This window comes from Xenopus laevis, chromosome 7S (genome assembly GCF_017654675.1).
Source record: "Xenopus laevis strain J_2021 chromosome 7S, Xenopus_laevis_v10.1, whole genome shotgun sequence".
In the NCBI taxonomy this organism is placed as follows: domain Eukaryota; kingdom Metazoa; phylum Chordata; class Amphibia; order Anura; family Pipidae; genus Xenopus; species Xenopus laevis.
The window spans coordinates 15,324,752-15,396,840 of NC_054384.1; the positions used below are offsets into that span (position 1 = coordinate 15,324,752).

The 72,089-nt window shown below is 40.2% G+C and overlaps 1 protein-coding gene and 1 pseudogene across 1 annotated transcript in view; one reads left to right on the top strand and one right to left on the bottom strand.

Moving 5' to 3' along the window:
- adam12.S (ADAM metallopeptidase domain 12 S homeolog) overlaps positions 1 to 9,730 on the top strand; it is a 293,766-nt gene extending 284,036 nt beyond the window's left edge. Inside the window, exons 22-23 of the mRNA XM_018227401.2 lie at positions 3,891 to 4,021; positions 9,263 to 9,730. Coding sequence (XP_018082890.1) covers positions 3,891 to 4,021; positions 9,263 to 9,323 — 192 coding nt within the window. The 3' untranslated portion in view covers positions 9,324 to 9,730. The remainder of the gene's footprint in view (positions 1 to 3,890; positions 4,022 to 9,262) is intronic.
- A 12,718-nt stretch (positions 9,731 to 22,448) lies between these two features.
- LOC108697183 lies at positions 22,449 to 46,131 on the bottom strand (annotated as a pseudogene).
- Positions 46,132 to 72,089: the final 25,958 nt, after the last annotated feature.

A 72,089-nucleotide genomic window follows, 5' to 3' on the forward strand; every position in this document is an offset into this window, starting at 1 on the left:
ATAAATTCGCCCATCGCTACTATTAGCTGCATAACACCATGGACTTGAGTTTTTGTTTTGTGAGCCTCATTTTTTTTACATTTCATGCCTTGTATTAAAGCGTGCAAGACATTTTTTCCTGACTCCACTTTGCTTTCGTTTATATTATTTCTCATGTGATTGCACATGATAAATAATCTGAACTAAAAAGAAATCTGTTCTCAAACCACAGATGCCCTTAAATGCTTAAATAATCAATAGACCATGATTGCTGCTGCAACTCAGTGATCGGTCACTTTCTTTAAACACAAGCCCTTATCAGATGTAAGTAATTCATCTGGATTAATTATGCTTAATGACTCCATTGCTCGGAGAGAGGGGGCAGAAATGAAATGAATGCCGAATATGTTATTGGCAAAATTCTGTATACAAAGAGAGAACGGCTTTTGTCTTGGGGCAGGATTTTCTTCAGTAAAATACATTTTTTTTCAGTAAAATACATTTTTCTCCAATGATACTTTTCTCAGGGGAAATTAGATTCAGTTTTATTATGAAACCAAGGTTTCTATAGAGTCTACAGAAATTGTAAAAGAGGATTTTGATATATTCGAATCAGGGTTCTATATCATACCTCCCAACTGTCCCGTTTTTTGCGGGACAGTCCCGATTTAGATAGCTTAGACTGCAGTTCCGGATTTGTTACTGAAATGTCCCGATTTTCTCTTTGATCTCCTGCGCTGAACAGCCAGAAAAAGATACAAAGTTTCTGAAACATAATTGGCTTTTGGCAGAGATCCCAGAACACTCAGCAGATGCACTTCGATACTTTAGTAACAACTTTAGATAAGCAAAGAAGTAACAATTTAAGATCAGCAGGTCTTTTGGTGAAACTGTAACTTGCAGCTTAAAGGGCAATTTACCTTGTGTTCAAACTTTCATAACCTGCCAAATTTTGTAAAATGACATGGTAATTAGGGGGTGTGGCCACAAAAACAGGTGTGGTCAAAAATCTTTGTGTCCCTCTTTCTATTTCCAAAATGTTGGGAGGTATCCTATACAGTTTTTAGAAAATGAAATACTACTGTACGTTAGAGTCCTGCAGGGAGGATTTTCAGGTGTGGTTATAGATGCGGGTCTGCGGGTCGTGGGTCTCATCTAAATTTCTTATCTTGTGTAATATTGTCTATATTTTACTCCTTTTGAAGTTTTACAAAACTTGTTTCTGCCCCGCCCACTTTTGATGACATCACTTCCGGGTTTGCAGCACCATCACTTCCTGTTTGATGGTTGTCGGCAGGTTGCGGGGTCGGGTTGTGGATAAGGCAGTTGCGGGTCCGGGTCGGGTAGCGGCTCAAAGTGGGTAAATATGTGGGTTGCGGTTCCGGCTGCGGGTTCAGGTTGGGTCCCGGTCTTAGAAATTGGTTCTGCGCAGGACTCTACTGTACGTATTCGGTGAGGGTTAGAATGGGAGATAACCTGGTGGGCCCTGCCCCTCATAGGCTCCTCCCACCCAGGACCGCCCCAGAAGAGGAGGAAAAAAGTAGCCGCCACACACAGATTAGCGGGATGCAGGTGTCGGAAGGAGAGCTCTGGGTGTTGAGAGGAGGGCTCTTGAAGTAAAAAAGGCCAGAATTTCTCCAAAAAAAATGTAAATATACATGATAAAGAACATGCCAGGACTGCTTCTATTTCCAGGGTTAATATTACACAACTAAATTGTGGAATCAGTGATGAGTTTACCATTTGGGAGTCCTTGCCGACATAGGCTCCTAAACAGCGAAATCATCACTTTTCCACAATTTATTTTATCCGAGCTTGTTTTTTTAAAATGTATTAAATAATGGTACAGCTGTATTTGGCAGTCTGATGCCACTTGTCTTTAAATACTGTACATATAGATTTATACTGTATATCAGCAGCTACCGAGTGACAGAGTTCCCATTAGTCAGAAAGTCTCACAACTAAAAGAAATAGACACTTCCCTTTCCATGTTTGTCGTCCCCGGACACTTCATGAATATCTAGTCCTTCATTTTTTTGCTTCTTATATTCTTGCACTAAACGAGCACTGATAAGCTGAATATATTTATAGCTTGTTATCATGCAGGAAGCTAGAATTTTATGTAGTCATGACAATGGCCCAAGCGGGCATATTAAGCAGGAGAAAAAAAGAATGTTTTTCTTTACATTTTAGCGACCTAATATATTTTAAGCTTTGGGAGTTGTTCTGCAACAATGCACAAAGCAGAATATGGTATTTTTACAGTACAGGTATGGGATCTGCTGGTATTCTTGGAACCTGAGGTTTAGATTAATGCAAAAAACTAGTATTGGATACCAGGTACCATACAGAAGTTTACCAAGCAAAACTGATCTAGTACAATTAATACTAATCTCTGCATTCACAGACATACAGGTATCAACCCCTTCATATTTATTGGGAATCTCCTATCACCTGCCGTAAAAGGTCCATCTCCTGTTGTCAGTAATTTCTCCTTAAAACCTTTCTTCCCTGCTCCATTGACATATATACAATCATCACTCAAAGTCCTCTGATTTAGCTGGACGAAGCAGTGGAACAGGGAGAATAGTAGGGCAGGAGGACAGGGGCATAACAGAATGGGGATAGGGCAGCCAAGATTCCCCTAGATCACTTTGGAACTGTGTTAGCATCTAGTGATGGGCAAATTTATTCGCCAGGCACGAATTTGCAGAGAATTTCCGCATTTCGCCAGCGGCGAATAAATTTGCGAAATTTACCACGCACCCATTGACTTTAATACAATTGGATAAAATAGGTGCACGACAAATTGTCGCTGGCTTAGATTTTAGATGCCATTTTGCGAATTTCGTGCGAAATTCGCAAATTTTTGGCAAAACGGGACAAATTCGCCCATCTCTGTATTTAATATAAAACATTAATGGCAGTATAAAGTAAAGAACTCCCTTGTACCTCTGCATAGTCACCTTACATTAATAAGAGTAACAGATGCATCAGTGCAATAGGGGTAACTGCTTTCATTTTGGCATTTCTACACCTTACTAACAGTACATAAGGTCTTTGGCCTTATGTTTTACATTTGGATTATACATTTTATAATAATATAGTTTTTTTAACTGTAGAAAATGTGGTTTCCAGGTACTAATATTTCTCCAAAGTAGTTATGTGCAGGTCATGAAAAATAGAACCTACACCCAACCTGGTACAGTAGCTTTATTTATAGACTGCACACGACCCGCCCATCTCTGACATTACAAAAGGGGCTGAGACAGGGCAGGCACAAAGCTATAAATAGCGGCTGCCACCATTGGAAGCCAGCACAGGAAGGGCGGGGAGAGCAGAAGGAAGTGCTCAACGTAAGCCCGCCTCTGACTCTGCAATCGGTTATGGAAGTCAGCCAAAACCTGGCCAACCCCTGGGTTCTTTGGGTGACAGACTGGCCCACTCATCACTAATCCAAAATTAGGAAAGAGTAAGAGTATCTATTTTATGGAGGCTATAAACTGAAAGTGGCCATACACCCTCCAACATAAGCTGCCCCTGCAGGCCAAATTGGCATCTTATTGGCCCATTTATGGTGCTCTTCCAATAGCCTGCCTGATCCAGATGTATTTAAAAATCTGAAACATGCTATCAAACAAGAACTGTATGGGCGTGTTTTTCTCCGGATAGATCCCACTAGACGTTTATTTTTACCCGTTCGTTGGCTTGCAGGCCAAGCCATTGGATTGTCCTGATTTGGTGGGCACATCAGTTGCCAAACCAGCAGTCCTAATAAATTAACATCCAGTTTTTATATGGGCGAAGACAACTTTCTGGCTATGCAATTTATTTTCTTAAATTCTGGAAGTTCTGAAAGCGTTTGGCAGACAAATACTTTCTTCAATATATGTTTTGACTTTTTCCTCTAGGGTTCCTGCATACCAAGCCCTCCACAAAAGCCGCTGCCAGCCGTTCCGTTAAATAAAACTTCCCAATCCGATAGTGCCTTAAGCACAATGTTTGAACATCAAGAACACGTGCCTCGGATCACTCCTGTGAGGTAAGCCGCATTTAGTTCAAAATTTGAAATATCTCACACGCCTTTATAAGATGTTTGGAAACATGCTGCAGCCTACTGTGTTCTTCCAAAGGACTGCTTGTTTTCTAAAGTTTGATGCTTCAGGCAACAGAGGAACTGGACTGTAAATAAATTGGATCTGAAAAGCATTTAGCGTGTAGTAGGCTTGGATGGAACATCACAAACTTAAAATTTAAATTCCCAAGGGTAAAGCAATAAAACCTCCTAACGCTGAGTTGCCCGGAACAGCACAGTTTCTACCAATCCAGTTGCACATTCTGAGATCCAAATGCCAGGAATGTGAATTGCATTGCAAGAAATAGCTTTTATACTTTGCAAATGATAGTAAGACACACTCGCCATGTGTTTTTTGAGAAATACAGCACTATATACACTATATTGGTGGTTCTTAACCTTTTCATTTGGGACCTAAGACATTGCTTAAAGGACTCAGCGCTACATTCTGTGGGTCATTCACTAGGTGTTCTCAGCAAGAGAAGTAAGAAGTGTGGTCTTGCATCCCTTAGGGCTCTTGCACTTCTGCCTTGGTTCGGGATTCAGCCAAGATTCAGCCTTTTTCAGCAGGATTTGGCCGAATCCACGTGCCTGATTAACCAAAATCCAAATCCTTAAAATCATGTGAATAAGGAAATCACTTGAATAAGGAAATTCCAATTTTTTTCCCTACATGGTTATTTTGAACCTCTCTTTGCATATGTAAGTTAGGGTTTCGGTTGTCATCCGAATCCTTCCTAAGTGATTCAGCGAATCCCAAAATAGTAGATTTGGTGCATCCCTGGTGTTACGATTGGTATCCGAAACCCAGATCAAACCCCAAGTCTCAGTCGTGGCTCAATCTTCTGCCTATAACAGCCACCTTTTCGTTCAGAAGGAGCCCTCCTCTACTCGGATGCCGCCAGGTCTTAGCATGAGAGAACCAAGGAGAAAGTTCTGGGCAGGCAAGGGAACCACCCGTGATGCAGGGACAGAGAACAAGAATCGTGGTGAGGGACAGGCTGGGTCAAACACCAAATGGGAGCAGGCAGTACAGAATCAGTCAAACACACTGAATACGGAGTACAGAGCGGAATTCAGAAGAGTCAATATACAGGCTAGGGTCAGGACAGGCAGCAGACTTGGGCAATATCAGAAACAGGCAGGGTCAAAACAGATCAGGAATACAAGATACATCACGTGATGACGCTGCCACTTCAAACCAGGAAGCGAGTGGCGCGGCAATTCCTTCAGATTCAACGCTCATGCAGAAGGATGCGGCAGGTGTCCCCCGGCGCTCCCCCGCTAGACCACCATCTGTCTCTAAATAGAACATATTCTGCCTATTCTTTTAATTTAAAAAAAAAAAAAATACATAACTTCCTCTTATATCTGACATTATAAAACACTAATGGAAAATTTATTTTTGGTGGTCAGTGGAGAGATTACTTTCCCCTTTTTATGTTCAGAAGATTTTGTTAACTTTGCTATTAATTGCTCTTGACATGACAGGAGGTTGATGTCGACGTCTTATTCACTAATCCAACAAACATGTTACCACCCAAGGAACTTGGATTTGACTGAGTCTGAATGCTGCTGAAACAGGCCACATGACGAACGAAATCTTGGATTCAGTGCATCCCTACTATTAATAGATAGATGGATAGATGGATAGATGGATAGATGGATAGATGGATAGATGGATAGATGGATAGATGGATAGATGGATAGATGGATAAGACTGATGATAGATTCATAGATGATAGATAGATAGATAGATAGATAGATAGATAGATAGATAGATAGATAGATAGATAGATAGGCCATGACACCACACAACAAAGGTCCCTGTTAGTAATCCGCAGATCCCAAATTCATCAATATAGTCCACGAATTCCCCAGAACTCAACTCTTTGGGGAGAGTTGGGAGGTTGTCAGGGTGAAATCAGTCACACTCTATTTGCTACTTCTCAGGTGAGGCACTCAACGTAGCCATAAATTAACCAGCACAGCTAGACCTTGGAGGGGTGACGATTCTCATGGACTAAAAACCCATCATCCTTTGCAAGAAGCAGGACATTACATCTCACAACAGTTGGAAGGTCATGTCTTGGCTATACCGGGTGTAGAGATAAAGAGCTTCCCAAATTTGCACATACGATATATTCCTACTAGCCATTTACAATATATCTTTGTGAAAACTTCAACATAACTAAGAGCTACTTTATGGAACTGGTGCATTTATTATTATTATAGCATCTAGCATTTCTGCAACAAGTATTAAAAACAAAACTATAAATTCGACTTGTAATGATAGTCCTTGTGATCTAAGCACAGAATATCCCGGCAGGAGGGGAGTTACATTGCTCTCAGGGCTGTGGCTGTTACGTTAAACTCCACTCAATGGAAAATCAGATTTCAGAAAGCTTAGGAAAATGATTAACATAGGTTAACATTTCATTAGAAGCCTAATCTATTATTAACGTGCCTCAGTAAAAATGAACCCTTGGTGTCTCTGCTCCGGAGCTGTCCCCAAACTACCTGAGACTCCTCAGCATTCAATTAAATCTGTCGGAGCTAAATGTGCTGCCTGCCCCCATTTCCAGGCAAGAGGCGCATATTACATGATATATCAATGGGCCAATTTCTATTCATTCTCGGCTGAACTCGGCACTTTATTAAATTAGTGGCTTTTCTTGAATTATTTTAGCATCCATTATTAACTAGATCTTTAATTACTGTTTCCATGTCAACTTTAAATGGGTGCCACTGTCATATAATTAACCCCTTTTTGGTGAGAATGGAATGCCATATTTTATACAAGGTTTATATGACAAGGAAAGGGCTATTCATGAGGGGGTCAATTTTTAAGAAACCCTCAGCGATTATAATCACTTACCTCAGTCCCCGGGCTGGCACTTGAAAAATACTTGGGTCTAGTATTGTATTCTAGTGACGGCTGCACAGAGTTGGACCAAGTAATATTGCAGCCCAAAGCAATACCATCTAACCCAGCACCCCAACAGTGCCAAGGTGTGACCCTCACTAGAAGGGACAAAACTGCCAGCCCCCAGTGATTCTGCAATAACTTGGATACAATGCAAAAATTAGAATTCTAAGTCAATTAGTCTTTGTATTTCTTTGTTGTGCAACTCTTGTTGCTATCTGGTAGCTAGGAATCACTTCATCAGAAGACCTGAAAAGAAAATGGGTCCTTTGTAAATGCCAGCCCAACCAGTGTCTGGCCAAAAATTGGCCACATATCTATCAGGCAGGTTCGAATACTTTGTTGGACAAGGACTGTTGATTTGCCCTCTCTCGATTCCATTGTACACCAAAACTGAACTGAACAGTGCACTGTGAACTACATTTTTTTTTCTAGCCACAAGGGCCCACTACTCTGATAAGACCTTTTCAAGACTCTTTTCAAGAGTGATGAGCTTCAGCCTACCATCTCTTTACCCCAGGGGTCCCCAACCTTTTTAACCCGTGAGCCACATTCAAATGTAAAAAGAGTTGGGGAGCAACAAAAGCATGAAAAAGTCCCTTGCGGTGCCAAATAAGGGCTATGATTGGCTATTTGGTAGCCCTATGTGGACTGGCAGCCTACAAGGGGCTCTGTTTGGGACTATAGTTAGTTTTTATGCAATTGAAACTTCATTTCAAGCTTGAAATTCAAAAATAAGCCCCTTCTTTGAGGACCCTGAGAGCAACATACAAGGGGTTGGAGAGCAACGTGTTGCTCACGAGCTACTGGTTGGGGATCACTGCTTTACCCCAAAAATCACAAGACTGCCCACCTGATCAGATTGCACCATCCTATAGTATCATAGCCCCTACCAAGAAGGATTTTGTGGCCAAAATACAAACTTGGGATAAAATATGCTCATAGGAGTATGTAAAGGACCTGGGTTCAATCTGTCATCTGTTTATTCCAACATCACATATCTGCCCAATGACATTGCATCATTCTATATAGTATCAGAAGACTATTCAGCAGCGCATTGTGGAAATGGACAAAACATATACAGTACATCTGGGTTTTAAGCACTAGTCACTAGACTATAACTCTGCACCAGTCATATAAGATTGCTACACCTGCCATAGATACATATTCATAATTATAACAATTCAGCTGCATGGCCCTCATTATTAAACCATTGGTTGCCTGGGTCCTTGGATAAAGGGCCCTCCCTGTTGGTGAGGTCAGTGGCAGGTCCAACCCTTTCTACAATGTCACTGGTGGGTAAGGATTTAGGGGTCTGCAGGCTCAAGGTTGCAGGTGCCCTAAAAGAGGGTTAGGGGCAGGTGAGATGTGAACAGAGTATTACTAATGCCAACGCTTGTACTGCATTCAAAGAGGGTGAATGTTGGGCAGCATGTGGGCATCCCCTGGAACAACTGTAGCTTGTGCATCTTTCAGATATGCAGGCTAGGGCGTAAGGCAAATGAAAGAGCCTCCCAACACAAAGTGCAACCTACACAGACCATTGTCCAAATGCCATAGGGCCTTATGTGGCACATATTTTCACCCCTTAGTGATCTTATACTTGTGTCAAGCACAAGGCTAAATGAGCCCTATATGTCAGGGAGCCTGGAGCTCCCTCCAGGGAGGAAGTCTGGATCAAGGAGGAAGCCCTCTTGAGGGATCAAGGTCATGGTGTCCAAAGGGTTAATCAAACGGATAATCAAAGTTCAGGCAAGAGTTCAAGGGCAGGCAGATTAGAAGCAAGATCCAAGGTCGAGGCAAAGGGTCAGGAAAACAGTCAGGACAAGATTTAGTATAATAACAGTTCACAGGAAACCCAGGATGCACACCAGAAATGTATACTATACTTTGGCGCCATTCTGGCGTCTTGGTTGCGTTTTTATATTTGAATTTGGCGCCATAGTGACGTCATTGGCGTCTTTACACCGACGTCGATACGCTGGCGTTCCTGCCCGCGTTGACATCATTGCGCCGACGCCGCTACCCACATGTCGGCCATGGGCGCCGCCATTTTGGGAGCGATGCTGGCAGAGGAGGACACGCCACCCGGAGCTTCTGGGACTGCTCCGGGCGGCGATCGTGACACTATAGACTCATCAACTGATATTTCATTGCTACAGCTACTGACTAAAACCTATCCATAATCTTTGCTGTTATCAAATGTTGCCACTTTACTTTTTATTTGCATATAATTGTCTGTTTGCTCTCATTGCATTAATATCACTTTCTTGATATTTCAGACCAGCACCAAAGTGTCCCCCTCAGCTGCAAGGGCCCATCAAGCCACCCCAGCGCAAGTGACAAGAAGAGAATAAGCCTTCAGTGACGTTTGCACTTTGCTCTGACTCCCGTTGGAGCTTGTTTACCGAAACATCACTATTTTTTTGCATCTTTAACAAAGAAGAAAAATGTTAAATCTAATATTTTTGGAAGGACTGAGCGGTTGCATTTGGTGCTCTCTGTGTTTGCTCAGGTGCTTATAAGTTATTAATTTATGGTGATTATTTAGTACAGTGCAGTGCGTTGTATTTGATGTATTTAACCAAAGATGAGTTTCCGTTGAAAAAAAAAAAAAAAGAAAAAGGGGAAATATTTTTATAGTTTTTGATACACTTGAAATATGTTACTTGTACAGCATATGGAATGGAAAGGAAATTTCGCGGTCACTCTTTAATCGAATGTTAAATAACATAACATTGTTAAATCCCTGCCATAGTGCCTTTTATTTACTGTATGTTAAACGGGACAGAGTAATCACATTGAACAGTGCAATACAATATCCTTTAATAGGTCATGAATACATTCATCAAAAGGGGAATATTTCCCATGATATTACTATTCCTTTGCTATGCTTTTCCTTAGGCCCAAGTAAATCACTGCACAACTTGCAATAATATGATATTGATATTTGATTATGATCGATAATATGAACAAGCCCAAAGAGGGGCATAGAGATCTACAGAGAAATATGACTGTTTACAGACCCTGGTGCTACACTGAGGTTGCTTTATATGCCGCACACTGGAGTGACCAATGTGATTTTATTTCTAATAAGTGTTATTAGCTTCACGGAAAGAGATATAGGGGTAATTATACGGCACCCCCAGCCTTGGAGGAATGTAATATTTTTTTTTAGCAGAAAAACCCTTTGCAAAGATCATTGCGAACATTAGCCACTAGTTATGAGCAACGTTTTTATTACCAGATTTTGTCTCGAAGATGGGTGAGAAAAAATTGTCACAATAGGCGTTTGGAAAATTTATCTCCATTTCGCAAACTTTCGATGAACTGGAACAGGTCCGATTCACCCATCATTATTAGCGACCTTTTTGACCGATTTCAGACCACAACGACTTCTTCGCAAAGTTTGCGTCAAATGGCTTTTGGAAGCATAGGCAGTGAATGTAATAAAATGTTGCAAATGCAAAGCGTTTTTTTGTGACAAAATATTTAATGAAACTCCTGAAATCCAGTGAGTGAGCCCTTGACTAACTGCCATGTCTGGCTGGTGGTAATTCCAGGGTTCCTTGGAGTCCAAGTTGGATGGGTGCATTGGTGCTCAATGCTAGTTGCTAGAAGCTTGCCTGGCCACATTGTATATTTTGTGAATACTTTGAATACTCAGTTGTGCATACAGGCTAGTGTGTGCTGATTCACTTACTAACACTAGGCATTTACAACACTGCGCCTAGGCAGTTACCCATAGCAACCAATCAGTGATATGTTGCTGTCAAGGATTAGGTAGGGGGCAATGCATAGACTGAAAGGAGAAGGCGAGTCCTTTAGGCAGGGAGTGGCTGTGTCCATAGAACACAAAGGGAAAGGCAGGCACATTGAGACAAGGGCGTAGTCGAACTGGAACAGGTGCAGAGTGACGCAGGACGGAGCAAGTGAAGGTCAGGACCAGACTGGACAGGACGATGAGGGTGTAGATAGGGGCAGACTAAGAGGATGAGACTGGACGGTGCGGGCGTAGATTTGGGGGACAGGACAGTGGGAGGACAAGATACAGAAGGACACTGGAGCAGAAGGAAACTGTATAGCAAGATACCAGGGGAGGACTGGATAGCCGCAGAGGACTGAAAAGCGAGAGTAGACTGGAGCAGAATAGTAAGAGGAACGGGATAGCACTGGAGAGTGAGAGAGAGACAAGGGAAGCTATAAGACAGGGTTCAAGGCAGAACAGAACAGGAAGCAGGAACAGGCAAGGCAAGGTCGGTACGAGGCGAAGGCAGGGAAATGTACAAGGTGGAATAGGAAATGAGAACAGGCAAGGCAAGGGTCAGATCAAGGTCAAGGCTGGGAAGGAACAAGGTAGGGTAAAGCAAGATAAGACAAGATAGACAAGGACAGGCAGACCAAGGGAAGTATGAATAACAAGGAAAAGGGCAAGAGCTTGAACAACCTAGTTAGGGGCACTACCACAGTACTAGGGAGACCATATAATGCTCCAGCAAGAAGTGTTCTAAGGGCTGGCCTTAAATAGGGCAGAGTCAGCCCTGATTGGCTGATTGCAACTAATCAGGCTGCAGCTGGGCTGGAGCTGCAGAGGCCAATCAGGCTGCAGCTGGGGCTGGGGAGGCCAGGTAACATATATCGAGCAAACCTACAGGCTGCTCACCTTGCCAAATGATTAAGGCATCGAGCCAGAAACCCAAAGGTCCCTGGCTCAAATCCCAGCAATACCTGACAGTTGCAGGCAGAATACTGCAATCAAAAATGTGACTGGTTGTCATAGGTTACCACCCATATATGCCCACAGTTAGTAAATCAGTCTAGATGACCCCCAGACTATGCACCAGCTCTTATGACCGAATTCTGTCATGAAGTTCAATACTCAAAAAAAAAAGTAAAGCCTGCCAATTTTATTTTTGCTTTAAGCATGCAAAAAGCAAATTGCTGAAGATTTCCTGGCATATTATAAGCACAAAGTCATTCTCTCTTTTTACATTGGAAAAAAAAAGAGCTGCTCTATTGATTGCCAAAGTACAGGTACGATGAGCTCATCTCGGGTAGTTTAATATTTAGAGGATGTTGCAATAAAAGATAATGTACACCCTCAGAAATAGAGACAGAGACAGTAAAAGTTGCATTTATGGCAGTCATGAATACAATGTATTATAACAATCCCAGAGGCAAAAATACTTACCAGGTAACGGCAAGACAGCCTTGTCCTTAAGTACAGGGCCTGTTGCTGGCTGTGCCCGCTGTTGTCATGGATGGGATGCCTACTCGGCCCTCATGAATACAGTGCACCAACACACAGGCAGCACTGTATTCACAGGGCAAACATGGGACTCTATGTTGTTTGCAGGTGCAGAGACCTTCATTCTATTTAAATTTTCCATCATGCATGGAAGGGCACAAAGTGCAAATTACATGGCTAATGGTTCTTTATTGTTCATAGTCTATGGTTTCCACTCACCTGCTAATATTTACTTATATAATAAAAGGCCCAGAAGCAGTAACCCATATCAACCAATCATCAGGTAGGACTAGAGGTGGCAGATTATAGCTGTTGATATCTGTTGTATAGACAATTTATTATCTTATAATACACAAAAGCCATGAATATCTTGTAAATTATATCCTTATAAACGGTGAGTTCTGATGTCATTTCTGTCACATGACTCACTGAAATTTGTGTATTATAATAAAGTACAACCAGTTGCAAAATATGAGGAAATTAGAAGTCACCTCAGAGTTCCATGGCCTGTATAAAAACGTGGCCATGTTTTTATATGGTCATGAAACTCCTCGGTAACTTATAATATCCTTATATTTTACAAGAGGGGGTACTTTATTCACTATATCTGCCCATGTGGAGGGGCATCGAACGGGTCTCTCCAATCAATATATGGCTAAATATCGGGCAGATATCGATCGAACAGGTTTGATTTTTCCGGCAATCGAGGACCGCATCGGATAGTTGATGTTTTCCTATGACCCGTCGACGCCCATTTCCTTCATATAATCTAATAGTTTGGCCCTAGGGGGAACGTTCGGATTAACTCGAAATTGTTGGTGGATATATTGACGACCTCGCCAAATGAGCGGATCTTATTGTGTATGGCCACCTTTACTGTCACTTTGCTTAAAAACAAACATCTTATTGGTTGCTGTGGGTTACTGCTACTGGGCAAGCTTAGTGTCTTTTATTTTATATATATATATATATATATATATATATATATATATATATATATATATATATATATAAATATATATGGGGCATGGTATACTGTATAATGAAGGTGACACTTTCCTCGTTCAGCAGGAAACACATATTTATATTTCAGTAAAAAAGAAAAGTTTCTTTATTATGACACTAATTAATCCTGTCATTTGAAAAAACTTTAGTCATTAAGCACAAAACAAACAGATATTCCAGCTAATAACCTATTATATCAGATTCTTCCAACCATTAAGGAATAATGCTTTCACTAATTATGTATTACACTTTCACTATCCTCATACCAATTCCGTAAACAGATTTTTTGTCTTTCTTTCTGAATGTGGCACATCAGGTCACACTGATATCATTAAACACACTGGAGAATCGTCTTCAGTTAGATTTTTATGTGGAGAATAAAAAAAAAGGAATGCAATAAATAAACCATGAAAATCATATTTCATATTTTATGCTGTGAGAATCTGTTTCTGCAGAACAATAAAGATACGTTAAATATGGAACCTCGGCCCAATCAAGGCCCAATGCCTCGCTAAATCCTTATTGTATTTAACATAAAATAATATTATCCGCAAAGTTTATGGTTTTATTTTGTACATTTTCATAAGAATATTATTACTGTAAGATTTGCCTTTCGGAAATTAATATCAATTTTTGGCAATAAAAAAAACAAACACGTACTGGGACATTTATTCATTGAAAATTTCTCTCCTTTTTAATGTATAGTCTCTCTATACATGAATATATATATCCCGAAACTTGTTATCCATAAAGCTCCAAATTACAGAAAGGCCATCTTCCATAGACTCAATGTTATCCAAATAATTCAAATTGTCAAAAACGATTTCGTTTTTCCTGTATAATAATAAAACAGCACCTTGTACTCGATCCCAACTAAGATATAATTAATCCTGAATGGAAGCAAACCCAGCCTATTGGGTTTATTTAATGTTTACATGATTTTCTAGTAGACATAAGTCACGAAGATCCAAATTACTGAAAGATCTGTTATCTGGAAAACCCCAGGTCCCGAGCATTCTGGATAACAGGTCCCGTACCATTATTTACATTTACATGATATCTTTAAAATTATCCTAACATAAATGCTCTACACTTACAGGGCTTAAAGGGGAAGGAAACCTCCTCGGCGCTAACCCCCCACCCCCCCTCCCGTGTATTGCCCCCCCTCCCTCCTCCCACCTGGCCTACCACTCCCGCTGGGCAAATGCCCCTAACTTGTTACTTACCCTTCTGCGCAGGTCCAGTCCAGGGAGTTCACAGGAGACATCTTCTTCCACGCGATCTTCTTCCTCCTTTGACCGGCGCATGCCCCCCCTCCCTCCTCCCACCTGGCCTACAACTCCCGCTGGGCAAATGCCCCTAAATTGTTACTTACCCTTCTGCGCAGGTCCAGTCCAGGGAGTTCACAGGAGACATCTTCTTCCACGCGATCTTCTTCCTCCTTTGACCGGCGCATGCGCAGTAGGATCGTTTCGCCGGTACGATCTACTGCGCATGCGTGTGACTTTTGGCGCATGCGCAGTAGATCCGTACCGGCGAAATGCTCCTACTGCGCATGCGCCAAAACGCCGGTCAAAGGAGGAAGAAGATCGCGTGGAAGAAGATGTCTCCTGTGAACTCCCTGGACTGGACCTGCGCAGAAGGGTAAGTAACAAGTTAGGGGCATTTGCCCAGCGGGAGTGGTAGGCCAGGTGGGAGGAGGGAGGGGGGCAATACACGGGAGGGGGGGAGGGGGGTTAGCACCGACGAGGTTTCCTTCCACTTTAAAGGAGAAGGAAAGGCTAAAATCAAGTAAGCTTTATCAGAAAGGTCTATATAAATAAGTAAACCCTCAAAGTAATGCTGCTCTGAGTCCTCTGTCAAAAGAAACACAGCATTTCTTTTCCTGCTTTTGTGTACTCATGGGCTTCAGTATCAGACTTCCTGTTTTCACCTTAAACCTCCAGGGCTAGGGCTTGAGCATGCTCAGTTTGCTCCTCTTCCCCACCCCTCCCTTCTCTGCTGTAATCTGAGCCCAGAGCTATGAGTGAGCAGGGAGAGACTCAGGCAGGAAGTGATGTCACTCCAAGCTAATATGGCAGCTGCTATCCTAAACAAACCGAGAGCTTCTAGAGCTGTTTACTCAGGTATGGTAAAGCATTCTGCAGAATAAATATAGCATTATAGCTTGCACTATTGTGGCTAAACTATTGTCAATAAAATGCTTTAGTAGCTTTACTTTTCCTTTAAGCCAGGAATAAGCTTTGAGAAGAAATATTTATAGTAAAAAATACTTTAATTTTTCTCGTTTTTGGCATTCGGACTTTAATAAATAACCCCCTTAGTGTCGGCGAGGAGACCTGAAAGAGATGCGAATGGGGAAAAGATGGTGCCGGTGAATTCCGGTAGGCTAAATTTTAGGCTCAGGTTTTTAAATAGGGGCAACTATCTGCCTAATACACTGTGTGGGGAGGGGTTCCTAAGAGGTTTAGTTCTCCTTCAAAGTCTATAAGGAACTGGTAGGAGTTAGGGGCAGTACAGGCCTATACTCTATATACTGTTGCTAAAGATGACAGTAAATACAACTTGCATCCTATTAATTGAAAAAAGCCATATGTTCTTAATATTTTGCCATTATAAAGCATTATAGGAAAATTTTCCTGAACTTAACCCCCCCACCCGACACACACACACCCCATTGTAAACAATGTAATTTATTTAGAAGGATGGTTCACCTTTAACTTAACTTTCAGTATGTTATAGACTGGCTTATTCTATGCAACTCTTCAACTGGTCTTCATTTTTTATTTCTTATCATTTTTTAATTATTTGCCTTCTTCTCGTGACTCTGTCCAGCTTTCAAATGGGGGTCACTGACCCCATCTAAAAACAATGCTCTGTATGGCATTGCTACTTTTTATTATTCATATTTCTATTCAGGCCTCTCCTATCAGTGCATGGTTGCTAGGGTTCCCATCAACCAGAACACTGAAGTTGCAAACTGGAGAGCTGCTGATTAAAAAGCTAAATAACTCAAAAACCACAAATAATAAAAAATGAAAACCAATTGCAAATTGTCTCAGAATATCACTCTCTACATCATACTAACAGTTGATTTAAAGCTGAACAATCCCTTTACGGGCAGTGGGATATTCGTATGGCTTGTGGCTGTTCTCAGCTTTGCTAGAAAGACTTGTTTTATTGCTGCCTCAGCAGATAGAATTGTAATAAACCTTCCCTCAATCATTTAGTGCTTGTCTTACTAGTTATACACCTTTCAATCTAAGTGAAAGTAATGTCCAGGTCAGATTTTCAGCAATTATGAGCATTTAAGACAGAGACTTATTTAATATCTGTTTTCACACCTCATATATTCACAAAGCCACATTTCTTAATGCCCTGTACGACCTCTAATGATAAGAGTCAGCAATGGCGTACAGTATATTTTTCATGATACATCCCTAGCATCCTAATAGTTTTTTGGGGTTTTCATAAAAGCCACTAAGTTAGCCATGGGGCAGTAACCTATAGCAACCAATCAGCAGGTAGAATTCACTAGTCACTAGTGATGTGCAGGCTGGCCTGATACCCGTGGGACCCACAGGGCGGGCGGGTTCGGGCCGATCTCACACTTCTCTCCCCGGTTGGTGGGCGGGGATAGCAGGAGAAGAGCTAAACCCGGGAAGAGGAGTGCGAGGTCGGCCCAAACCCGCCCGACCCGCGGGTCCCGCGGATATTGGGCCGGCCCACACATGACTTCAAATGCCAGCTTCTGACTTCTGGGTTCTTCTTTTATAGACACAGCGCCAGCTCGTCCCGCCCCTTTTGTGACATCATTAGCGGGGTAGGTCGGCGCAGGTCTATAAAAGGAACCCGCAATGTCTACATTTCCCGAGATCGCTGCAATTCTCATGAGAGGAGTCCATTCTAAATGGATATCTTTACTGTCAGTCTGAAACAAAACTGATATCATGCACTTAAATATTCATTTCATCTAAATTCAGTAAAAAAAAAAAAAGTATTAGTTATAGTAGTTCTGCATTGAATATTGCAAGCAAGTGGTTTGTGTATTTACAGCCCATAATACAAATTAAAAATTCATCAAGTCCTTTCTACCCAGTGTAACACTAATTTGCCCACTGGGTCTAAACAAGACTCCAGTTGCAGAGCACAACATACTGTAGTAACAAAGTATGAAGACACACGTCCATCAATTTCAACCTTTTTAATCTATATGTAACCTGCCTAACTGCCAGTTGATCCAGAAGAAGGCAAACAAAGCCCCAATTGAAGCCTCTCCAATTTGCTTTAGAGGGGGAAAAACTCCTTCCTGACTCCAAAATGGCAATGGGACTAGTCCCTGGATCAACTTTTACTATGAGCTATCTCCCATAACCCTGTATTCCCTAAGGGAGCCCTCTATTTTACACTTAGACTGGACATTAAGGGGCAGATTTATTAAGGATTGAAGAGAAAATGTATTTTTGGTCAAAACTCTCAAATTCAAGTTGTGAATTATCCAAACTCAATTCAAGTTTTAATTTTAATTTTAATTTCTAGATTTAACATTCTCTGGCCCTTTAAGAACTCGAATTCGACTATTCGCTACCTAAAACCTGCCGTATTACTGTATATGTCAATGGGAGAGGTCCAGGGATCAATTTGGTGATGTTTGTAGCCTTCCTGACATTCAAGTTGTTTTTGGAGAAAAAAACTCAAATCTAGTGTTTTCAATTCAAATTTAGTTTTTATAATTTGAATCGAATTTGATTCGAGTTTTCGGGTCGTTTAAATGAATTTCGATTTTATTAATAAATTTCAACTAGTCGAATTTCAAATTTAGGAGAGATTAGGGAGTTTAAAAAAAACTCACATGAATTCAAAATTCGACCCTTGATAAATGTGCCTCCTAGTACAAAGCTCTCTTTGCATGCTATTTTTGTGCCCATGAAATTGTGCATTTTTGAGAGTAGTGTAAGTATTAGTCCATGGCTCGCTCATGTGACGCCACTTGGATGACAGTTGTGCACATTTCACAAACAGGTACAACGTTCATTTCCATGTTTCAGCATAACCTGTGCCTAGTGGTGCATTCAGAGTTTTATTACAATTTACAGTGACCACAATTAAAGAGTTCTTGAAAAAATGTTGTTCATTATTAGTGATGGGTGAATTTGGGGCGGTTCACTTCGCTGAAAAATTTGCGAATTTCCTTTGAAATTTGCAAAACTGTGAAAAAAAATTCGTTTTTGTTGCCGACGTCCATTTTTGATGCTGGCGTCCATTTTTTTGAAGCCGGCATCCATTCTTTTTTTCTTCTGCGCAAATTAGCTGGCGAAAACGTGCATCCAAAAAAAGGGTTTTTTTTACGTCGGCGAATTTTTGCAATGGTTTTGCGTATGTATTCGCCGGCAGCCAATCGCGGGAATGTGCAGCGAATTCGCACCTGGCAAATAAATTCGCCCATCACTATTCATTATTGGAAAACAACATGATGAATTGTGTTTTAATATCTTAAAGCAATATTAAATATGCCCCCGTTCCCTTGTTCTAGTTCAAAATATCACATTTGTTTTCTGTACTCCATAAAGCTAGAACAAGTCTGTTATACGGCTACTATAAAATCTTGCTTAAGAAAAGAACATTTTCCTTCTTTAAACAACAGTTCTCCAAGCGTTCCTTGGGGAGCTCCTGAAATTTTTACAATCTCCTTGGTTGAATGAAGATGTGAAATCAAAATAAAGGATCCTGTTATTCATCTCTAGTTTCCCTCATATTCATTGATCTTCAAGAAGGGATTTTTTGAAATTTTGGCCTTTAAGGTGCTCCCGGAGGACTTGTGTAAAATGCTCTCGTTCGGATCATTGATTTATTTTTTCTCTAAAAGGTCTGTTGTTGTTTTCTGTTGAGCTGTACAGGATGCAGATTCTAATAGCAATTTTTGTGTCAATTACAGGTATGGTATCCGTTATCCGGAAACAGCCTTTATTATGGAAAGGCTGTCTCCCATAGACGCAATTTTATCCAAATAATCAATTTTATCCAAATAATTCTTAAAAATGATTTCCTTTTTCCCTGTAATAATAAAACAGTACCTTGTACTTGATCCAAACTAAGATACAATTAATCCTTATAGGAAGCAAACACAGTCTATTGGGTTTATTTAATGTTTACATGATTCTCTAGGAGACTGAAGGTATGAAGATCCAAATTATGGAAAGATCCGTTATCTGGAAAGCCCCAGGTCCAGAGCATTCTGGATAACAGGTACCATACCTGTATAAGGAACTCGCGTCTGCATAGTAACTATACAGTTTCTCATTTACTCTTATTTTTAAAGGACAAAGAAAGTGTAAATCACTGAGGGGTGCCAAAATGTTAGACACCATCCAGTGATTGCAATTACTAAATTTGCTTTGACTCCAAATAAAAGCCAATAACAATAACTGCTGTATATAAGCTCTGCTGCAAAGGTTTATATGAAAGTTACAGTTAAAAATTCAGTTAAAAAAGGAAGCCTTCATGGCTTAACCCCTGTCCATAGGTAATAGGTAGTGATGGTCGAATCTGACCAGTTTTGCGTCGCCAAATATTTGCGAAACAGCAAGACTATTGATGGGCGAATGAATTCGCCGGGCATGGATTCGCCGCAAATTTTCGCATTTCGCCGGCTGTGAATGTTTTCACAAAACTACGTCGAAAATTCGCCAGCGAAAAATACGTGGCTGCAAAATAGTTGCACGTATAAAATTTGACACTCGCATCAAAAGTTGTCGCGCGGCAGAATTATTTTGACGCCCATTGATTTCAATGTGTTTGTGAATTTTCTCAGTTTCGCCCAGATTCGCCCATCGCTAAGCATGATCAATAATAATAGTAATAATAACAATGGTACTGACCAATAAGCATCATAAGTAAGAGAATTTCAAAAATGGAAACTGTAGTAAAAAAAAGGGTTAAAAAAATGTATTAGTATAGAGACGCATTTCATTCCTAGCGGGGCACGGCCATGATCCCAAAAGAATTAGGCAGTAGGATTTATGACATGAGGTCTGTGATTGGTTTTTAATGTACATATGTGGGATCCATTATCCAGAAATCGGTTATCCAGAAAGCTCTAAATTATTGGAAGCCTTCTATAGACTCAATTTTAATTAAATAATTAACATTTTTAATTCATATTTTCTGTAGTAATAAAACAGTAACTTGTACTAAGATATAATTAATCCTTATTGGAAACAGTACCAGCCTATTGGGTTTATTTAATATTTACATGATCTTTTAATAGGATTAAGGCATGGAGATCCAAATTACAAAAAGACCCCTTATCCAGAAAACCCTAGTCCCGTGCATTCTGCATAACAGGTTCCATACCTGTATTTGTTACTTGCCAATATTCATGGAGCAAACAGAAAAGGTGATTTTTGTAGGAGGATTTTTTTGTAATTAAAATAAGGCACATAAACGAGTTTAAACTCATTTTTCGATTAAGAAGATGATTTCCAAAACAAATCTTGGTCCTTCAAAAAAAAAGTTAAGTGAGTTTTAAAGACTTCCACACATTAAGAATATCAATGGGGTTGTTCACCTTTAAAGGGATACTGTCATGGGAAAAAAAATTTTTCAAAATGAATGAGTTAATAGTGCTGCTCCAGCAGAATTCTGCACTGAAATCCATTTCTCAAAAGAGCAAACAGATTTTTTTATATTCAATTTTGAAATCTGACATGGGGCTAGACATTTTGTCAATTTCCCAGCTGCCCCTGGTCATGTGACTTGTGCTCTGATAAACTTCAATCACTCTTTACTGCTGTACTGCAAGTTGGAGTGATATCACCCCCCTCCCTTTCCCCCCCAGCAGCCAAACAAAAGAACAATGGGAAGGTAACCAGATAGCAGCTCCCTAACACAAGATAACAGCTGCCTGGTAGATCTAAGAACAACACTCAATGGTAAAAACCCATGTCCCACTGAGACACATTCAGTTATCCAGAAAGCATTTCTCTCCTAAAGTGCAGGCACAAGTCACATGACTTGGGGCAGCTGGGAAATTGACAAAATGTCTAGCCCCATGTCAGATTTCAAAATTGAATATAAAAAAATCTGTTTGCTCTTTTGAGAAATGGATTTTAGTGCAGAATTCTGCTGGAGCAGCACTCTTAACTGATTCATTTTGAAAAAAAAAAATTTCCCATGACAGTATCCCTTTAAATTACCTTTTTGTATAATGTAGAGAGTGATATTATGAGACAATTTGCAATTGATTTACATTTTTTATTCTTTGTGGTTTTTGAGTTAGTTAGATTTTTATTCAGCAGCTCTCCACTTTGCAATTTTAGCAATCTGGTTGCTAGGGTCCAAATCTCCCTAGCAACCATGCCCTGATTTAAATAAGAGGCCGGAACATGAAAAGTGGCCTCCGTTTGAAAGCTGGAAAGAGTCAGAAGAAAAAGGTAAATAATGTAAAAACTATAAAGAATAAATAACGAAGACACATTGCAAAGCTGCTTAGAATTAGCCATTCTATAACATACTTAGGGGCAGATTTATCAATGGTCGAATTTTGAAGTGGAAAATACTTCCATCGAATAGAATCCTCCGACATTCGAAGTCGGAGGATTTTATTCATCGTACGATCGTATTCCGATCGTAGTACGATTGTATGATCGTACTACGATTGTATGATCGTACTACGATTGTATGATCGTACTACGATTGTATGATCGTACTCTGATCATACTTCGAATCGTACGGTTTTATCGTTCGATCGCACGATTTTCCTTCGAATATATGGTTGGCAAAGTATTGAAGTCAAAGTTTTTTTAAAGAGACAGTACTTCGATTATCGAATGGTCAAATAGTCGAACGATTTTTACTTCGAATCGAAGTCGAAGTAAATTCGAAGTCGTAGTATCCAATTCGATGGTCGAAGTATCCAAAAAATTACAAACTTTTTGTACTTTGAAAATTCACTCGAACTTAGTAAATCTGCCCCTAAAAGTTACCTTTAAGGTGAACCACCCCTTAGATTGTCGTCATTGAAAACTATGCTTCATGGGGCCAAACTGGCAATAACAGGGCAAGGAAATGGCAGATTAGGCTTCAAATGCAGAGAACTAAACTAGAGAATGACCGACTTCATCAGGAAATGAAAAATTTAAGGAATAAGGCAAAGAATGTGTCCAATTTATCAAAACTAAATGAGCTGACTCAGCACGCAGCCATTTGCCGAGGAGTTATGTCGTCTTTGTCATATTCTTGCAGAAACGAGTACAGAAAGAATATTCAAGCTCATCATCTTCCCCTTTCATGCTCTCTATTGTGAAAAGCAATATCTTGGTTTGAATTGAACTTTTCCTGCAACTGTTCGTGGAGCTGAAAGGACAAGACTTCCAAGTCAAGTTTATTATAGAGATATCATGTTGTTCTTGTCAAGAACAATAAAATAAAGCCTCTCATGATTTTTTAAAATATTTTCATAGATTGGAAAAAACATAATATTCCATATAATATATATTCCACCCTGGAGACACTTTTCACTAAATTTGCTAAACCTTGGGATCTGGGACCTTCAGGGTCTCGTCTATCCTGTTTGTAGGACAAGGTTCAACCCAACACATTCAGAAACAAATCTTGTAATGATTGCTCTCCATGACATTATTCATCCTGCAATGGTTGTGCCTTAGAGGCAATTCTGTTTATGCAAAGCTTCTCTTAGCGCTAAATGATTCCTCTCCACTCCAATCACGACTATTTAGTGCTGAGTGAGATGAGGAGTTTGCTGATATTTTCCAAGGTCAGTTAGACTAAAGGATTTTGCTATTCGGGTGTACATGTGTTCTGTATCACCAAATATGTTTGGAATTACAGGACTGGTAACACCGTGAAATAAAAATAATTTATCTGAATGGACCAACTAGTCATTTGTATCCAGAACTGTATGTAAAACCAGTTTGCTGTACAAAAGTATAGAGGAATGTTGACAGCAACCTGACTTCCTAAGCCTCCTAAGTGGTGCTAAGCGAATTTATCTGCCAGCCATGGATTCGCGGTGAAATTCCAAATTTCGCCATGTGCAAATGTTTTTCGCGAAACTGCCACGAAAATTCACTGTGGGAAAATTCACAGAGAAAAAACACCCATAAGAAAAGACGCCCATTGACTAATGCATTTGGAGAAAAAAAGTCGCCATTAGAAAAAACGCCCATTGACTTTAATGCATTAGGACAAAAAAAGTCGCTATAAAAAAACGCCCATTAGCTTTAATGCATTTAGAGAAAAAAAGTCACCATAAGAAAAAACGCCCATTGACTTTTTTGGAGAAAAAAAGTGCCATAGGAAAAAACGCCCGTTGACTTTAATGCATATGAAGAAAAGAAGTCGCCGTAAAAAAAAAAAATGCCCATTGACTTTAATGCAATAGGACAAAAAAAGTCTCAATAAGAAAAAACACCCATTGACTAAAGCAAGAAAAATTGTTGTGCGCGTAAAAAAATTGGCGCGTGTGTGTATAAATTTGTCATCTGTAAAAATGCCCATTGACTTTAATGCCTTTGGAGAAAAAAACTTGTGTGTTGCTATAGGTAACAGCCCATGTGCAAATTTGCTCAGTGTTGATAAATGAGCCCCAATGTTTGATAGAAGGGGGCAACTGTTCCCGTCCAGTTTAGGAATACAACTATTTTTATCAAAATAAAGGGCAACCCTAATCAAGGAACCAGCTTTATTAAGAGGGATTATTTCCTCTAGCGACCCCAACAAACATACTTTGGGTGTGCATAAATTAGGATGATGGTCGATGGGGGGATTTGTTGTCACAATTAAAACGCACAACAGTGGATTACGAATCTCCTGAAAATGCAATAATGGAAACTACCGGTGGTAAGACCTACACATTGCAAAGTCGCCTGAAGTTCCCTCCTGTGCGACTTAGGTTGAACTAAACAATGTGTTGGTTTTACCATCGTTGATTTCTAGTGATGGGTGAATAAATAAATTTGCCAGACGCAAATATGCGGCAAAATTACCACGGGAGTCAAAATTGCCACGGGTGTCAAAATTAGAGTTTAGAAATTCACCCATCACTAGTGTTTGTGCTAAATTTCGCAAAATTCGCGAAACAGCAAAAAATCCCCGAAAACGCGTATTTTGATGCTGGCGACAATTCTGACGCCCATTAAAGTCAATGGGCGCCTAGAATTTTTGCCGACAATTTGTGTAAATTTCGCAAATTTATTCGCCTGCAGCGAAACTCGGAAATTCGCTGCGAATTTCCGCCTGGCAAAAAAATTCGCTCATCGCTATCGGCAAATACAGGTATGGGACCTGTTATCCAGAATGCTCAGAACCTGGAGTCTATGCAAATTAGGATTCCGTTCGGCAGGGCACAAGGATTCGGTCGAATCCTGCTGAAAAAGGTCAAATCCTGGGCGAATCCTGAACCAAATCCTGGATTCGGTGCATCCCTTATTATAATGGAGTCTATGGGAGACAGCCATTCAGTAATTCCGAGCTATCAGGATAACGGGTATCCTGATAACGGATCCCATACCTGTACAGCACTCACCCATACTGGCTTTAAAGGGACCAAGGGAAAACCCCCAGACAATTCCAGCAGAGATATAACTATAAAACAACTGTAATTGCAAGGTTTAAGAGCAGACCTTGCTGGATAATCTAAAGTGGACCTCCATAGTACACCATTGGCCACCTCCGTATAAAATACTTAGATGGAAAAGAACTAACACTTGTTCTACCATTTGCTGGCAGGGGTTGGGGTCACCTGCTTTTCCCAGTTATACCTACTTGCTCCAGTATGAGGTGCAAATGGATTTTGCAGTTCCATATCCTTTTGAAAATACAGACAAAGATGTATAGACGGCTAGTCTTTTAGTTAGAAAAAAAACTCAGATTGGATTTTACAGAACATCTCTTCGAAACAGAAAGCGGCAATAAAAAGACATTTTGGTTGGACTGAACATTTTGTTGACATTTTCTGCAGGGCACTGTCACAAAATAATATAAAAACTCACTGGAAAATGGGAAGAGTAGGAAGAAACATGACTGGGTATTAATGGGAAGTCATCCAAAGTCAACACACCGCATTCATCTCTTTATTTCTAGCACTAAATACTTCTTTTAACTCTAACACCTTTCAGTGTAAATTGAAAAGGGCACGGTAACATTAAAGTGGATGTGTACTTTCTCTTTCCTACAGAATGATAGTGCCACATAATCGATAGCGCTGCTGTATTTTTAAATTGCTTAAAAATCAAAATATTATAGGAAAGAGCGCAACAAACGATGCATTTATGGTACATCTTAAGCCGAGAGCTTTGCTAGCATTAAACTGGTTTTTATAAATGAAGCAATGAAAGCTTGCACTTTAGCATCGTTATACAAAGACTGCAGACGCATCTGTATCTTTTGGATGAGTCAAAGCATCATACTCAGAACAGGGAAAAGATTGTGTGCTCTATAAAAAGGAAGAACGTCTGACTGACATCTTAAAATAATAATTTGGAGCATGGGGTTACACGATTTGCCTTTTTACAGTCTAATCTGTTGAAAGAACAAACACAACCTTTATGTTGAAAGAGAAGGAAAAGCTTAATTACTTGGGGCTAATTTACTGAACACCTCGCAGTGATTATAATTGCCAGCTTCAGACCGCAGACTGGTGCTCATCTTCGATAAAAAGAGCCACAAGATGGCAACGCAGTGCTCCCTACAATAAAACCCCGGGCTGGGTATTTTTTGCAGTGGCCTGGGTTTGGCTAGTTAAATCACTGGGGGGTGTCTACTTAATTGGCAGCCCCGTTGAATATGGGTAGGACTCCACGAGCGATTTTGTCGCGATGCGACAAAACGCATGCGACAAATATAAGGTAAGAGATAGAATTGTCGCATGGTGTCGCAGCGTTGATTCAATGCGGCGCAGCGTGCAGCGTCTGCATCCGACAGTCGTGTCGCATCAGATCAATGCGTCGGATCGCAACATAATCTCTTGTCGGGTCCTACCCTAAAGGTGCCTTGCTATCCAATTACAGGTGGTTTGGCATGCTTTATGACTAACAAGATATCTTTCTTTTTTTAATGTCCTTCTAAGCCAAACATCACCATTCTGAGACAAGCAGCACTGAAAAGTAATATTTTGTTTCAAACGATACGCCAGTATATTTACTAAACACTGTACAATAGTAACTACAAATGTAGGAGTAGGTGTTTTTCTTTGAAAGACCAAGATCCAGAACAAGGGCCAACTTGCATCCCACCACGAGTAATGGGTATCTCAGCAGAAACTCACAAAAAGGATTCCTGATTCCCCAGCCTCTCCAGTCAAATAGTGTGGTGTCCGGAAAAGAGGTCGGCACCTCTCCAATAAACATAGAGACGAAAAATTCACCAGACACTCAACAGCAAGTGAAGCGGGGCGGACCCCTGCGTGTTTATTCAAGTCTTGTGATGTAACGTTTCGGGGGCGGGCCCGTCTGACGAAGGGGCCCTCCCCCTAAACGTTACATCACAAGACTTGAATAAACACGCAGGGGTCCGCCCCGCTTCACTTGCTGTTGAGTGTCTGGTGAATTTTTTATCTCAGCAGAAAAACATTAGGGGGATATTTACTGAACTCCGAATGCAGAAATCATGAAAATGTGTGATTTTTTTTTTATAAAATATGACTTTTAAAATCACAAATTTTTCGGAATTTGTTAAACCCAGAGGATGGAAAAGTCTGAATCAGAAAATCCGGCATCTCAGACCTGTCGAGGTTGCATATAATTCAATGGGAGAAGTCCCAATGATTTTTTGATGTGCGCTGGTTTTTTGGCAATACCCTGAAGTTTTCTGGCAAAATTATGAGTTTTCGGGTGAAAAATCCGAAAAAAAATCTTTAAAATCAGATGAAAGATCCGAAAAAAAGATTTTCTTTTTCCCACAAATAACATTTTCGGGAAAGTGTATTAATACATAAGCCCAAAAAACCCGTGTGGATTTGGTCGGAGTTTTTTTCAGAAAATATTGAAATAAATTCCGACTTTGATAAATAATCCCCTTAGTGTCAGGTTAAATAATATGCACCAAAGTAAAAAGCTCTGTTTGGAATAATTGAAGTAAGGTTACTGGATCAGCTGATAATTTGTGGATACTTCTACCACCAAAATTTAAAGAATCCCTTAAAGGAGAAGGAAAGGTAATTTTTATTACCTATCTTTAACTGTTGCCCTCCTGAACTGCTATAGTGTCACCAGACAATTTGTTTTCCTGCACTTACACTGTGCCAGCAAAGTTTTTCCCCGTTACTGAGTTTGCGGCCGCCATGTTGGCCATGTATGCGTCACATCCTTCGTCTCCTCGTTAAAACTGTGCATGCGCAAAATTGATTCCTCCTCGGGTCATGCGTGCAACGTCACCCACACACCACCTGACCTGCTTAGCATCGATCGCATGGGGGAAGGCAATAATGTGCGCATGCGCAGGGCTTGCAGAATTTCTTCTGCGCATGTGTGAGCCCTGATAGTGGCAGTTTTGTTAGTGGGGGGGATGTCTTCTGTATTCCATGCACCTAGCAAAATGTTTTACATTGACCTCTGAATGCAGCTAATGGGGAGAGCCACGATTATTGTAATTAGTTCTCCTTTTTGTGGCCAATATATAGAAATGTATTTGGTTTTTACCTTTCCTTCTCCTTTAAGAAGTTGAAAAGAAATAATAACAGATGAAGTTCAACTTTTTTTTTTAAAATGTAGGCCATGGATTCTAAAATATGTGCTTCCTCGCGAAGTCATGCATGCTGCCTTTGGATAGTCTTGTTTGGTTTAGTCTCTGAGGTTGCGCTGTGATTGGGTTACACTGAATTTTAACAGTAATCCATATACATTTACTAGAGTAGGAACATGAAGTCATTGGGGTTTCAGATGGATGTTCTACCACAGCTAGATTGCTGAAGGTCATGTCATTTCAAAACATATCATTCACAAGATGTGCGCACCTACCTATTCTTTCCACTTCCATTCATTAGATTTATATCGGCTCCATGTTCAGTTAGAAGTTCCACCAGCCTGATAAGGCGAATGAAACAAATGACAGAACATGTAAATTAACTTCTAAGCACAACCACTTTTACACACATAGGAATCCCCTTTAAAGAATCATTATTTAAGAAATGAAAAACAGAAAAAGACGTCAATACCTGAGTACCAAAGTTTCTGCTCAAAACGATAAATAAAATGATGAGTGTTCTCATCTCTCCCATTATTTCTTTAATCGCCTATTTACTTTTTTACCTTTTTACTCCACACTGGACTTTATCAGTGTCAACTATCGACAGTTTTCATTAAGGGGCAGATTTATCAAAGGTCGTTCAATCGTACGACTTTCCTTCGATCGTACTTCGATCGAATATGGCCGTTTTGGCTGGAAAAATTATTTCGACTATCGAAGTACTGAAATTCAATGTTCGAATTTCGAAGTTTTTTTACTTCGAGATTCGATAATTGATAAATATGCTCCTAAAGCTGGCCATGGATGTTGAGATGTTGAGTTTTTTAAAAGATCCAATCCTCATCGAGACCACGATTTTCTCGGAACGATCGTACGAATTGACCATCAACTAAAAAGACCATTTGCCAGGAAAACAAAGGGGAGCTGCCTGCTTGGCTCTGCAAACATAGATAGATTGCACTGGGACTGACAAAGATTTTTTGACCTGGCCGATCAATTTCCTGACAGATGTCGGCACAAAAATCGTAAGATGTATGATCGTTTGAATCCCACTAACCGCACTATAATTTCGAAGGATTGGTCGAACTTCCCCAAAATCGGTCGTTCGGCCTGAAGAATCGTCGCGTCTATGGGGAGCTTAAGAGTGTGCCTTTTTTGAGCACAAGGGGTTTCCACTTTATAATACTCGAGAAAATAAAGGTCTGGCTAATAATACATTCCTTTCCCATTTGGGCTGGTAGACATTTTTTAGGGGAGATTATTCCTAGACTAGCAGCTGTTGACAATCATAACATTTTTCTTGTCTGGAATTTACATGATGTCATTCAGAAGTAAACGCTGATCTCTGAGACCAAATGTCTGTCCAAACAGACCAATTACCATATACAAAGCCTGTTAAAACTCACCCTTCATAGGTTCCCCTTGCGTTAGTGATACTAATAATGATAGTTTACTGCACAGAAAGCTATACTTAAATAATAAAATCCAGCTGCTCCAATTAGATGACGTCCTTCTGGCCTTCCTCCCACCCTGAGACCCAGGGATTTCACCTGGTCTTAATTAGTGTTAAAGCCTGGGATAGGAATACACTGTCCCAAACCTTGACCTCAATATTGACAATTGAGATATTAATAATAAGTCAGACAGTAAAAAATACCTGAGGAATCCTTTTTGTGCTGCTACCATGAGAGGTGTAAAGCCTAATTTATTTGGAATATCTACTTTTGAATGTGTATAATGGGAAAATAGTATACATACACACAAACTGCATCAGAAAAACGTAATATAAAGGGGTTAATGTGGAAGGACCCTAAATTGGTGTCAACATGATACTCAAATAGTAGACAAACATTTTATCTTAATAGTATGGATGTCATTGTCAGCTAGAGGGGAAGCTATAAAATATGAATATATGCATGATGGTACATCAGCTAGGTTTTTTCAAGCTTGGTCATCAGAACCACAGTGTTCAATTTCAATTTGGAACTGAAAAAGTGCCAATGACAACACTGAGAAAGAGGAGAATGCAATGTCACACATGAGAAATGGTCTACTACAATTTATAAAAGTAGACATGAAGCCTCCAGAAAGGGTTCTCAGAGAAGGCAGGGGGAAAAGGCTAAATGAAATGTTGCAGCTTAAAGTTTAAGTTTCATTGCAAACTAGTCATAGTCAAAGGGACAGAACAGAAGTGACAACTGTGTGGAGAGAATAAACAGAGAGGGGAGACAGCGTGAAAACAGATTCAAAAGTAAGAGTAGAGGCAGAGACAAAGGACATTATGGAGGTGGCAGGGGAAGAAACCTAGAAGGCACAGAGAGCAGACATTGGGGTGAGGTCAGCTGGGTGGGTGAGAAACCACAGACTACAAACAGGGAAGTGAGGCACAAAGCCCTGACACTGGGAAAAAAAATGAGAAAGACACTGTGGAAGGGACAGGTAGAAGGGGGAGTGATTAGTGGTACAGTAAGCAACATGGAGAGACAGTGTCGGACTGGGACACCAAGGGCCCACCCAAAAACCTTAGACCAGGGGCCCACTCTCAGTACTATTCCTCACTCAACCTCTATTCTCCTAGTATCTTTACATATTATAATCTATTATTCCATCTATTTAGCCTTTTTGTTCTCATAGAAAAGGGGAATGACCATGAAATAGGCCACATTTTTAGCAGCATGAGGGCCACTGACACCTGGGCCCACCGGGAGTTTTCCTGGCATCCCGGGGGGCCAGTCCCACACTGGGGAGAGAAGATACTGGGGAAATAGCGGGTACAATGGTAGTAGGGATCAGTGAACATGCTAGTAAAAGGCAAGGTAATATCAGTATCAGTCTAATTCCAGGATTTGATATGTGGCCCTAAAATAGACTGAGGAGTACATTTATCAAAAAAACAATTACAGTCAAAAAAAGTCTAATTGTGATCCTTACTTTTCCTGGATTTTATACCGATTTAAGTGGCACGATTTATATTTTTCATAATTTTAATTGTTTGCACTAAATTTAAAACCATCCCTATAAAGCACTGCGTATCTTGACAGCGCTATATAAATAAATGATGATTTGCAATGTTGAGCAAATTAGTGAAACTCCAAAACTGACCCCTGCGTCAATTTTGGACGCGCGTCCGAAAAGTTTGCAGCTGGCATTAAAGTCAATGGGCATCCGAATAGTGTTGACACGTGCCGATTTTGGTGTGAACGACTTTTCGGATGTGCGTCCAAATTTCACTAATTATTTTGGCTGCAGTTTGTGATTTTGGCAGGATTTGATGAATCCAAGGGGTTCTGTGTAGAGCACACTCCAATACAAGCAGCTTCCTGCTCAACAGCTGGATATTGAAAGACTTTTTTTTAAACTTTTATGACTTTAGATTCCATGTTCATCCTCTTACACTAAGAGAAAAGATTGTTGTCCTAAAATAGTATTGCCTTAAATAGGCACCTGCCAGCTATATGACTTGTATAAATAGAGGGGATGACAGTGCCGCAGGCTACCGTCCTCTCTAACAAACGGGCCTACTATCAGCTGGTGAATAGATGCAAATATCAGCACAGGATATTCTCAAGAGAAGTCTTTATTCCATGAACTATGCAAGTGACACTAGGGCATGTTTTAAGTCTGCTGGAAAGGAAATTTCTGCCATGGCAAAGGAAATTAATCATCGACAGCAAAATTCTTTGACAATGGCCACTGGAATGTGTTTTTTGCTACTGACGGTTTAGAGTTGTTATTGATCTAAGCAGCTTTGTCTTAAAACACAAATATAGCCACCCACACAAGATTACTGATCATGCTCCTCTGAGTACTTATTCAATTTTAGATTAATTATTGTTGGAAAGTCGGCAAACGAGCAGATCTCTCCCCAATGTGCCCACCTTGAGGTTGGTGATAGGCTGATGTGATCTAGGGCCCAATGATCAGATCGCAATGCAGAGAATATAGGCAGTCGGACTGAGGAACACATCAACAAACCAATGCAGTCCTCGATCCGATGTGGTTTTTATACCTGTCCAATTGATTTTCGGCCAGATATCGACTGCAGAAGCCTGTCGGAGGGCCCCATACACTGCTAGGGTTGCCACCCGGCCGGTATTTTACCGGCCTAGCCGGTAAAACACCTGCCAAGGCCATGGCCGTTATTACAAATTTACCGGCAATGTAGCTGCCGGTAAATTTGTAATACCCTTAAAAAGACCCTTCGGCCTGCCTCCAATCCCCTGTATACTTAGCTTTTGTCCTCAGTCTTGGAATCCCCGCACTGTGGCCCAGCCCCTTTTGCATCATGACCCACCCCTTTTGACATCACACTCCGCCCCTTTTTGTTCCCGCCCCCCACCAGCCGGTTAAACATTTAGGAAAAGGTGGCAACCCTATACACTGCCCAATAAGCTGTGGCATCTTATATCAGCTTGTGTATGACTTCTCTCTGATAAGTGCTATCGCTCCTGTCTCACTACTGAGCATAGGGAGATGTTTTCTGCCTCAATAACTTGTTGCTGTCTGGACAGAACTGCAAGGGCCACTATTGATACACAGATAATTAGTACTTCAAAAACTTCTATTATAACACATACAAAAATAAAAATAATTCATCGAAGTGAGCATTGCTCAGCAGAAAAAGAATTTTACATTTGCATCTGTGCGTATGGGAATATGTCCCCTTTAATGTTATTTTTTTCCACTATTATATTATGGATATGATCAGTATCTTTCAACAATTAGTATGCATCGTTACTGCTCATAAAAAGACACCAATTAATGATACATTGCTGGGATGATTGGGTCAGTGTTTACCTTGGGTGCCCTCAATTCTAGGTTCTGCATTGGTTAGGGTTAAGCAAACGTTTTTGCCCAGTACAAAATTTGCAGAGTCACCAGATGCAATATTTTGGATTTTTGGCATATTCCCTCTAGAATGCTATCATTTATTTTGCTTTACCATCCCCCCCAAAATAAAAAAAAACATCATTATTATATGCCCCTTACCTTCCACATCAACAAACTAGATCAGAGACCACCCAGCCCCTAAAACTAATCTAAGGAGCTGTTTATCTGTATTATTGATTGTGATGTATGTAACTCCATATGTTCTATGTTCTATGTATGTAATTCATGTGATTTAGTTATATAAACACATTTACTTTACAGCGCTACAAAATATGTTGGCGCTATATAAATACATGTTAATAATAAAATAATAATATAAGCTGATGCTACAGGGCTGATTATTAAATTCTGATGCTTATTGCACTGGTTTCTGTGCTGCCATGTAGTAATTATCTGTATTAATTACTAATCATCCTTATATTGTGACATTTCTATTCTATGTATACTGTATATTGTAAGTGACAGCAGCACAGAGCATGTGCAGTGAATTAACAGAAAAGAAGATAAGGAGCTACTGGGGCATCTTTGGAGACAAAATCTAAAGGGCTGTGGTTGCCTTGGGCTGGTACAGAAGCACAAAACATCATGTACAACATTTCTAGATACTTCTTTAGTTAGGCTTTAGTTCTCCTTTAACAAGGCAGGGAAATGTATATGATATTGCAGAGCTTAAAACATCTGAACTGCATCAGTGTAGGACTGGCCCACTGGGATACCGGGAAAATACCTGACGGGCCTATTCCATGGCAATTCCTTATTTCATTCACAAAGAGGCTAAATAGATGGAATAATAGATTATAGTATGTAAAGAAAAGAGACTAGGAGAATAGAGGTAGAGTGAGGAGAGGAAGAATAATAATACTGAAAGTGGGCCCCTGTCTAAGGTTTTTTGGTGGGCCCCTGGTGTCCCATTCCAACACTGACTGCAATGTAATCTCACCTTCCTTTTGACTTCAATGCATTTCGTCAATATTTGGGAATTTTTCAGCAAAGGCCTGTTTGACTCATCGCTAGTTATTGTCACTGAAGAACGGCTGCTTTGCTGTACCACCGCCTGTTTTTGTTTGGCACCTGTCTATGCTAATAAAGCTGGCCACAAATATACAAACCAGGGCATTTAGTTTGTTGCCATTTGTCAGGATTTTGTTTTCTGCCCAATAAGGAACCCTGCACATTTGGTATTATGAAGGTTTAAAGCAGAGGAGGTGGCAGATTTACTGTACTTCTTCCTCTTCTCCGCGTTAAAGCTTGTTTCTTCTCCTGCCCTGTACACTGTAAAAATAATTGCTTCATTTAATTAGCTATGACATTGTTGAACCTTTTTCTGAACCAATCTCAGTGTATCTAGTGAAAATGACATGTTTGTGGTGGAAGCCTCAGAAAACGTAGCTGTGTTTTAATGATAATAGTTTTTTTAAAAAAGTTTCCTGTTCCTGCCAAAGCCAAAGATGCAAAGTGCTAATTAATCTATTTCCTTAAAAAGCCTGCAGAATCAAATATCACCAGCTGATCTTTAATGCCTGCTTGCTTTTTTCTTGTTTTTTAAAGATCCTTGTAGCAGGAAAATGTCAATCAGCATTGAAGTTTACTGAATTAGACCTGCAGTGTGCAAATTAAATTGTTCCATCAGCCAGAGTGCTGCAGAATAGATATCTACACAATTCAGGCCCAACAAGAGGGCCAATGCAGCAAGCCAGGGGGCCCAAATAAATTTCATATATATACAGTATCTGTCTTTCCTAACCAACGAGTCAGGAAGGTTTTGTGTTGCTACTAGGGAGACTGTTCGCCCGCGAACTAATTCGCGCGAACATCGGCTGTTCGCGTCCGCCGAATGTTCGCGAACGTCGCGCGACGTTCGCCAATTTGGGTTCGCCTTAGCTGGCGTCTATTTTTGCCCTCTCACCCCAGACCAGCAGATACATGGCAGCCAATCAGGAAGCTCTCCCTCCTGAACCACCCCCACACCCCCTGGACCACTCCCCTTCCATATATAAACTGAAGCCCTGCAGCGTTTTTTCATTCTGCCTGTGTGTGCTTGGAAGAGCTAGTGTAGGGAGAGAGCTGTTGAGTGATTTGAGGGACAGTTGATAGTAACTTTGCTGGCTAGTAATCTACTTGATACTGCTCTGTATTGTAGGGACAGAACTCTGCAGGGATTTGAGGGACATTTTAGGTTAGGTAGCTTTTCTGGCTAGTAATCTACCTTCTACTGCAGTGCTCTGTATGTAGCTGCTGTGGGCACTGCTTCTGATCTCTCATCTGCTGACTGCTGCCTGTAACCCAATAGTCCTTGTAAGGACTGCTTTTATTTTCTTTTTTGTTTTTTTACTTTGCTACTATAAGAGCCCAGTGCTATTAGTCTAGCTGTGTTGGGGAGTGGGACTGGTGTGCTGCTCCTCCTAGTAGTTCACCACTACCAGCACCAACCAGAGTCAAAATTGTTACAAAGTATCTTATTTGCACCTGTTAGCTGTTCTGAGCTCTCTGCCAAAAGCTAATTAAGTTAGAAACTGTTTTTTTTCTGGCTGTTCAGTTCAGAGAAAAGAGGGACTGGTGTGCTGCTCCTCCTAGTAGTTCACCACTACCAGCACCAACCAGAGTCAAAATTGTTACAAAGTATCTTATTTGCACCTGTTAGCTGTTCTGAGCTCTCTGCCAAAAGCCAATTAAGTTAGAAACTGTTTTTTTTCTGGCTGTTCAGTGCAGAGAAAAGAGGGACTTTCCAGTACAAAAGAGGGACAGGGGGTTGAGTGGTCAAAAGAGGGACAGTTGGGAGGTATGCAAGTGCCACCTAGCTGTGTGAGCTTTTTCACATTCTGTCTAAATAACAATAATAATTCCGTGTCCATAAATATCGCCTGAGTGATGTTTTTACAGCAGCAATAATATATTCCGTATCCACTACTGTATACGTTGCCCTTGCAGGCATTGTTTGCCCAGTCTTTAACCAAGTGCCACCTAGCTGTGTGAGCTTTTTCACATTCCGTGTCCAGAAACATCACCTGAGTGACGTAGTGTGATTTATGCCCTTTACAGCACAAAACGCAGCGCTGTGTCAACAATGTATTTTTCAGATACATTTTTGCCCTTGATCCCCCTCTGGCATGCCACTGTCCAGGTCGTTGCACCCTTTAAACAACTTTAAAATAATTTTTCTGGCCAGAAATGTCTTTTCTAGCTTTTAAAATTCGCCTTCCCATTGAAGTCTATGGGGTTTGCGACGTTCGCGAACCGTTCGCATTTTTGGACGCATGTTCGCGAACATTTTTTCCGCCGTTCGCTACATCCCTAGTTGCTACATCCCGGCAGTCTTACAGGACATTTAGGGATAGACAATTAGATTTAAGTGTGCCCTATACAAAGCCTTCCCCTGCATCTCTTCCTGGTCTAAGCATTGTTACTCGGGCGCTGAGGTTTGCCCCTAGTCCTCGCTCTTCCTGTTTCTGGTCTCTTTGTCCACTAAAAAACGAAATAAAAAAAGGACAGAAATAAAAGCTTACCATATATCTTGTGGGGTCCAAGTGCCTACACAATCAACACCAGCAAGGATCCATACAGGCCAGCAAATAAAGTTAAAAAATATATAATCATTGACAACACATGCTTAATAAAGCCTGAGAATGTCTTGCTCCAGTTTGCTTTATCTTTTCACCTGCTCCAGCCTGTTCTGCCTCTTCACTCGCTTCAGTCTGTTGAGCCTCTTCAAACTCTCTATCCTACTCCAGCCATTTCTGCCTCTTGTCCCTTTCCAATATATTCTTCTTCTTTACCTGCTCCACCCCACTTCAGTCTGTTCTGGTTATCTGCCTCCTTCATCATGTTATGTTCCGGATCTCAGCCCTCTCCATCTTATCTGGTCCCTTCATTGCACCCCCTTGGACTCCACATATTTTGCCTGAAATACTCATAACCTGCCTATCGAGGTACAGGAGATTTCCCCTTAGGAAATCCTTAACAATACATGTGTGGTGCGTCAGTATCTCCCCTGCTGTGAGTTACCATTTATCTAGAGCTCCTCAAACACCATGTTCCAGTATTTTGCACTGATAAGATCATAATAGGGTATCTTGCAAGTATTGGTATCTGGTTTATTAAGCTATATCTATATTATGAAACCACCAGTTCTGGATGCATAGATGGTCACACATTATGAGTAATTCACATGTCTCTGCCCATAATTCTTTATGTTTGGGTTAAAGTCTCATTTATAGTTTTAAAGCGATGAAGTATGTGAATACCTTCGGCTCCTTTTAGCATGTCTTACTCAAGCCTTATGTTTTTTTGCATTTGGCCTTATATACCAACTCCTTAAATCGCTATCAACATTACCCCTCAGTCCTCACCTAGAGTAGATAAAAATTGCTACCGAAATAACACTTAGGGGCCGATTCACTAACTTCGAGTGAAGGATTCGACGGTAAAAAACTTCGAATTTCGAAGGTTTTTTTGGGCTACTTCGACCATTGAATGGGCTACTTCGACCTTCGACTACGACTTCAAATTGAAGGATTCGAAGTAAAAATTGTTTGACTATTCGACCATTCGATAGTCGAAGTACTGTCTCTTTAAAAAAGACTTCGACCCCCTAGTTCGCCATCTAAAAGCTACCGAAGTCAATGCTAGCCTATGGGGAAGGTCCCCATAGGCTTGGCTAACTTTTTTTGATCGAAGGATATTCCTTCGATTGTTGGATTAAAATCCTTCGAATCTTTTGATTCAAAGGATTTTATCGTTCGATCGAAGGAATTATCCTTCGTTCGTTCGATCGAACTATCTGTGCTAAATCCTTCGACTTCGATATTCGAAGTCAAAGGATTTTAATTCCTAGTCGAATATCGAGGGTTAATTAACTCTCGATATTCGACCCTTAGTGAATCGGCCCCTTAGGGTTAGAGGTATCTTCCAACATAATGTGTATGACTATTGGACTACCAGATTTCCAACACAGGAGCAAATTATTCAATGCAGTTGTTCTTGGGAGCAGACAATGTTCCAATAGGCTGAAGTGGCTCAGCCCATCAGAAAATTGCTTTTCCCCATGCACAACATTGTTCTAGAAGCTGCTCCAACATGCTGAGACGACATGATTAGTAAGTAAGGGTGCTGGGGGTAAGTTAGGAGGCCACCTGAAGTAGAAAATTTGAGTTTTAAAAATTTTAATATGATCCTAGACCACCCACATGTTCATTAAAAGGCTCTAACAAGCAGCATGTGCAAATAGCGGGGTGACCAGGAATTGGAGCACCATCGGTCCAGTGGGATTTAAAGCTCTAGAGAGGGTGCTAGCCAAAGGTAAGTACCTGGGGTCAAGGGAACTGCTTTAATCACTCATAAATAAACAAATATATATTTTATTATTTAATAAGAAGGCATCCTTATTTTATATGGGATGCAATCACGCATACTGTACCCTACGCTATACAACATTTTGATTTAGGTCTAAATAAACATTTTCCTAATAAATCTAACAGAATGGATGAAAGCTGTGATATTTGGCTTCAGTATAGTTCATTTTCTCAGTAAAGCACTAAAAATCCAGCATTAGACAAGGATTTCCTAGTTTAATCTACAGACACGTTTATTGTTTCAAGCCCATCTTATTTATTTTTCTAAAACTCTTGTTTGATTTTCTGCGCATTCCACCTGGAAGTGTTTTTCTAGAGATCTTATTCCTTAGTGCAGTCTCAGTGTTAAAAATCGGTGTTAATCCTGCTCTTGTTGCCGTTTCTTTGAAAACTGACCCTTATTGTGTTAAATAATCGAAACTGCTGTAGTTATTTTTCTTATGAATCTGACCAGACTCATCCTGGATGTAACAATAATTCAATCAATATTTCATAAGACATATTGGCTATAGCATAGCACTGACAACTCATATTCTCAGCACAAAGTATACATTAATTTCCACTTTTTCCATATACACACACACACACACACACAAGGTTGTCTCTTGGTTATAAATTACATGTTACTTCAATGTCAAAAAATCCATTTATATGAAAGGAAAAACCCTTCAAAAAGATATATATTAGAGAAGATTGGTTATGTTATGCGAGACAGAATACATCTGTGGATTATTTCATTAAAGCAACTCTGACACCTGAAATAAGTGGGCGCCATTATAAGGCATTTTACAAAACACTATCTGTATGTTGTTAATCGTATCCCTGGTAATTGCTCCTAAGAGCCATCTTTTCCGGGGAATCTGTGTTGTGTTTTTAAAGCAAGACAAACATTGCCTCACACTACAATATAAAATTGAATTCCTAAACCAGCAAGTGTATTTAGTTGTAATATTGGTGTGTAGGTGCATCTCAGGTCATTTTGCCTGGTCATGTGCTTTCAGAAAGAGCCAGCACTTTAGGATGGAACTGCTTTCTGGCAGGCTGTTGTTTCTCCTACTCAAAGTAACTGAATGTGTTGCAGTGGGACCTGGAAATTTCTATTGAGTGTTGTTCTTAGATCTACCAGGCAGCTGTTATCTTATGTCAGGGAGCTGCTATCTGGATACCTTCCCATTGTTCTGTTTTTAGGCTGCTGGGGGGGAAGGGAGGGGGTGATATCACTCCAACTTGCAGTACAGCAGTAAAGAGTGACTGGAGTTTATCAGAGCACAAGTCATATGACTGGAGGCAGCTGGGAAACTGACTAGTGATGGGCGAATTTATTCGGCAGGCGCGAATTCGCGGCGAATTTGCGCGATTCGCCGCCAGCAAATAAATTCGCGAAACGCCGGCGAAAATTCACGTAAAAAATTCGCTGGCGTCAAAATTTTTTTCCAAAAAAACGGGCGCCGGTGGCAAAAACGAGACGCTGGCGCCGTTTCGCAAATTTTTCCCCATTTCGCGCGAAATTTGCAAATTTTTCGGCGAAGCGAAACGGCGCAAATTCGCCCATCACTAAAACTGACAATATGTCTAGCCCCATGTCAGATTTCAAAATTAGATATAAAAAATCTGTTTGCTCTTTTGAGCACTAGTAACTGACTAGTAACTGTCATGACTAGTAGTAGTACAGTATCCTGAATTTCTGAAGGTTTTTCTTAGGTAAGCGAACTAACTGCTTTCTGTTTCATTTTCTGTTTTTGTTCTCAGGTGTAGTGTGGATGCAGAAGGACAGGAAAGAGATTTCTGTAGGATTGTAGGACTGCTCCTTCCCTTCCTGGCACTGAATAACTTTTACCTAACACAGAAATGTAATTTCTACAGTGATGGCACAGTAGATTCTGATACCAGATTGTTTTTGGACAAACTAGATCATTTCTAACCCAGTGTCAAGGATGTTCTTGACTTCCTGTTCATCATTCATGTTCACTGCTCAGTGAAGATGTTGACCACTCAATGGCTTTCCTGCAACAAAGAAGCAAACATAATTAATAGCTCTAGGTAGTTAAAAGCCCCCTAAACCTTTATTATCATTCAATTTTTCATAAAGCATTTCCCAAGACCCTGCAGATTTTTAAAAATTCTGCTTGCATATTCCAGCTTTTCGTTGGTCTTTGTTTACAGTCTTGCTCCGTAATACTCTTTATCTCCCCACAAATCTCTACTATAATTTGTAATGTGAAAGTCCAGCCAAACTACAGTAACATGCAGTCAGCTTGCTAACCTTAGGGGGACCTATTGTAGTGGTAAATGGGTGTAGTCTGAAAATAAGTCTCGGGAATATATTTGCTCTCTTGGATACACCAAAAAGCCCAGTTTAAAGGTCAGGTAAGGTGGTATCCAATGCAAATACTTAAGTGCTGTGCTAGATACAAACATGCCAACTCACATGTATTTTTCAAGAGATCCTTTTACTGGTCTCCTGCAATCCCAGGCCCATCACACTCATTTGTACACAAAACCTAACTTACAGTACATGCTCCACTGAAAAACATAAATTCAGAAACTGAATATCTCAGATATCCATCCAAATGAGTGGAACGTAGAATATGGTGGGGGAGCGCCAGGATGGAATGAGTGCAGGACAGGGGCAGGTGTGGCTTAGATACCAATCTTTCCCTATATCTATGACTTTATGAGCTAATCCTGTCTCGTGATGGGCGAATTTGTCCCATTTTGCTTCGCCGAAAAATTCGCAAAACACATCCGCGTCAGTTTTGACGACCGCATCACTTCTGACACTCGTGTCAATTTTGATGGCGGCGCTAAAGTCAATGGGAGTCCGAATAATGCTGATGCAGAACAGTTTCGATGCAAGCAATTTTTCTGACGCACGTCCAAACTTTTTTGACGCCGGCGAATTTTCACACCAGTTTCACTAATTTATTTGCCGGGGGTGATAAGGGAAAATTCACTGCGAATTCCCGACTGGTGAATTTATTCGCCCATCACTAATCTTGTCCAAAGGTTGGATCTTCAATGGGAGCTTAAACTGAAAAGGCAATATGGCAGCAGCTCTGGGGTTCCCCTGCATCAACAGATGCACTGCACATGTTTAGAAAGAGGAGGTAAAATGCACCAAGAGCAATTATGCAGAAGTGCAAGGAGCATCAATGCTCCTTGCTATTTAAGGAATGGCATTATTTTGTGCAATGCCTGCACAACTGTACTTGCCATTTGCAAATGACCCTTTTAGTCACCATACCATTAAGAATGGAAAAAGGAACTAGAAGGACGAGAGAGGAGTAGAAAGCTCATGTATTCAGGTGACTGGTATTGATTAAAAGACATACTGTACATTACTGTATTAAACAGAGCCCCCACCTGCCCATCCATCACTCCTTTATATAAGAATAACCCAACATGGCGCTCTACAAGAAATTCTTACCAAGACACACAGAAGCTAAATCACAAAATGATAAGTCACTGTTAAACATTTAGATAGGAATGAAAAGCAAAAACTAAATAGAACACAAAAAAAATGCCGGAACATATTTTGTTCCATTTTGTTTAAAAAGAGGGCTGCAATGGAGGCAAAATGGCTATTTTCTGCTGGATCAGTTAGCACCGCCGAAATTTCCAGTAAAACATATACGCTGTGGCTCAGAAACATCATCCTTCTAAAAAAGACATTAATATCTCTTGCTCTTACATAGATTTGTAGCTTAGGCAAAAAGCATATAAAATGGAATGAAAAAGGGATTTAGAAAGTTCACATGACGGAATTCCCAAATCTGGCAGCTTGAGCACAAAACCTTTTCAAGAACTGCAGCCGATTGCTTAAGTGCTGCACTACTAAGATTAAACCCCATCAGAACATACATTTTTAGCCCAGAAATGGCATGATGTGGTTGTCACAGTAATTTACTGCGGCTCACGGAAATAAAACTCTGGGGAAATGCAAATAAAGTAACATAATTTAACAAATGACTTAAAAGTCTGGTTTTTACTCTCATTATTCTGCTGATGAATATGATGCTTCCCATTTTAATGCGCATCTCTTCCTACGTACACGTTATATGATTAAATCATTTTAGGCACATTTTTGTTTTTTTACTCGGTTTTATGAGAAAATAAAGCAGGATAAAGCCATTTCCATTAGGGAAAATCCATTTCATTAAACAGACAGACCCTTTATAATATTACAAAAGACAAATACAGTATATTATCACATTCAACCCTTGGCTACTATATGTACTATTTTTAGAGTCTACAATTTAACAGATAAAGGCAATAAGGCAAATAAAGGCTCAGAAATGGAAAGTGCACTAGGATATCACTAAACCAAGTTACAATAAAGGGCAAATAAAGCCTTCAGAAGTACTGACCATAAAGTAAATGACATATTGCATAGAGCACGTGTAGGTGCACCAACTCTGAGCACGGGAAATAAATGTAATCCCATTACAGCATGTAGAGCATAGGATTGTTATTTTCTCTATAAACTAGGGTTATATTGATTTTTTGCTAGCCATGTGTCCGCTAAAATGTTCACTTTATTCCAGCTAGTACAGGTATGGGACCTATTATGCAGAATACTCGGTACCTAGGGTTTTCCAGAAAAGGTGCCTTTCCGTAATTTGGATGTCTATTCCTTAAGTCTGTTAAAAATCATGTAACCATGAAATAAACCTAATTATTATTATACACATGTATTAATAGAGCGCCAACATGTTGCGCAGCGCTGGAGATCGTTTTGCCTCCAATTAGGATTGATTATATCGTTGGATTGGATCAAGTACATGGTACTATTTTATTATTACAGAGAAATAGGAAATCAGGGTTTTCCAGAAAAGGGGCCTTTCCGTAATTTGGATGTCTTTTCCTTAAGTCTGTTAAAAATCATGTAACCATAAAATAAACCTAATTATTAATATAAACATGTATTAATAGAGCGCCAACATGTTGCACAGCGCTGAGGATCGTATTGCTTTCGATTAGGATTGATTATATCGTTGGATTGGATCAAGTACATGGTACTATTTTATTATTACAGAGAAATAGGAAATCACTTTAAAAAATGTGAATTGATCAAAGTCTATGAGAGATGGCCATCCTGTAATTGAAGATTTCTGGATAACGGGTTTGGGTATAAAAAAATAATTGAGCAGTGCGGTGGTGCAAGGGTTAGTATTGCCTTGAAGTGGTGGGGTCCTAGGTTTGATTCCAGCCAGGGCTTTATCTGCGCAGAGTTTACATGTCTCTTCCTGGTACTCCAGCATTAGCTTTTAATTTGGCAACTATTGAAACACCTGCAGCAAATGCATGCCGCTTATATACCCAACCACCACTAAACACTTCTTTGAGTTCATGTGTATCTATTCACTGACAGCCTTAAAGGAGAAGGAAAGGCTAAAATTAAGTAAGCTTTATCAGAAAGGTCTCTTTAAATACACCAGTAAACCCTCAATGTAATGCTGCTCCTTTCCTCTGTCAAAAGAAACACAGCATTTATTTCCTTCTATTGTGTACACATGGACTTCTGTATCAGACTTCCTGTTTTCAGCATAAACCTCCAGGGCAGGGCTTGAGCATGCTCAGTTTGCTCCTCTCCCCTTCCCTTCTCTCCTCCCTGCTGTAATCTGAGCTCAGAGCTATGAGTGAGCAGGGAGCGACTCAGACAGGAAGCGATGTCACACAAAGCTAATAGGGCAGCTGCTATCCTAAACAAACCGAGAGAGCTTCTAGAGCTGTTTATTCAGGTATGGTAAAACATTCTGCAGAACAAATATAGTGTTATAGCTTGCACTATTGTGGCTAATCTATCAGCAATAAACTGCTTCGGTAGCTTTCCTTCTCCTTTAAGGGCTCTTACTCATGAGCGTTTTTACCTGCGCTCCTCTGCGTTCCGTTTTTCGGCGTTCAGCCGCAGGGGAGCGCAGGAATAGACGCATTTAATTTTTTCAAATGGGGCTGTACTCACACAGGCGCATGTAGGCGCCGAACGCAGGAAAAATGCAGCATGTTGCGTCTCAACCTGCGTTCAGCGCCTACATGCGCCTGTGTGAGTACAGCCCCATTTGAAAAAATGAAATGCGTCTATTCCTGCGCTCCCCTGCGGCTGAACGCCGAAAAACGGAACGCAGGGGAGCGCAGGTAAAAACGCTCATGAGTAAGAGCCCTAAGGATTACATTATGTAAGCATAAATAGTTTTTCCATAACACTATTATATCATACAAACATATTTATGCTTTTGAGACTTCTATAACATAAGACAAAAATGATGTATATGAAGACTAGGGTAAAAAAAAAAAAACATTTATAGATCATTGTTTTGGTTCCAAAAGAGTTATTTTGTCAAGGCTTGTGTTGCTGATGGGCTCAGAGTGCAAGAGGTGCTCAGGTTCTGCTAATTATGTATAATAATGTTCTCAGATACTTCTGACTCATCTTATTCAAAAGCAAATTACTCATTTTCTGGGGGTAAGGTCAGCGGTGGAAAAGAAAAAAAATAGCATTGATTTGTAATTTAATTTGTTGGGAAGCTTAATAGTAATATAAAGTTATATTAAGTACTGAGCCGGCTTCTCTGGTGCACAAAATCATCTTTCGACTAATTAACTGAAAAACAGTGATTTAGGCTTCATAATGTCGTTTGGACTTTCTTACTCCCACATCACTGTAACATGCTGTATGTATATATGTATATATGTATATATGTTTTTTTATGTTTGAAATACATTTGCATGACTAATGCAGTGGTTGAAGCATTCATTTACATTATCCGGAAACCCGTTATCCAAAAAGCTCTGAATTACGGAAAGTTTGTCTCCCATAGACTCCATTTTATCCAAATAATCCAAATTTTTAAAAGTGATTCCAGTTTTTCTCTCTAATAAAAAAACAGTACTTTGTACTTGACGACAACTAAGATATAATGAAACCTTATTAGAAGCAGAACCAGCCTATTGGGTTTATTTAATGTTTACATGATTTTCTAGTAGACTTGGGGCATTAAGATCCAAATTATGGAAATATCCATTATCCGGAAAACCCCAGGTCCCAAGCATTCTGGATAACAGATCCGATACATGTATTTAAGAAAATCCAGGGCTGTGGAACATCAGTCTAGACTTACTTGGTTAAACGTATATACCCTGGATCATCAGAAATCAATGAACCCTAACAAATAATTTCAGGATACTTCATTATTTAAATCAGACGCTATGACGCTATAAGAAAAAAATGCATGTGGGGACTTTTAATCTGTGGCCAGGTAGTGAAAAAGCAAGATATCCTTAAAGGGCAAAAATAATATTCCCAACCAAAGGTGTGGGCAAATAGAGTAGGGATGCACCGAATCCAGGATTCGGTTTGGGATTCGGGCAGGATTCTGCCTTTTTCAGCAGGATTCGGATTCGGACGAATCTTTCTGCCAGTCCGAACCTAATTTGCATATGCAAATTAGGGACGGGGAGGGAAATATTGTGACTTTTTGTCACAAAACAAGGAAGTAAAAAATGTTTGCATATGCAAATTAGGATTCGGATGCATAATATTTTTGCCCAACAAGTGCCCTTTAATAACATTAAAGAGCTATCCTTGCCAGGGTGATACATCTGGGACAGTCATATAATAGATATTTGCTAAGAGAGTAAGTTTAAATGTAAATTATCCTTGGTGGTAATGTTTTCTGGATGCCTGGCAGAGTATCTCCATAAAACGTAGGGCAGTTTCATTACAAGTCAGAACCTTCTTGTGGACTGCGGAAGAAAACCAGAGAATCAAGAGAAAGCATGTTGTATCCTGATCAGAATTTGTTTTGGAAGTATGTTCCCTGCCTTTATAGAAGGTAAGCTGCACCTTATTTCATAAACATAAGTATGTGAACTCACTTGTTGTTGATACAGCGACAACTGGACTGTAGGCATAGTCCCCATTACATCCTGTAACCTTGAGACGAAACCTGTAAGGTGAAAAGTGTCAGGGAGCCGGGAGCTCCCTCCAGGGAGGTAGTCTGGATCAAGGAGGAAGCCCTCTTGAGGGAGCAAGGTCGCAGTATCCAAAGTGTTAAGCAGAATCAGTAGTAGTGGTCACATGCAGGAGTTAACAAGGGCAGGCAGATCAGAAACAAATATCAAGAGTTCAGGCAGGGGGGTCAGAACCAAGGCAGGAGCTAGAAACAGACTGGGAGCAGGAATCAGGCTGGGAGCTGGAATCAGGCTGGAATCAGGCTGGAATCAGGAAACACAAACAGGAACCCAGGATCAATGGCAACAAATCCTAATCTTGGGTGCCGTCACAGTGTTTTGGGCGCCCTTTTATGACGAGATTCCGGCACCAGTGATGACATCATCATGCAGCGACGCTGCAGCCATGTGTTCAGCATGGGCGCCGCCATCTTGGATCTTCACTGTGACCGCCGGGAATGTGAACAGCGCCATCGGGTACTTCTGGGTCGGGTACTTCTGGCAGTCCTGACAAAAAGGGCTCAAGGCCTTCCACAATGTACTTTCTAGAGCAGTGATCCCCAACCAGTAGCTCGTGAGCAACATGTTGCTCTCCAACCCCTTGGATGTTGCTCCTAGTGGCCTCAAAGCAGCTGCTTATTTTTGAATTCCAGGCTTGGAGGCAAGTTTTGGTTGTATAAAAACCAGGTGTAGCTCCAAACAGAGCCTCAATGTAGGTTGACAATACACATAGGGGCTACGAAATGGCCAATCACAGCCCTTATTTGGCACCCCAGGAACACTTTTCATCCTTTTACTTCTGAATGTTGCTCATGGTTTCTAAAGGTTGGGGATCCCTGTTCTAGAGTATCCCCTATAGAATAAAATAAACACTCAGTTAGTATTAGTTGAATCCGATTCCAAAACAATTTTTTTTGTTAAATGTAAGTTTGTGGTATTGAGTCATTCAAAACGTTCTCCTTATTGCATATACTTCATAATGCATGAAAGCAAGGAACTCCGCATTCCTGGTTAATTAAAATTCACCTGTGTACATAATGGCTTGAAGCCCTTGTAAAATAAATGGCCTAATAAAATATTTACAGTGCTTAAAGGAGCTGCCAGCAGCCTTGTGTAACCCACCGAAAAAAAAACATATCAGCAGTCTTGTTTGTAGCGTCATCATCTTTAATCAAAAATGTTTTTTTTTTTACAATACCCAAGCATTTTAAAATGCACAGACCTGTACTGTATAAATCAAGCAGTCTCATAAGATCACTTACAATCTTTACATTCCCAATCTAATTCTGCCACCTTGTGGTAATCAGGTCCCCAATTTTCAGTCCTAGGAAAAACATGACCTGGGATTTGTCTGGCACAACAATGATGAACGATTACAAATCTCTCGTCTTTCTTGCTGCATATATTCTTATATATGTCTATTTTTTTTTTTGTCTTTCTACCTGACTGTACAAGAGCGAGGTGTAGATTGTATATAAGATGCATCATAGTATTTCTTAGTCACTTGTCCTTCAGATTCCTTGGGGTGCTTTAGAGTACTTATGCCATTTATTTTCATTCATGAGTCGATACAATGGTAAACATTACTGAATATGATCTCCTGAGAATGGTACAACATCAGTGGACACCTTAGACTCCCAAACTTTAGAATTGGCTTGATGACTTCTCTTATAATAAGCTGAATAGCAATCATGTGATTTATTTATTTTTTTCATTTCTAATACATAAAATGCTCTGTGTTTCCTGATGGTACAATATAGTAAAGTACATGTTTGGAACCTGTTATCCAGAATGCTCTGGACCTAGGGTTTTCCGGATAAAGGATCTTTCCATAATTTGGATCTTCATACCTTAATTCTACTAGAAAATCGTGTAAACATTAAATAAACCCGATAGGCTGGTTCTGCTTCCAATAAAGATTAATTATATCTTAGTTTGGAGCAAGTACAAGCTGATGTTTTATTATTACAGAGAAAAAGGCAATCATTCTTAAAAATTTGTATTATTCGATTATAATGGAGTCTATGGGAGACGACCTTTCAGTAATTCGGATCTTTCTGGATAGTGGGTTTCCGGATAACTGATCCCATACCTGTACATACAGGTATAATGCCTTGTAGTTTATGGTCTGAAACAGTGGGTTTGCATTTTTTGGATTGGATATTCTTGTATTTTTTTTTTGTTACATGCTTTGTTCATAATTTCCTGTGGTTTAAAGGGAAAGTAAAGGCTCCCCCAAAGCTTAGGGATTAAAAGGAGCAACATTCGAATACATACGTAATTTTTGTACACAGTTTTGTAGAGCTCAAAGTCCCCCTGCCCAATCTGACATTTTTGATATAGGGTATGGCACCTGTTATCCAGAATGCTCCGGACCTGGGGTTTTCCGGATGATAGATCTTTCCGTGATTTGGATTTTCATACCTTGAGTCTACTAAAAATCATTTTAATGTTAAATAAACCCAATAGGGTTGTTTTCCTCCAATAAGGATTAGTTATCAAGTTTGGATCAAGTACAAGCTACTGTTTTATTATTACAGCGAAAAAGGAAATCATTTTTAAAAATGTGAATTATTTGGATACAATGGAGTCTTTTGCGAGATGGCTTTCTGAATAATGGGTTTCCGGATAACGGATTCCTTATCCGTACTTGAAATCAGTGCAAGCAGCTGTCAACTTTATAGGTGGGTAACTTTTTGCACTTTTTGGACAGGATTCCAATACGAATTCATGGAAATAGAGACCAGAATGGAGATTATCAGTAGTATGCATGCAGATTTCTATATCCTACAGGGGAGCAGCATTGAACATTACAGACAAGATAGCAAGAACTGAAAGGGTTGAACTTGATGGACAGTTGTCTTTTTCAACCCAAGACATTTTTTAAGGCAGCAGAAAAAAGATCCCAGTTTAAAACAACATGGGCTTTTATTGCACAAGGTGTTTTCTCTGCCGGCATTTATTTGCACCGGCCTCCTCTGAGTTTTGTGTACTCTGACAAGTGACACTAGACTAGAATTCAGCATTTGTGCTCCTTGCAGTGAGGTGGTACTAAAAAGCAACAGCTCTCTCCAAAGTGGAGTAGACATTTATTCACTAGTGTAAAAAGGGACAAGGTTTTTTAAAATGCATCTTGCCATTACGCGGTTCATACTGCAATGCACTCAGCCTTACCCAATAATTGAAGTACACTGCAGTGCGAAAAGTGCAAAGCAATATTTTCGCACCTAACAAGCATTTGTAATAAAGTTAACTTTTCCTTCACTCTGCCCACTTCAATCTGTGCCAGCCGAGTGTCGGCACAGTTTTTTGGTATAGTTTGCCTTTTTTAAACTGATGTTCTGGCACATGTGCACATGGACCCTATATAATACTTGTAAACGTTGTTATAAAAAAAAAAAAAAAAGCAGGTACAGGTATGGGACCTATTATCCAGAATGCTTGGGACCTGGGGTTTTCCGTATCAGTTTGCTAGATTCAGAATCTCACCAAGAAGCATGGCTTAAATCACTTACAAAAACCAAACCTTAGGGGCCATTTCACCAAGCTCAAATGAAGTTTCGAAGTAAAAAAACTTTGAATTTCGAATTTTTTTTGGGCTACTTCGACCATCGAATGGGCTACTTCGACCTTTGACTACGACTACGACTTTGAATCGAAGGATTCAAACTAAAAATCGTTCGACTATTCGATAGTCGAAGTACTGTCTCTTTAAGTAAAAACTTTGACCCCCTAGTTCGCCATCTAAAAGCTACCGAACCCAATGTTAGCCTATGGGGAAGGTCCCCATAGGCTTTCCTAAGTTTTTTTGGTCGAAGGATAATCCTTCGATCGTTGGGTAAAATCCTTCGAATCGTTCGATTCGAAGGATTTAATCGTTCGATCGAAGGATTATTCCTTTGATCGTTCGATCAAACTATTTGCGCTAAAACCCTTTGACCGATATTCGAAGTCGAAGGATTTTAATTCCCAGTCGAATATCGAGGGTTAATTAACCCTCGATATTCGACCCATGATGAATTTGCCCCTTAGTGATCCGTTTACTGGATCAAATTCTCATCTGGGACACTTGCTCGGAACGTCATGCTTGCCAGTCAGCAGGTTACAAATGTTGTTTCATTGAAATTAGTACAGGTATCGGATCCGTTATCTGGAAACCTGATATCCAGAAAGCTCCAAATTACTGAAAGACCATCTACCATAGACTCCATTTTATCCAAATAATCCAAATGTTTTAAAATGATTTCCCTTTTCTCTGTAATAATAAATCAGTGCCTTGCACTTGATCTCAACTAACATATAATACATCCTTATTGGAAGAAAACCCAGACTATTTGGTTTATTTGCTGTTTACATGATTTTCTAGTAGACTCAAGGTATGAAGTCCAAATTACAGAAAGATCCGTTATCTGGAAAACCCCAGGCCCCGAGCATTCTGGATAACAGGTGCCATACCTTTACTTTTGAGTAAATAGTCCCAACACACATGAGTTTATACATCCTCTTCATCAATTGAGAACTTTAACCACTTATCAGAGGGCCCTTTTTTGTTTAAAATTGCTGTTGATAGCCAAGTACAACTCAATGCTGTGATGATTTACTTTTCCAACAACTGAGGGACAGGCCTTCAGAATAATGTTTTGGTCTGTAAAAATTAATATATATATATATATATATTTTTTTTTGTATTATTCCATAACTTTGTATTAAAAAGTAATAGCAGGAGGCAAAAGAAATGAACAGATACAGACAACGGAAGTGGGAATTGTAAATGCTCAGCAATTAGTTTGGTTATCCTTACACAATGCCAGGTCTTGCATTTGTCTGAAATAATTTAAAAGTGTACATTGATTTATACAGGTTTCGCTGAAGAGCAAAAATTACCATTTATAAACATCTGACAGCTAATTACATTAGAGATCATGACGTTGAGCCTGGGCAGTCAATCAACCAGACTGCATAAGAGGAATATAATATTTACTATGAGATTTAACCTTTAGAGAAGGGCATGCCACATACAATGGGTATTTCAGTGCCATACAACGATATTAAAAATACATGTGTACGTTTGTATTCCAAAACTGACATTTTCTCACATGCATTCATTCAGGCTATTACCCAAGTACATGATAATAATTTATAGATAAGTTGCACATAAAATAAACGTGGTCCAGCAAAGTCACAAAGACTATTGGGCGAATTAACGGCTGCGAAGGCTCCGCCACACTTCGTGCCACTTTGTCAGGCGCAAATTCGCTACCACTACGCTAATCCACTAAAATGCGTCTCTGTAGCCGACTGCTGGCGAAGTGTTAATTCATTAGCGCATGCGTTTCTCAGCGATCTTTGGCTAGCGTTCATTTCTGCCTAGTGAAACTTCGTAAGTACTCTTACAAATAGGACAATTTGAATAGGGCGGGTACATATAGGTCATATAGACATCTTTATTAGTGATGTTGGTACAAATACTTGAAGTGGCCACTTATTATTACAAGTGTCAGAGGAAGCAAAATAAATACAATAGAGATCCTCTAATGTCCTAGACATGAGCCCACCCTAAAACAAATGTGGCATGCCCCTCAAATGGTAAAAAAAGGTTAACACACAAATCTTTAATAGTTAGAAATTTTTAAGGCAATCCTGCGTTAAAATATGAAACAACGCCATTGTTTTTACAACTTTTACGCGTTTCCGGCATACGGGATATGATGTCCCTGAAATAAGATGGAGGAGGATGTAGCTTCATCTAGACAGGTCTAGGGTAGCGAAGGAAACTCTGCCGAAAGGGGTAACGTAATGTAAAATTCGCACTTTAGTGAATTTGCAGAGTATAGTTCGTTCATCTGAGCGAAAATTCGCCTGGCGATAGGGCGCGAAACTGCACTAGCAGCAGTCTCTTTCGCAACTTGTCCTCTATGCCTGTTTGGCAATGTCCCTGCGGATGAAATTTCTGCCAAATTTTCGTTAGCCCTTTAGAAAATCTGCCCCATTGTGTGTGTGACAGTTAAACATTTGGGTCCAAGAAGAGAACTGTGATTGTTACAGCAGATAAATGTCCTAAGGCGTATACCTGTATATGACATTTCGCTAGTGCCTAATCATACCTCCCAACATTTTGGAAGGGAAAAGAGGGACAAAAAATTTTTTCACACGTAGAACAGCGGAAAAATTTTGAGCACGCCCCTTTCTGTGGCCACAGCCCCTAATTACCATGTTCATTTTACAAAATTTATGAAAGTTTGAAAATATTTCTCCTTATCTAAACAGTTTTTTTGTGTCTCAAAATTGTTACAAAGTATCTTATTTGCACCTGTTAGCTGTTCTGTGCTCTCTGCTAAAAGCCAATTAAGTTACAAACTTTTTTTCTTTTTCTGGCTGTTCAATGCAGAGAAAATAGGGACTTTCCAGTACAAATGAGGGACTGAGTGAGTGTCAAAAGATGGACTGTCCCTCTGAAAAAGGGACAGTTGGGAGGTATGCCTAATGATTACAACGTTGTGAATACAGGGAGTCGCACTGGACAGAATCTTCAAACCTGGCCAGATATCGGTTGGGGGAAGCCCGTCGTAGGGCCCCATACACTGCCCAATAAGCTGCTGATTTAGTCTGTGGGCAGTTTATATTGGCCCGTGTACGGCCACCTTAAGACTAGTTTAAAATGATCTTCTGCAGGGTGCAAAATTCATTATTTACTAATGCAAAGGAATCCGCTGATAGTGATCACAATGAGAAGAAATAAATTAAAAATAAATTAAATAATTTCATTATGACATTACATTTTTAATTTAAAAGAGGTGTTGAGGTAGCCCGAGCAGTCAATACATAAGAGAACTGTGTATTTAACAGTGCGACATAATATATTTTATTGCACACTACCAAGTATAAAAAAACACTAATAAAATCTCAGTGGAATTGGCACTTTGATATACAGTAGAGCTGTTCATTTTAGATTTCTCTCGGATAGTAAAAGTGACTGCCTGAGATTTAGCTCGCGAGTGTAACAACATATTTAGCAAGCCGTCAATAAATACATATGCTGGAGGCTTAGGGGTAAATAATGTCTAATGTATATGAAGAGCACTGATGGATTTTTCAAGCTTGGATCGATATTCGTTTAGAGTTTAACCGTTCTTGATAATGTTGCGGAGATAACTTGCAAAGAATAATCAGGGTGCTCTCATTCTGTGCAGTTACTTTATTAAGTGGTGGCTTGTATGAGTTGCTGTGCAGCTATCTCAGAGTTCCAATTAAATTCTTTACGCTGGAATAAAGGACTGCACTTCCAGCCTATGCCCCCATAGTGATTTAATGTTCTGCTATACAGTTAAATATTACAGTCAAAAACAATACCATCTGACACTGCCAGCAAACAGGTTTCTTTAAAGTGTTTGGAATTGCTGAAGTCATTTATCACAAAGCCTCATCCAAATTATGATTAAATATGTCAACTTAAAAAAGGAATCGATAACAGCAATTAAGTAGTGATGGGCGAATTTGCGCCGTTTCGATTCGCCGGAAAATTTGCAAAATTCGTGAAACTGAAAAAAATTTGCGAAACGGCGCCCGCGTCTCATTTTTGACGCCAGCGCCCATTTATGACGCCGGCGAATTTTTTCCGGCAAATTTTCGTGGGCGTTTCGCGAATAAATTCGCCCATCACTACAATTAAGTTAAAAATGCTTTACTTGCAGATTATCCAAGGGACCATGGTACCATTCTTCAGTTCCGTTGCCAGGCAAGACACCTTGCTGAAAAAAACAAGAAAACAAACAGGACCTTAAAATCAGGCAGTGGAGACTGGGAAGAGCTAATTTATTATATATTTATTTCTAAATGACACTATTTACACTGCAAATAATTCACTCTCCAACATAAAATTTCATTCTTGAAACAGCAAGTGCATTTTCTTTAGCTGCAATATTGGTGTGTAGTCTCCATTTTAGGTCATTTTGCCTGGTCATGTGCTTTCAGAAAGAGCCAGCACTTTAGGATGGAGCTGCTTTCTGGCAGGCTGTTGTTTTTCCTTCTCAATGTAACTGAATGTGTCTCAGTGGGACCTGGATTTTACTATTGAGTGTTGTTCTTAGATCTACCAGGCAGCTGTTATCTTGTGTTAGGGAGCTGTTATCTGGTTACCTTCCCATTGTTCTGTTGTTAGACTGCTGGCGGGGGGAAGGGGGGGTGATATCACTTACAGTACAGCAGTAAAGAGTGAATGAAGTTTATCAGAGCACAAGTCACATGACTGGGGGTAGCTGGGAAACTGACAATATATCTATAGACTCATGTCAGATTTCAAAATTAAATTGTTTACTCTTTTGAGAAACGGATTTCAGTGCAGAATTCTGCTGGAGTAGCAACATTAACTGATGCATTTTGGGGGAAAAAACATTTTTTCCCATGACAGTATCCCTTTAAGTCCAGGGCACGAATGCAATAACATTATAGGGTGCAAATCCTCACCCTTTATTGCTCATTTGTAGGAGACTTAGGATTCATTTTACCATCCCCAGGACACAAGTGCAAGAGTGAAAAGGGGTGAATTTACCAAGAACTTGCACCCCAGGGATTACTCTGACAAATTTAAATGACCCGAAAACTCGAATCGAATTCGATTAAAATTTGATGAAACTTGATTTTTTGTATTTCTATGCAACTTGAATGTCAGGAAGGCTGCAAACATCTCCCAATTGATCCCTCTGCCTCTCCCGTTGACTTAAACAGTAATTCAGCAGGTTTTAAGTGGCGAATAGTCAAATTTGAATTCTTAAAGGGTCACAGTATGATAAATCTTGAAATTCGAATTTTCAAAAAAACTCGAATTGAGTTTGAATAATTCCCTAGTGGAATTTGACAGTTTTGACTATAAATAAAATTCGAATTTTCAAATTTCATAGAGTACTGCCAGGGGGCTCAGCAGGGACCTGTACTTACATTTGCCGTAGGGCCTCCTGTTCCATGTTTGTTACTTATGTATAACTAATTATTATGCTATGTAACTATGTACCCATGTGATTAACTGCCCATATAGGCATCAAACGTGTTAGTTAGACTCACTTCATTAGCAAAATCGTAATGACTGAAAAAAAACACAGAAATATGTTCAAACTTTAGTAACCTTTTTAGTAACATTTTTGCTTTAATTACCACAAAACACTGGTACTGGTTGGTGTCCATGTAGACAAATAGTAGCAACGGATGATATCCCTCTTGATTCCATCAATCAAAATATATTAAAAAAATAGAATTAAGAAAATAGGGTTTTTTTAAACGCGGGTGAATAGGATCGACCCAAAAACTCAAATCGAATTAGATTTGTGTTTTAAAAACTTGATTCGAATTTTTTTCTCCAAAAAAAAACTCGAATGTCAGGAAGGCTGCAAACAACTCCAAATTCCAGGACGTCTACCATTGACTAAAACAGCAATTCGCCAGGTTTTAGGTGGCGAATAGTCAAATCTGAGTTCTTAAAGGGCCAGTGTATGATAAATCTCGAAGATCGAATTTGAATTTTTAAAAAAGCTCAAATTGAATTGTAACAATTCCCTAGTCGAATCTTGACTGCTTTGGTCATAAAAAACTCAAAATTGAATGCTACAATTTGAATTTTTAGGGGCAAATTTATCAAGGGTTGAATTTCGAATTTGAAAAACATTCAAATTCAAATTCAAAACGACCAACTGAAATTGAGTCTAAGTTTTTTTTTTTTTGGCCAAATAGGTCCGTTTTCGATCAAATAGGTCCGTATTCGGGTGAATAGTATGAATCTAAGTAATAGAGCATTCAATCGAATTCGAATTTAAGCGACAGTACATGATAAATTTAGATTTTCGAATTTTCGTATTTTTTTCAAATTCAAATCGAATGTAGACTATTCCCTAGTCAAAGTACACTCAAAATTTGCGAAACTTTAATTTTTTTCATTCGAAAATTCACCTTGACCTTTGATAAATCTGCCCCTTAATTTACTGTCTCTTTAAAAATTTGACTTCGACCATTCGCCATCTTAAACCTGCCAAATTGCTGTTTTAGCCTATGGGGGACCTCCTAGAACCTATTTTAATTAAAAAAAAATTCAATTTATACGATTCGAATTCGGAAGAATACAGACCTATTCGATCGAAAACGGACCAATTCGGCCAAAAAAAAAACTTTGACTTAATTTCAAATTTGACCCTGTGTCTGTTTGATTGCCAAAACCATAATTCCGTCCCAGAAACAAGCCTCATCATTTTACAGTCACTGTGATATATCTGCATATCATCCTGATATTTTATTACTTATAACCGCATGACTATCTTGTGTGTCTTGCATCTCCAATCTCTTTATCGAGTAAATTTAATTGTGACTGGCAAAACTAATAAAAGAAGAATGTGTAAATAAAAGAAAGAAGAAACAATTTAGCTCTGGGCCCTTGGGAGATATAAATCCCTGGAAATGTGCTGCGATTTAATTTGCAGCGGCACTTAAAGGGATACTATCATAACAAATCGTTCTTTAAATTTATTCTTTTTATGGGTTCCTCGTTGGTACTTGAAATTTTTCCCTTTCAAAAAGTATCTATTTTTTCAATAAATCTGATATACCTGTACTGCAGTTGTTGCTTTTGCCTCGCTAAGTTTTCTAAAGGTGGCCTGCCAAGAGGCAAGGTAAGAACCTTGAGTTGGAAGGCAGTATAGAGAAAGTTACTAAGTGCTCTACTCAGGGCCAGATTTCAATCTGAAGCACCTGCTTGCAAACCCCCAATCACACACGTGCTCACCCACAATCACCCATCTCATGCTTGCACCCTTATTGCCTCACCCGTTCCCTTCTGCTGTCAATCACTGGGCAGGTGGGAGATTCAAATTCTCTAGCCCAGTCCCCAGTTCATGTGCCCCTTGGCCCAGGCCTTTGTGGTCTGCACTAGTGATCGGTGAATGAATTTGCCAGGGGCAAATTTCTAGGTTTGCCGCCGGCGAATGTAATGCACGCCCATTGACTTTAATGCAATTGGAAAAAATAGGTACGAATCAAATTGTCACCGACCCCGATTTTGCCACCTACGAATTGACGCCGGCATCAAGAGTCGCGTTTTGCAAATTTAACGGGACAAATTCATCACTAGTCTGCACGCAAAAATTTTATGTGTGAGGGAGCAGCCTCTGTCAGCTACACCTTTTCAAAACAGAAGTGTGGTTCTTCTAGAGCAGACAGCAAAAAAGCAATGCTGGACCGGCTCCAAAGCAAAAAGGGGTTGGAATCAGGGCTGCTGCCTAAAATGGTAGCTCTAGAGCACCCTGGGCCAAAAAAACTATAATATGCAATTTCTCCACCTGCTACTCAAAATCCTAAACTTTAAAAAATATATGGGACAGCTTTGGTCTGAATGATATGGGTATCAGCCCCTGAAGCCTTACTGTAATGTCTTCTGTGCACTGCTGGTATGGGACCTGTTATCCAGAATGCAAGGGTTTTCCGGATAATGAATCTTTCCATAATTTGTTTCTTCACACTTTAAGGGAAACTGCAAACTGGAGAGCTGCTAAATAAAAAGCTAAATGAGTCAAAAACCACAAATAATAAAAAATGAAAACCAATTGCAAATTGTCTCAGAATATCACTCTCTACATCATACTAGTAGTTATCTCAACGGTGGACAACCCCTGTAATAGAGGAAGGTGCTATTTACCCTAAGGTCACCACCCTGTTTATTAGATATGGATGCCTTGATAACAGCTAATTATTATTATGGGCAGACTTCCTGTAGTGATGAATGGGTAGAATAGTTTCTAATCCACACGTACGCTAACAGTCCCTTCTCAACGCAGGCCAAAGGTCAAGAAGGGACTTTAAGACCTGAGCTCATCCGACCCCCAGTTTACCTCAGGGAGGACACTGTCCCACCAATAAAGGGATTGAAAACCAGATGCAAACCCCAAATGAATAGCTCTGTGAGCTGCATTGGGCTGCACACTAAGTAGTGGCCCACCACTTTTTCTGCCAGAACCTGCCGTGGTGGTTTTGAGTCAGCCCCTGCTTCACTAGTTTGCTGGGATAGGGTATGCAATATTACAATAGAGCTTAGGGGTATCTAAAGAGTATTGATGTGCAGGTTGACAAAAAGTTGGCCCTAGGGTTGCCATCTTTTGGCTGGGCCCTTACCAGCAGATGACATAGGAGCAGGGCCAAGAGATGGTGAATCGAGTGGGGCTATGATGTAAAGGCGGGGGCTGTAATGTTGGCAGACAAACAGACAGAGAATTGGTGAGGAGACAGTTAAAGAGGTAATGGTGGGATGGAGGGGTAGTGAGTAGGCAGAATTTGGCCAGAAGAAGAACAACTAGGCATTACAAATTTGCTGGCAATTACAATGCCAGTAAATTTTTAACACCGGCCTGACCCTGGCTGCCATTTACCGGCTAGGTCAATGAAATATAGTGCAGGGGACAACCCTAACCCCAACCAAACCGGGTGAGCCTTGATTAATCATATACCCATGTCAAATTCTCTGTTCTCTGACAACTACGAGGAGTTCAGTCCCTCTACTTTAAGTCCCAGTGATAACAAGAGCCAGATAGTGTTGAACTGGTTTGCCAGGGGCCCACCAGAAAACCTTAGATCATGGGCTCATTTTCCAAGCTAATTTTCTTCGAGTTTTCCTGGTATCCTGGTGGACCAGTCCGACACTGTAGATAGTAGTACAAATGAGAAACCGAAGAGCTGTGTAAAAAAAATGAAACATTTGGAATGTCGTGGAACGTTAATAGAAAGGCAACATGGACACGCAGGAAGGACTAGAACTTAGCGAAGAACAGAAGCCACTATCAATAGGACCTTTGGAGCCAAATGTGAACATAGATGCACCAGAAACAGAAGGCACTGGAGTCCATGCAGGCAAGACCTTCTGATAAAGACATTTCTAAGGACCAATAACATATCAATCCCTGGTCCTTGGGATTGTAGAAAATATACTGCACATATCCCTGCCTATTAACAACAACTCCCATGAGAATGATAAGTCTGGATAACATACTAAAGGTATGGGACCTGTTATCCGGAATACTTAGGACCTCGTGTCCTCTTTGTAAGGGATCTTTTTCATAACCTGGATAGACATACCGTAAGTCTACTAGACAATTTAAACATTAAATAAACCAAATAGAACTGTATTGTAATTAGGGATGCACCGAATCCAGGATTTGGTTCGGGATTTGGCCTTTTTCAGCAGGATTCGGATTCGGCCGAATTCTTCTGCCCAGCCAAACAGAACCGGAATTTGTGGATGCAAATTAGGGGCGGGGAGGGAAATCACATGACTTTTTTTCACAAAACAAACACATGCAAATTAGGATTCAATTCGGTATTCGGTCGCATCTTTCTAGAAGGATTCAGGAGTTCGGCCGAATCCAAAATAGTGGATTAGGTGCATCCCTAATTGTAATAGAATTGTAATAAGGGTTAATTATATCTTAGTTTGGATGAAGTACATGATACTATATTATTATTACAGAGAAAAAGGAAATCATTTTTTAAAAATTGGATTACTTGGATAAAATTTAATCTATTGGTGATAGTATTCTCATAATTTGGAGCTTTCTGGATAGTGGGTTTGGAGATAACGGATCCCATACCTGTAGAGTTATTTTTGCAGTGCCTTCATAGGAAGCTGTGCTACAAAAAATAAAATATCTAGAACATGTCTACTAAATTCAGTTGCAAAGAACTTCATGTTTACACTGGCACAGCTAATTTGTGTAGTCTTTCAAAAGGAAGAAGAATCATTACAAAACCCGTTAAACCATTTGTAAGTTGGTAATTATTATATTTGTAGAGCTGCCTAATTAAAGGGGAAGCAAGTATGGCACTTCAGAAAAATGTTAAAATACTATTCGGTCATGACAGACGTGCCCTAAGAAAAGGCAATGAAGGAAGTACATGAAAGTTGGCAGGAGAAATAAAAGAACAGGCACTTAGAATTCTCAGCCCACTCAGTCCGCCCTTACATTGGAACATTTACTACTGAAATATTTTACACATTTCTAAAACTCCATTGTCTAGTTACAGGAATTTGCAGACGGAAATATGGTGCCAAGGTCAATAGGAGTAGAATGTGAATGGAATATATAATAGTAGGAAACCAATTTCTTTTAGGGGTATTTGTAAAATGAATGAGTTTAAACTTTGCTTAAAAGATGCAAAAAGAAATGATGGGTGAGGAAAATACATACATTAATAATTAGCTAACTAGAAATAAATTAATTTCCCATTATTAATAAGATGATTTCGTGGGATTGTTCTGCATCACAAAGGTGGTAGGCTATGAGGTGAGGGAAATTGGGCAGAGTCTGGACAGAGCGGAGGAGCGTGCAGTTGTAACTGGAAGTGATTGGGGAGGATGGGACATTGTCTAATTTGTCCTTCATTTTATAATTTAAATGTTGGGCCATAACAGAAAGCTTAGACCGCATTAGATAAGAGTGTAGGGGTCCCCAACCTTTTTTACAAATCAGCCACATTCAAATGTAAAAAGAGTTGGAGAGCAACACAAACATGCAATAAATCCCTGGGGATACCAAATAAAAATTTTGATTGGCTATTTGGTATCCCCTATGTGGACTGGTAGCCTACAGGAGGTCATTTGTGGTAGAACACCTTGTCTCCCAGCCAGGAATTCAAAAATAAGAACCTGTTTTGAGGCAACTGGGAGCAACATCCAAAGGATTGGTGAGCAATATTGGTTGCTCACAAGCCCAGTGGCGTAACTACCAGGGGTGCAGGGGGTGCGATCATACCCGGCCCCGCACCCCCTTGGGGCCCACCGGAGCCATGATAACAGTTATTGTGGGAGGCTGGGCAGGGGAGATTTTGCAGCATGCATGTCAACAGCACAATTCATAGGGGGTAGGGCCTGACGGGGGCCCCGAGTGCCCATCCTGTACCAGGGCCCGCTGGCAAGTAGTTACGCCATTGCACAAGCCATTCACAAGCCATTCACAAGCCATTGGTTGGGAATCACTGGAATATACATTTGCTGTCTGTCCTGATGATTCCAACCAGTGGCTTGTGAGCAATATATCTTTTGCTGTTCTGCCCAGCCATAACCCTGGCTGCATAGCAGAGGGTTGCTCTGAATACATTTCATGATATTAGCATGGTAGGAATTTCTAATATCTTTTTAAAAAAAAATCATGTAAATAGCAACAGTGCTTATAATAGCACTTGGAGCAATGTTACAAGGAAACCTGGAAAAAGAGTAAAGGTGGCCATAGACAATTATGATCTTTCTTGGAAAAGATCTTTCCAAGAAATATCGTTCATTTCAATACACACGTGTAGAGCTAGATCGTCAGATATACAGGAAGAAACAATAGAATTCTATCTGTATCTGACAATTCAGTACTAATATTGGCAGATGTTTGGGTGCCTTCATAAGCACCCGATCCAAATTTTCCGTCCAGGACGATCAACGAGCCGCCCAATATCAAAGTCTTCTGCGGGGGTCCATTTTTTGAAAACCCGTACCCAATGCATACCTACAACCACATGTTCCCACTACCCGACCCACAATAACTTTCCGACCCCGGGGACACGCAAAACCGGAAGTGACGTCACATTTGCCTGGAAGTGATGTCACTCTGCTGCCGCATCTTCCCACCAAAAAATTAAAAACTGGAAGAACCACAAGGGTGGATGGGAGGGATCAAGCCCACACCGTTTTTGGGTTCCCAGCCGGCACAGCCAAGGAATCGGGGACTTTTAAAACCAAACCTGACCACTTTGCAGATATTCTGCGAGTTCCCGACCCGATGCAGGACTCTACTCTAGGGGACCCACCAACAGTGTCCAGATTGGGCCCTTAGTTGATAAGACTATTGTGGTATTGATCCATAATGGCTAAACATTATGTAAAGGTTTTAATGTAGGCTGATTAGATCATCACTACTTTTACTTTTATCTTTCCTAATGTAAGGTCTACTAGCTCCCAGCATTAAGGGTTGAAGTAAAGTATCAATAGAGGGAGACAATTTATTTTCCAATAATTAGAACAGCCTATAAGTGTCCCTTAGATGTGTTTGTGAAGAACCAGACAGAGATAAATGAAATATATTAAACATTCATCTATTGTCACCGAGCTGTGATTTCATCGTTCGCATACGATTGTTAGAATATTATTATTATTCAGAATAATTATTTCCTCAGTTTATCTTGTCAACAACATTATTTTTCATAAATAAAATAGTTCACCCGGGTCTAACGGCAAAGCAACAATTAAAAACACTCATTTAGTTTCGTCAATTTGTACAATTTTAAAACCTCCGACAACATAAAAGCATTATGAATGCTATTAATGTTCTGTCACAGCGCCAAGGAGAGCTGGAATGAAAAAGTAAAAAAAGAAAACATTAGGAAGCAACGCTTGTGATAGATTTGCTTGCAGTACATACATTTTACTTATTAATACTGATCAGTCATATATGGCAGATGAACGCTGAATAATCAGCAGCACACAACCGATAACGAACTAGACAAGCAACAAAAACATTTAAATTGTAGCCCAACAAAGCAATAGTTTTATGGCTGTGGAGGTCAGTGACCCCCAATGGAAAGAGGCAAAAGAAGAAAACAATAAAAAGCTATAAAGACCAATTAAAAAGTTGCTAAGGACAAGACATTAAACACTATTTTGGATTCGGGCGAACCCCCGAATCCTTCACGAAAGATTCTGCCAAATACCGAACCAAATCCGAATCCTAATTTGCATATGCAAATTAGGGGTGGGAAGGGGGAAACATTTGTTACTTACTTATTTTGTGAAAAAAAGTCACACGATTTCCCTCCCACCCCTAATTTGCTTGTCCAAATTAGGATTCGGATTCGGTTCGGGATGGCAGAAGGATTCAACCGAATCCAAATCCTGCTGAAAAAGGCCGAATCCTGGCCAAATCCCAAACCGAATCCTGGATTCAGTGCATCCCAATAACATACTGTCAATATCAGAGTGACTGCCAATGTTAGTAAAAAGTAGCCTCTACTAGGAAGCACTCTAATGGATCCCTGTATATTGGAACCTGGTAAAATAATAAGTATTAAGAGGTAGTTCCCTTTATTAACTGTTAGTATATTATGGTAAGTCTGTTCCTAGCATCTTTTCAATTTGCTTATTTTTTTTTTCCTCTTCTGCCTTTTTCCAGCTTGTAATTTAAAATGTTATTGAGTTGTCAGGAGTCACTGAGCCAGGCAACCAAACATAGTATTGCTTTGTACAGTGGCTGAACTACTGGGAGGGTTGCAACTACACTAGACCTGCCCCCCCAATGGAGATACTGCAGTGAAAGGATGGCGGGTGTGAATGTATGCAAGTCTGTGGGGGAGCCTGGTTGCACATTTTACACCATGGCTAGGGTGTCCTATATGTAAAGGGTGCTTATAGATATAAAACATATTTGCTTAAAAAATTCCCCCCTGCCCACTAGATTGATGTTGTGAAACATAAGCTGAGACATTATAACAACCAACCATATAATTAATGCCCTCTTGTTCGTCCCCTAGCCAGCCCATTTAAACCCTGATCCGCCCCAATACTTTGCCTGATTTTAGAGAATTTGCCACCAACAGCAAACAGTACTGAGCCTGCACAAAATGCCAAGGGGAAATTGGCACCTAGTATGGCCAAAAAGTTAGGCACCCCAAGTGATTCTATTGACTTATCTGACACCCCCGGGACAGTGCTCCTATTAGCAGAAAACTGCATTGGCGCATCCTCTTCTTGCTTCTTCTTTCTTCTAGAAGCCGTGCATGCGTAGAAGAGTGCAAATTCGAGCTTTAACAAAAGATTTCATTCTACTGTGCATGCGTCTTCCCTGGGAAATTTGAATATCGAAGAGGCGAAGAAGACGATCGCTCCATGGTGCTCACTGGCAGAACCCCCGGTCAGTGCAGTTTTCACCGGATTGGAGCACTGGCCTGGGGTGTCAGGTAAATAAATACATCCACTTGGGGGTGCCTAAGATTTAGCACTCGAAAGTAGGGATGCTCAGAATCCAGGATTCAGTTCGGGATCCAGCCAGGATTCGGCCTTTTTCAGCAGGATTCAGATTCAGCCAAATCCTTCTGCCCAGTCAAACCGAATCCGAATTTGCATAGGCAAATTAGGGGCGGAAAATCGCGTGACTATTTGTCACAAAACAAGGAAGTAAAAAATGTTTTCTCCTTCCCACCCCTAATTTAGATATACAAATTAGGATTCAGATTCGGTTTGGTATTCGACAGAAACGTTCGAGAAGGATTTGGGGGTTCGGCCGAATCCAAAATAGTGGATTTGGTGCATCCCTACTCCCAAGTTAAACAGACTTTCTTTCTCCTTTAAAGGTAAATCACCCCTTTACCATCTTTTACCATCAATTAAACTGAACAATATTTCTAATTTGCAATAATATTGCTACCCAAGGTAGATCAGTGAACTATTCACACCTTATGAACATGTCACACATAAGGCAAATTTTCTATTCATTTGGATCAAAACTCATACACTCCAGTCTACAAGATATTGCTGGCACTTTACAGAGATAAGAAAGGACTTTCAAAACTATCATTTTCAAAAAAAATTCTCCAAAGGGAAAACTTGTGAATTCCGCACAAGACTCTTCCACAAAGGAGCAACATTTAAAATAGTTCCCCTTTAATATCTTTTTGGAAGAAAAGGAGGCCAGTGCGGCACAGATTCAAAGCAAAATGTCTGCACTTGAACATTTTCCAAGAGATGTGAATAAATTCTTATGATTAGAACATCATAAAGATCCAGCAGAAAGTTAATGAAAAATTCTATTACAGTTAAAGTAACCCTCACAGCTACAAACCCCATGCAAGCTGCCATCAGTGCACATTATTTTCTTTGTTTAGACCTCCGAGAGACTTGAAGCTTCATAGAGAAATCATGCCGCAAGTAAGTGAATCATAAGAGAGAATAATTCCCACGAGGCATGAATCATCTCAAATCCATAACAAGAAAGCAATGTCTGTATTCTTCTGCTAATTTAACTTTTCTCCTGAGGTTCAGTCCTCCAGATCAGCCCCTGGCAATAACATTCTACTGTACAACTACTTTGCTTTGCAGCACAAAAATCATCATCACAGTTACTTTCCAAAAGGTAATTTCTGGCAAGTTGGAGGTTTATGCTGTTCTTAAGCAATATAAGAGGCACAACCAAATTCATTAAGGGGATCAATGTTTAACCTTTTTATAAGGCTTGGAGATTGTTTGGGGGTATCTGCAAGTTCTGACCCCTTGCTGGGTCCACATTAGTTCACAGAGTTTGTCCACTAGGTGGCACTATGTGATAATATAAAGGGGTTTAGCACCATATGGTCTGGGTCTGTCCTGGGTACTACAGGTCCAGGTCTGCCGGTGACGCTAGATAAGTGTGAGTTAGCAATAGTGAATACAATAATAGTCACTCTAGGAGAGAAAGTCAGCACAGGGTAGCTAGTGAGCAGATGTGGCTCCAACAAGGAGAAATAGTGGGGTTAGGACCCCGTGGTATGTGAACCACTAGAGCAGGGACTACAGTGGTTGAGTTGAGGACCAGATAAGGTGCCAAGACCCCAAGCTAAATACAGTGGGTGAGGACCAAGTCCGGTGCCAAGATACAAGACCCCAGGCCGAGAAACCCAAGCCTTATTGTTCATCCGGAGGGATAGTGCCTAGTGAGACTGGTAACTATCTCTTAAGTCTATTATTGCTGTTACTTTGATATTTTGGATATTAGTTCACCTAGAGCACCTTGTACCCCCTGGAGGGAATATTGCTGTTTGAAGCTATCCTATTATGCCTGTGAACATCTAAGTGCCTGTGAACTACACCATTGCAACAGTTCTCCCTTAATAAACAAGTTTATGTTACTGCAAAGAAACTTGTCTGGCTGATTATCCTGCTGCATTGATCTACACCAGGTATCAGGAGTTGCACGGGTACACTGGGGGATATATATATATATACAGTATATTACATTATCTGGAAACCCATTACTGAATCACTTTCCTATAGTGTTCTATTTAAAGTGTATTTTTCTATTTGACTACTCTGGTTTTTGACTCCTGCCTGTTTTTGACTTCCTGCCACCTGCCTTGATCTTTTTGCCTGATTGACTACGTTTTTGCCTAATCCTTGTCGGTAACTCATTTCAAACTTGTTTCTACCTAAAATGCACTTATTTCTCCTAGGTTCTGCAGGAGAAAGCCTGGGACCCGAAAAGGGCGTTGGTAAACACTGAAATCCGCAGGGGTGTCCCTTGTGTACCTGAGTGTACCCATCGCTTCCAAAAGGTTCCTGAATGACAAGTTTGTTACACTGACTTTCTATGGCACCTTATATCAGCCTGTCTGGCATTTGCCAGAACCCACAGATTGTGAATCTGGGCCTGGGCCTATTCTTAGCAACTCTTCAACTCCTCTTAATTTTTTATTGTATTGTATAGTTTTTTAAAATTATTTGCCTTCCTCTTCTGGATCTTTACAGCTTTCAAATGGGAGTCAGTGACCCCAACCGACTAAAACCAATTGCTGTGGTAGACTACAATTTTATTGTTACTATGTATAACTTATCTTTCTATTAAGGCCCTCCGCTATTCATATTCCCATGTGTCTCTTAACTGGACCAAATTGGACCAGCGTTGGACAAGGGGGCCTAGGGCCCACAGAGGCTCCTGCCCCAGAGCCCCCCTCCAACCCCCCCATGCTGCGCCGATGCTGCAAACTTGTGTGCATGTGCCGGGGCTCCGAGTTTGTGCACATGCGCTGGGGCTCAGAGCTGGTGCGCATGGGCCGTGCACAATGTTATTCCGGCATTACCAAGGCTTCTTATCGCGAGAGCCGGGGGCCCACCAGGTTTTTTCCCTGTGTCCCGCCAGCCCAGTCTGACCCTGAATTGGACCAGATAAAGCTATAAAATTCCAAAAAATCACTTTTAACATCATACTAAAACAAAGGGGATCAAACTCTTTAATCCAAAATGTTATTTTTTGTCTGCATTAATTTACCAGTATACCTGGGATCTTTTATTTCAAAGAAACTGAACAGTATTTGCCAGTGCCCTATTTGTTACCATTAGATTTGTCTTACTTGCTCTTCTAAGGGAACATTTTCTGATATAATAATGCACAGATTAAGGAACAATAACTGCAATAAAAGTCTGTGCCATCCAAAGCAGACGACTCTCACGGTCTATCCTCACTGCTACTGTATTTCAGAAAGAACCTGGATTAAGTATTTATGAGAAAAAGTTCTGCTCCTTGCAAAGTCGTCATAAGAAATAAATGTCATTGTGCTAAAATGCCTCGCATCCAAAAGAAAGTCCTGTGAAATGGATTGGTGTCTTTAATGTCGCTCTCTCTGAAGTTAGTTTGTGCGCCTTCAGGGACATCGTGTAACAGGCTGCTCACTGCTTTAAGTAATTCTTTAAAACCGTTGTACCCTTTTTTTCTTACTTTATGAGTAGAGTTGAAATAGAATTTCTGTTCAAAGCAGCAGTTCAGGGTGCGTTATCTGGGCAGAATACTGTGTGAGAGCATAGACTAAATGCTTCATTCCCACCTTTGTTTTCTCCATAGCACATCGGTTTGACTCTCGTTGACAATAGTATTAAGCAACAACACGGGTCAAGATCCTGTTGAACTGTATTAAAGAGACATTTATTAAATAACAAACAAGCATCATCCCCAGTGACCACATTTATTTTTCTTTATAGGACTTGATAGATATTCTCACACTGGTTGATCTGACTATGGCGTGTCAGTTAATATTCTGATTGACTGCTTGCAAGGGCGCCCAGCAGCATACCCAGAGAATGTGAGATATTTACAGTCATTCGAAAAAGTTTGGGAACCCCTCTCAGCCTGCATAATAATATACACCACTTTCAACAAAAAAGATAACAGTGGTATGTCTTTCATTTCCAAGGAACATCTGAGTACTGGGGTGTTTTCTGAACAAAGCTTTTTAGTGAAGCAGTATTCAGCTGACTATGCAATTAAATCAAATGTGAAAAACTGGCTGTGCAAAAATGTGGGTACCTTGTAATTTTGCTAATTTGAATGCATGTAACTGCTCAATACTGATTACTGGCAACACCAAATTGGCTGGATTATCTTATTACGCCTTGAACTTTATAGGCAGGTTTCTCCAATCATGAAAAAAGGTATTAAAGGTGACCAACTACAAGTTGTGCTTCTGTTTGACTCTCCTCTGAAGAGTGACAGCATGGGATCCTCAAAGCAACTCTCAAAAGATCTGAATTGTTCAGTATCATGGTTTAGGCAAAGGCTACAAAAAGCTATCTCAGAGGTTTAAACTGTCAGTTTCAACTGTAAGGAATGTAATCAGAAAATGGAAGGCCACAGGCACAGTTGCTGTAAAACCCAGGTCTGGCAGGCCAAGAAAAATACAGGTGCGGCATATGCAGAGGATTGTGAGAATGGTTACAGACAACCCAAAGATCACCTCCAAAGACCTGCAAGAACATCTTGCTGCAGATGGTGTATCTGTACATCGTTCTACAATTCAGCACAATTTGCACAAAGAACATCTGTATGGCAGGGGGATGAGAAAGAAGCCCTTTCTGCACTCACGCCATAAACAGAGTTGTGTGCAAAAATCGTTTTAAATGGCGGAAGAAGAACACCGCATTACAAGAAAAACACCTGCTACCTACTGTCAAATTTGGTGGAGGTTCCATCATGCTGTGAGGCTAGTTCAGGAACTGAGGCCCTTGTTAAAGTCGAGGGTCGGATAAATTCAACCCAATATCAACAAATTCTTCAGGATAATGTTCAAGCATCAGTCACAAAGTTGAAGTTACGCAGGGTTTGGATATTCCAACAAGACAAAGACCCTAAACACACTTCGAAATCTACAAAGGCATTTATGCAGGGGGAGAAGTACAATATTCTGGAATGGCCATCACAGTCCCTCAACTTGAATATCATGGAAAATCTATGGGATGATTTGAAGCAGGGTGTCTATGCTCTGCAGCCATCAAATTTAACTTAACTGGAGGGATTTTGTATCGACGAATGGTCAAAAAAAACAGCCATCCAGAATCCAGACACTCATCAAAGGCTATATGAGGCGTCTAGAGTCTGTTACATTTGCAAAAGGAGGCTCAACTAAGTATTGATGGAATATCTCTGTTGGGGTGCCTACATTTATGCACCTGTCTAATTTTGTTATGATGCATATTGCATATTTTCTGTTAATCCAATAAACGTTATGGCTTCAATTACTTTCTTGTCAGGAGGTTCTAACTAGTGAAGTGCGGGTTGGAAGTCTTCAATCCGTGCCCACTCGAAACTGTCCCTTCTCAACACAGGCCCAAACCCAAGGTTGAGAAGGGACTTTAAGACCCGAGCCAGCTCTGCACCCTTAGCTCACCCTGACCCTTATTCTGAAGGGGCTGGACTCTAGAAATTCTCTCACACCAATTATGAAGACCAGCTTTCTGGAGCCCAACCATGGCACACAAATGAAAAGTTCTATGTGTTGGGCAATGATAACCCACATCCGAAATAGCAACCCATTTTTTTGTCCCAACCACCCGATCTGCAAGTAATGCCACAGTTCCCGTGGTTTTCAGTTGCATATCCATTCAGTCGAGGGAGGGGCCCTTCTACCTATCAATCTATGAATGATACGGTATAATTTAGTAAGAATTAATTCACCTTGAATTCAAGTACACAGAGTCAGAATGACTTGCATATATATGTGTTACTAGAACAAACTGTTTAGGGGGTTCATGCAATTATATGTTTATGTCATTTAACACCCCACCATGACTACATGATGTCCTTTTAATTCATAATTTCCACTGCTTGTATAGAGGTAAATAGTCATCTGCCATTCTAAATATAAAGACCAATTAGCAGCTGTATATTGAGTTTGTACCGGTAAGTGCTGGAATTTGCAGCCAGCTCCTGGCTAAATGCATTGCCATTACAGCACGCTCTCTGCACCTGTCACTCAAATCCGGGTCCCCACTTTAGATCTGATGAATTTTTCGCACCGTTTTTAGTTATTTATGCTGGCAACTCTGTCACCTTTGTTCCACGGCAGTGATTTATTTATTTATTTACATTATAACCTTCTGCAAATGAATTAAGATCCAAAGCTTGGCTTAATTAATAGAAAATTAGAGTCACAGCTGCCAGCCCTGCAGTAAAAGACTGTAAAATCTCAGATGGTCAGCCCTACTTATTTAGTGAGAGGTGCTGCAAAGAGAAAAGCATTATTCAAACTGTATAAAAAAGTAAAATACATTTATTGTATTGGTGAAACCCAAATCCATCTATTTACAAATATAAAATCCAAGGGGGTCCTTCTAATCATTTAATCAGTTCTCAACCCTGTTTAACTGCATGCAGCTGTATTAACCGACCCGTGCATGTTTTAGGGTAGGACTCCATGATCGATTTTGTCGCGATCCGACGCGCTGCCACAAAACGCATGCGACTTGCCGCATGCAACAAAAATAAGGTAAGAGATAGAATTGTCGCATAGTGTCGCAGCCTTGATCCGACGCGACATGACTGTCGGATGCAGACGCTATATTTGTTGCATGAGTTTTGTCGCATCGCGTCGGATCGCATCAAAATCACTCGTGGAGTCTTACCCTAAAACATGCACGGGTCGGTCCTTTCCCAGGATTCTAGCCTTATTGCACTCTCCTCAATCGGCACAAAATGCGGCACCAGATACCAGTGGAGCAAAGCTTTCTTTTCTAAATTGTGCACAAATGCAGTGTAACCTCAATTTTACATACACTGATTTTAAGTTTTCTTGCATTTTACACCATTTTTTGTGGTCCCACCAATATATGATGCACAATATATTTGCTTGATTTTACATTTTGACAAATTTTACACTATTGTTTTCTGGTCCCCTGAAAAAATGTAAAATGGGTTTTCTATTAGGGATGTGCAAGCTGAACCGGGACCTGCAGGTATACCCTTTCTGTGCCTGCTTCAGCCTCCATTGTGCACCTTGTATAGACTTGGGCCTGCTTGGCCCTGCCCCCTTCTGTGACATCATAGCGGGGCAGGTCTGTAAATTCGGAGGTGCGCTGGGTTAGGTAGGAGGGTAGGTGAGGGTCCAGGAGCATCGGGTTAGGGTTGGTTGTGGGTCAACAAAAAGTTGACCCGTACATCAGTATTTTTCTATTGTTTATGCTCAACTTGCGTCTGTTAGGAAAGGTTTAGCACACAAGCATAATTTGGCTGCATAGGGTTTTTCCGCAGCGCACAATTTCTCAGTTTGCTTGAAAATCAATGGATTTGTGCTCTTTGACTGCAACTTAACCCAACTCTGAGCAAGACATTTGAGATTTTTCTTAAATAAGTGCACACTTGTAGGTAATAGAGCACCAACGTGGAACAAAATCACAACCAAGTTTAGTCACCGGTAGGGTCAATTTTTAATAAACATGTCTGTAGGTTTTCAAAATTGGGATAGCTGGAAAGTCCAAGAAGTAGCACAGGTGCTTGTCTGAATTTGGTATTCCATTTCCAATACAAAGGGGAAATATGATTTCAGTAAAACAAACACTTCCTATGTCATTGAATTCTGACACAAGGAGACAGGATGGTTGTTCCTATTTTTCAGGGGTAAAGGAACATTACATTTTTGGATGAAGTTGTAAACACAATGAGATGTTCCTCAGTCACAAACAGTAATGCATTTAATTCCAACTGTAATTGAAATGAATAAAGGCATGAAACTTGTTACCCTTTTCAGAATTCATGAACCACATGGAAATGGATTAGACATGACGGAGCGTAAGGTCACTAATTAAATTTACAAGACCTCTGTCGGACGTGGTTTTTTTTGTTTTTTTTTACATTAAAAACCGTCAAACCCTTCCATACTGGAAACCTTTTGATTCAAGGAAACTCACAGATAGAAATGAATTACAAGATGATGTGAGGGAGATGGCATTTG